The 64,665-nt window shown below is 45.2% G+C and overlaps 1 protein-coding gene and 2 pseudogenes across 3 annotated transcripts in view; all 3 read left to right on the plus strand.

The window, feature by feature from the left end:
- The window catches only part of LOC115556864 (inter-alpha-trypsin inhibitor heavy chain H3-like), a 7,569-nt pseudogene extending 7,542 nt beyond the window's left edge, over positions 1-27 (plus strand). Inside the window, exon 22 of the transcript XR_003979132.1 lies at positions 1-27. This exon is cut by the window's left edge and continues 283 nt beyond it. The product of XR_003979132.1 is annotated as an inter-alpha-trypsin inhibitor heavy chain H3-like (transcript).
- A 2,619-nt stretch (positions 28-2,646) lies between these two features.
- LOC115556858 (inter-alpha-trypsin inhibitor heavy chain H3) lies at positions 2,647-11,392 on the plus strand. Its single transcript, XM_030374253.1, has 22 exons — positions 2,647-2,806; positions 3,146-3,175; positions 3,290-3,313; positions 3,472-3,629; positions 3,971-4,075; positions 4,224-4,386; positions 4,597-4,707; positions 4,801-4,929; positions 5,030-5,146; positions 5,386-5,554; positions 5,646-5,771; positions 5,933-6,114; positions 8,214-8,399; positions 8,495-8,634; positions 8,757-8,917; positions 9,040-9,066; positions 9,179-9,253; positions 9,433-9,546; positions 9,694-9,895; positions 10,036-10,208; positions 10,591-10,702; positions 10,822-11,392. Exons 1-22 carry the CDS (start codon positions 2,693-2,695, stop codon positions 10,958-10,960), a joined length of 2,757 nt encoding a protein of 918 aa, XP_030230113.1. The 5' UTR covers positions 2,647-2,692; the 3' UTR covers positions 10,961-11,392.
- Positions 11,393-25,862: 14,470 nt separating this feature from the next.
- Positions 25,863-37,638, plus strand: LOC115556859 (inter-alpha-trypsin inhibitor heavy chain H3-like; annotated as a pseudogene). The gene is made up of 23 exons (XR_003979130.1): positions 25,863-26,306; positions 26,984-27,019; positions 27,117-27,140; positions 27,234-27,391; positions 27,490-27,594; positions 27,687-27,849; positions 28,025-28,135; positions 28,305-28,433; positions 28,534-28,650; positions 28,757-28,924; positions 29,060-29,178; positions 29,450-29,630; positions 30,472-30,657; positions 31,873-32,012; positions 32,339-32,499; positions 33,879-33,905; positions 34,006-34,053; positions 34,329-34,370; positions 35,377-35,490; positions 35,591-35,795; positions 36,333-36,508; positions 36,755-36,866; positions 36,967-37,638. The product of XR_003979130.1 is annotated as an inter-alpha-trypsin inhibitor heavy chain H3-like (transcript).
- Positions 37,639-64,665: the final 27,027 nt, after the last annotated feature.

A 64,665-nucleotide genomic window follows, 5' to 3' on the forward strand; every position in this document is an offset into this window, starting at 1 on the left:
CCCTTGATTGATCACAGTACTACAATAGAGCACCGTAGAGATCTTTGGAGTTTTGTGAATGACCAGACAGACCCTGTCAGTTTTTATTTTCAAGCTCTAAATAGAGTAGTTAAGGAATCGATTGGCCGACTGACACATTTTTATCATAAATAAATCATTTAGGTAGTTTATCGAATATTTGTTTTACAAATGTGCTTTTTAATTTGCATTTCAATTCAAATATGAATGGATCATTATAAAGGAATCATTTCTTGCTCGAGTTTTTCTGGCTGCTTGTTGTCATAGCCACATCTGTTGTGCTGTGTGTTGCCACAACCCCTGTCTGTCTCTGTGCTCTGCCTGCCACCCTGAACTTTTCACCACCTGGCCTGCTTCGCTCGTCGTTCAAATTACACCTGGTTTCCCTGCAGTCATCGCCAGATTGTACTTCGACCCTCAGTGGTAGATATTCGTACCTGGCTCCAGTTTTCTCCACTTACTAGTCGATATTTTTCCGTTTGAAATCTCGTATCCAACCTTTTTTTCCTCCTGTCCCCACTCTGGTCTGCTCCAAATAAACCTTTTCATAACTCCACTCAAGTCCTGTCTCTGTGTTCTGCTCTTGGTTCCAGCAGCTATCGAACCCTAACACCTGTCAGATAAAGCAAGCACCTGGTCCCTGGAAAACTTACATTTTGTAGACTGAATAATAATCAAATTTTGATGTATCCACTGTGAAAATAATCGTCAGATGCAGCCCTTATCAGTGAGCTTGAAAAGTCCATCACATTAACATTGACATCACATCAAGAAATGGCCGTGAAGAAAAATATACAACAATGTCACCTCATCAAAGAAAGCTATCCTTTTTTGACCCGTTGTTGCCATCCAGCTTGATGTAGGAATCATTGACATTAGTGATGGAGGAGAAGAGGACCGGCTCCTCCTGTTAATAAGCTAGACCGTCTCCATGCTGTCCTGCTTCTCCCCGGCCTGTCGGGATGCACACACACACACACACACACACACACACACACACACACACACACACACACACACACACACACACACACACACACACACACACACACATACAATCGCAAATACATCATTTAAGCTACATTTCTTTCTTCTCACCACATCAATTCGACTAAACAACATATTTAATTTGTTTACTATAGTTGTACAGAATCTGTTTCTATCTGAGCCAAAATAATTTGTTTATCGCTGTCAATGTAAATACAAATTTATGCGATACATGTTTACTTTCACGTGTCCACAATATATGGTCATAAATTAGGAATGATGATCTATGAATGAATCCTTGTCAAATACCTGATATCTAATACAGTCATCAGCCTAGCAGTGATAGGAGAAACCACGTGATTACAGAGCCCAAGGATCTAGCATACTGGGAAAACCAAAGGTGTCCCAGTACGCTTGATTCTAGCAGTCTTGAAGGACGCTGGACTAAGGCCTGAAGTGAGGGAGGAGTTGATGAGGGCGGTGAGGAATGGCAGGATGTCGCATGGAGACGGCCTAGAGGAGAGACGAGGGGATCCGGTCAAATAGGAAGGTGGCGGCGTTGTTAGACGTAACTATTTTTTGGACATCTTCGGAGGATAGAGGAATAAAGTGAGTAAAAACAGAGGCATGGAAAGGTGGAGGGAGTACGGTGGCAGAGGCAGAGGAGTTAATTTTGGTCGAGGTCGATTTGTGACAAAATGGAGTTGAAGTCTGAGAGGAGGTGATGGTAGTGACAGAGATCATCCGGACAGTCTGAGCTCTTCCATTTCCTCTCAACTGCCCGTTACTCGTCTGTACAAGCCTGCAGAGATTTGGACCGGACTTCAAGGGGACTTCCCTACAACCCCACTCCCTCGTCTCTCACTACCAGGTCTGGCGCAAGGGCATATCACTCCAGTAGAGATGACTAGGTTAATTTCTCAGCTAGCAAACAAGTTCATTGACTTTTGGACTTAAAATCAAATATTGGGACTTCAGCAGGGGAATCATAGGGGCAAATACTGGGTATTATGAGGTTATATTAGCAGAGCAACAGCTGCTGAATAAAAGGCAATAAAAAAAATAAAAAAATAAAGACTAATAATAAAAAATAATATAGAAAAATGTGAATACTGTGAACTAGTGTGTGCAGCTAGGTGTTTGTTATTGTGTACACCTGTTGAAAATGTATCTGTTTCATTTGTTTAACCGTAAACGTCTATTACTCTGTAGTCCTTTATTTGAACTGTTTCCGTCAGACAAAGGCTGTGTGTCTAAGCTAAATAACACATTTTCCAAATACGAAAGTGCTGAATGAATGAAAATGACAAAAATGTCAAAAGTCTTTACTTTTCTGAAATCTCTTTGAGATAATTTAGTTTCTCCTCCGAGTACCCACTACTAATATAAAATATTGTTATTCATTCTTCTGCATTCTTCTGGCTTTTGAGGGCTGCTAGTAATTACGCTACTGGTTATTAAGGGTATGCCACTGATTATTACAAAAAACAAACAAATAAACATGGTAAAGCATGAGATGGATGCCATGAACTCAAATCCAACCCAAAGTTGCATGCTGCTCTACTTTTTGGGCCAGGGGGTTGGTCCACACTTTTTGGAACAAGGCACAAAAGTGTGTTTGTTGCTCCTACTAGGCAGGGTCCTGTCTACACATTGGACTGAGTCAGTGTTAGGAGGACATTCAGTCATGTCCGAGGTGCGGGGTGGTGTTCTGCTGCTGCTGTTGGGCCTTCTGTACCTCGGGACACTTTGGCCGGTCCAGGGAGCCCTGCTGGTCTCTCGCTACGATGCTACGACGAAGGTAAACTTACTCATATTGTCTTTTCATATTATTATATTATGTGTCCATTTGAAAATGACATCAATGTCCAAAGCTCCGTTTGCCCTGCTTCGTTGGTTCATTGGTTTTTTACTGTAATTTACTCTTCTGCTACCTGTTTAGTTAAGTAATGTTTCTTTTGTTGTTCTGCTACCTGCATGTAGTTTAGTTGTAGTTATTCTGCGTCGTTTCATTCCTGATTTGTATGAGGACATGCTTCTCCAAAGGCCATTCTGGGTCACCTTTCCCTTTTTGATATTTATTCTCTTGGTATCTTACGTCAACATAGAATAATATGTTGATCATTTGACTACATTTCAGGAGACAGAAGGTGCCATCAGGTCCATTCGGGTATTTTCAGCTATCTCCATTTTTCCTTTTTTTCTACGTGCCGTGATTGTTTCAGATCACCCAGAAGCCTGGACCTGCAGGCTAAAAATATAAACCTTTTCTTTTCTGTTACAGAAAAGAAGTGTAGACGATGCAAAGGTAAGGGAAGACTTCTGGGATACATTTTGATATTCATGACGATTAGAGATCCACTTTTTGTTGTTGTTTTGTTTATGTTTTGCATTTCAAGTGCTAAAGGCATGCCTAGGAGTCTCATTTGTTACTAATGTATGTATGTTGATGCCCACTCTGTTCAGATGGTGGAGGTTCTCAGTGTCACGGTACACTGTACGGTGGCTTCTCGGTTCGCTCACACAGTCATGACCTCCAGTGCTTTGAACAAAGCCAACTCCTCCCAGGAAATATTCTTCGAGGTGGACCTGCCCAAGACGGCCTTCATCACCAACTTCAGCATGTGAGTCTTCCACCAGACCTCACCCTTCAAAACAGTGAAAGCTTTTCGCCTCCTAACAAAAAGCACATGAGATCTTCTTTAAACCGGCCAGTCAATAGACATTACACCTGTTTCAACATTCAGTCGGTTGTTGGCAAACTGTTCAATTCATCAATATATAAAGCTTCTTATTGCACATTCTTTGGATCCAATGTGCAACACTTACAACACAACTCTTGCTGGATTCCTTTGTTTGGAAGAGGCTCAAGTAAAAGATACGCTTCCATCGACACGTTGTAACAGCAATAAAAGCATTTCCTAAATCCTTTTTTTAACGTTTCAACTGCCCCTTCTGTTCACAGGGAGATTGAGGGTCAGATCTATGTTGGGGTTGTGAATGAAAAGGAGCAAGCCAAGAAACAGTATGAGAAGGCTGTTTCAAGTGGACGGACAGCTGGACTGGTCAAGTAGGTGGAGATTGAACAGGCATTTACCTCGAATCATGTCACTTTGTGTTTAAAGAAACTATTCACATCTTTTTCTGTTTCATGTGGAAACTAAAGTGATTTAACTGTTTGATATCACTCATTTGGGCTAATTGGCATGATGTTACAGAGCTTCTGGAAGGAAAATGGAGAAGTTCTCTGTGTCTGTCAACATTGCAGCCGAGAGCAATGTGACCTTCATCCTGACCTATGAGGAGCTTCTTCAAAGGAAATTTGGCAAGTATGAGATCCTGACCCGAATAAACCCTAAACAGCTGGTCCAGAACTTTCAGGGTGAATCCAAGTTCACAATCCCCTAAATTTCTTGGGCTCAGTAAATGTACATATTTACACAAAATATATTTGTGTGTGTGTGTGTGTGTGTGTGTGTGTGTGTGTGTGTGTGTGTGTGTGTGTGTGTGTGTGTGTGTGTGTGTGTGTGTGTGTGTGTGTGTGTGTGTGTGTGTGTGTGTGTGTGTGTGTGTGTGTGTGTGTGTGTGCAGATTGTGGCTGATATCTATGAGCCCCAGGGCATTGCCTTTGTGGATGCCCATGCAACCTTCCTCTCCAATGAACTTCTCCCCCTGGTGGAGAAAACGGTCACAGACAACAAGGTTCAGTTTGATATCTATCAGCAGGAAGTGAATTACATGGCAGACTACATTTTGTGGTCATTTGAAGTTGAAGCCCATACATCCCTCTTTCAGGCACACATCTCCTTCTCGCCCACGCTGGATCAGCAGAGGAAGTGTCCAGAGTGTGATGGGTCTCTGATCAATGGGGATTTCATCATCAAGTATGACGTGAAACGAGCGTCCAGCCTAGGAGACATTCAGGTCTGCTGTCAACAAATATATGAAACACAATGCTGACTTTAGTGGAGCAACATAGACCCGTTTAAACTGATCAATTCCACTTTTGTATTTCTACCTCCAGATCGTGAACGGATACTTTGTGCATTTCTTTGCTCCTCCGGATCTTCCCCGCATCCCAAAGAATGTGGTGTTTGTCATCGACAGGAGTGGGTCAATGAGAGGCACCAAGATGAAACAGGTACAGTGACTGTGTTTGTGTTTGTGTGTGTGTGTGTGTGTGTGTGTGTGTGTGTGTGTGTGTGTGTGTGTGTGTGTGTGTGTGTGTGTGTGTGTGTGTGTGTGTGTGTGTGTGTGTGTGTGTGTGTGTGTGTGTGTGTGTGCGCGTGTGTGGCATGGACAGTGATGTAGAAAAAATAACATACATTTTATTGCATTCACATACTAACTATCAGCCTTCTTGTATTCTTGCCTCCAAAGACCCGCGTGGCAATGGAATCGATTCTCTCAGACGTCCATCCAGAGGACTACTTTGGTATCATCTTATTTGATAGATCAATTGATCTCTGGAAAGAATCCCTTACCAAAGCAACTGAGGAAAACGTGGATGAAGCCATTCAATTTGTCCGGCAAATAAATCCTACGGGAGGTAGGTTAGCTTCTATTTAGCTAGGTATCAAACTTATCCTACCAAACAACTAACCCTACCAAAGATTAATGTGAATGTACTCATGTTTCAGCCACTAACATCAATGATTCCGTTATGAAGGCCATCCACATGCTGCAAGATGACAGAAGGAAGAAGAAGCTCCCAGAGAGAAGTGTGGACATGATCATTTTACTAACCGATGGAATGCCAAATAAGGGTGGGTGTACAGAGATATCAACATACTTTTGTGATGATAGTTTTGACGTGATATGTCGTATGTCTCATATGTGGTCACTCTTCATGGATATGCTTGCATCCTGTTCCATCACATTGGGTCATGATTGAGCTGTCTTCATTAATGTCTTTGTGATTGTGTAGGTGAACGCAACCTTCAAAGGATCCAGCAGAACGTGTGCGAAGCCATCGGTGGTAATATGACTCTGTTCTGCCTGGGCTTTGGGGATGATGTGGATTACTCCTTCCTGGACGTGATGGCCAAACAGAACAATGGCATGGCCCGCAGGATCTACGAAGCCTCCGACGCTACCCTTCAGCTGCAGGTGAGGTTACGCTAATCAGGGGCGTTGTTAGGATTTGAGGACATTCAGGGCTTCGCCCGGACCTCTGGAGGGGGGTCCGGGGGAATCTCGGGACGTTAATGCCTTTATTTTGTAGTCTTTGTAATTGTGTACTCTGGCACCTTATTCAAAGTACACTCAATGTGTGCGTCAAACACTTGTTTACTTTCCAGATACATTTTGAATTGTGATTGAATAAATTTAAGTATATTTTTTAGTAATATTGAGTTTAAGCAGAATAATCAGAATATATCTCTAAACATGTATTGACATTCTACTGTCATGGGTAGATGTGTTGGAGCGTCTTGGACTAGGTGGAAATCACTCAGGAGCCGATGAGAAGCATGAAAAAATATGGGATCTTTTATTTTCCCAATTTAAAGGCCCATAAGGCAATACAAATAAATCAAAAAGATAATAATTTTCACTAAACAAACTGAATGGGATTGAGAGTCACAAAAAAATCAATTCGAACTTCAGCATACTGGACCTTTAAACGAGTCACTTTGAGAGCAATAATCAGACATACGTCCTTCCACCATCAGCTCTCCCGAACCACTGACGAGCGTCAGTGTATATGGGCCTCTCCCCCCTACTAACTGGCGCATACCAATATGCACGTGAGACAGGGGTGTTACAAGTTCAATTACCTATACAGCTTTAAACAGCTACAATTCTCCCCTCTATAAGCTAGAACATAAGCACGGTAAACCGTGTACTATTGCTAGATTATGGCGTAGCCAAAATATACAAAAACTGCAAAAAACATGACTACAAAAACTCGGGGACACTTCGGTTTACCCGGAAGTTATGACGTCAATTTAAACGCCGTTGACGCGGCACACATTCCCTAATACAAAGTCTAGACGAGACGCTGGTAAACGAAGATTTACGCTGTGTTAACATGAAACTTTTAAACTAAATAAACAAAGCTGGAATTTGACAAAGACATACTTGTTTGAGTGGTTATTGCAACAGAACAGGTGACGTTAATGGTAAATGGTAACAGAATAACAATAAGAAATATATCAATTGAGATCCTGGGCTAATCATAAAACTATCAGCTTTAACCTAGGAGGATGCCCCCGGCCTAACAACAGCTATGATGCCTAGAGGTGTCTTTGTTTAACTAATGAGGTGGCGTATTTCTGGGTCAATAACTAGTGATGGGCAAATGAAGCTTTTATGAAGCATCGAACCAGTTGAGCCAAATGTTTCGAAAATGGGTTCATTACTCGAAGCTTCAGTGACAGTGACCTCTGCTGGCGAAGTTCGAGGCTGCAGTGGATTCAACGTATCCCTGCTTTGAAAACTATTTGACGCACAAACACACAAACCCAAATACTTAATAGCATGATCTTTTCACGAATAAAGATTGAACTAAATACAGATGTCTAAATTGGTCTTAAAGGGATATGCCTAGCTTTCTGTCCAGATAGGCTAACTGATGTAGGCTAGGATATAATTGAAACAGCATATAAAAACTTTCCCCCCGGGAATGGGATTCGAACCCGGGTCCCCCACTCCACAGTCAGTGTGTTATCCCCCAGTCTACTCTAATCGATACCTTGAGTTGATCTATTACATACATAGCGTACTATGCACAACTCCCGTAAACGATTGTAGCATCGATTGTGTTTTATTTTTTCATTAAATAATTAGGCGGTGACCAGCTGGCTTCGGACAAGGTTTGTTGGGTGTGCTTGAGTAACTCTAGGGGGTGATTATGTGGGATGGGGTTAGACACTCAAAGATTTGTATTGAGATAGGCTGCCTTTTGGATTGAGTCGGTTTCTTTTTTTTTGCTCAAAGCTTCTCCACCGAGCCGCGGACCAGTCAAGTGATTCATTCAGGCAACGAACCAGTTGCTGCTTCGGACGTCCTCACGTGTTTTTTTTTGCTCTGAAGCAAGCTTCGAAGCAGTGCTTCTTGGGAGTTGGTTTGAAGCACGTATCGAAGCTTCAGTGTCACACTGCCATCACTATCAATAACCTCTTTCTACTCTCTCAGTCCGGACAATCATTTCACACAGCCCGTTTCCACGCATGTGACCGCTGGATATGTGTATGAATGTGTTGCAGGGTTTCTACGATGAGGTGGCTAGCCCGCTGTTGTCAGCAGTGGACCTGCGTTACCCTGACAACGCGGTGGATTCCTTAACCCCTCATCACTTCAGTCAGCTGTTCAATGGCTCAGAGATCGTGGTGGCCGGGCGGCTGTCTGAAAACGACATGGACAACTTCCTGGTGGAAGTGTTTGCCAATGGGGTGGGTGAAGGACAGGTGATACAGTGGTATCTTAGGGCATAAGAGGTGCACAGTTCAGTTTGGTTTGAGCTCTTTTGGCTTTCTGCTCCACGTAGTTCGAGCAGGACTTCCAGGTGCAGGGCGAGGCTAGTGTCACCGACTGGGACGTGATCTACCCAGAGAAGGATTACATCTTTGGGGACTTCACTGAGCGCCTGTGGGCCTACCTCACCATCCAACAACTACTGGAGACCAGGTTTGAGATGATGGAAGCCAGTTATGGTTGGAATGGATTTCCAAAACCACATTGCTCTGGGTATACATTCTAAACCTAGGTGCAAGACTGTCTGAATTATTTGTGTTGTTTCCATTAACTAGTAAGAGTGGGCCAGCAGAGAAGAAGAGCAACGCCACGGCCAAAGCCCTGGAGATGTCCCTGAAGTACAGCTTCGTCACGCCCCTCACCTCAATGGTGGTCACCAAGCCAGAGACCGAGGATGGTCCCAGCGGGCCCCTCATAGCAGACAAGCTGACTGAGGGTAGGACAGCTGGAGAGGCAGGAAGGAGGACTCAACTGAGTTGTACACCAACATACTGACGTTGTGTCGTTATCTAGGTCCTACATGTATCTCTGTTGAATTATTCCCGCTTATTTCCACAGAACAACGGCAGCAGGCTGACAAACAGGGTATGATTTGTACCGGGTTTGTATTTGAATTGCCCTATAGTAGCTCTGAGAGTGCAGGCCTTGGAGATCCATTGCTTCTCACTGTGTATTTGTTGTTGGTCATGCGGTATAGGTGCAAAATATCTGCACTCAGCCCCTCAATCAGGCTTCATTGGATCCCATGTTGCTCGTCAGCCTACATACTTAGGTACGTATTCTATATTCATAAAATATGGCCATTGATCATTGCATGTGGTTTTAGCTTGAAATGTAGTGGGACAGGTAATTCTCCAGAATGACTTTATTTGACCAAACCAAGTCCATATATGTATATCTTCCTTTGCGTACTATTGTTGCTTCCACCTTGTCATTATACTTTTTGTTCAGTGGATGGAGATCCTCATTTCATGATCGAACTGCCAGAGAGAGAGGACGCTCTGTGCTTCAACATCAATGACTCACCTGGAACCATCTTTAACCTGGTCAAAGACCCCTCCATAGGTGAGCCTGCTTCAGTCCACACGGCACACTTGTGTCTTTCATAAAATGGGATTTCAACCTCTTGGCCTTTTTAATGATGACTAAAAGAAATCTATTATCTTATCAGTATCCTCTAGGAAATAAATCATTCACATGTTGCTTCTTCAGGACTTTTGGTCAATGGTCAGACCATTGGAGATAAGATGGTTGCCCCTGATGGTAAAGTCAACACCTACTTTGGCCGCCTTGGTGTTGTCCATCACTCCCTGGGGGTGAGGCTGGAGGTGACCACTGAGTACATCACTCTGTCCCAGGATGGACAAAAGGTCAAGCTGCTGTGGTCAGATCAAGCTTCCCTAAAAGGACCCAGGTAGAAACACCTAGAAACCAACGGATGTTTATGACAATGTTACGGCTTGACCTCCTCTCTTTGCTTTTTTACTTTGTCTTCCTACCAAGTCATTCTGATTCCACCATCCACTCCATCTCCACTTTCTCTCCAAACCCCAGTGTGGATCTGCTTTTGACCAAGGACCGGAGCGTCAAGGTGACTTTAAGAGATTCTGTAAAGTTTGTGATCCTGCTCCACAAAGTGTGGAAGATGCACCCCTACCACCAGGACTACCTGGGATTCTACACTCTGGACAGCCACCTTCTCTCTCCATCCGTCCATGGTCTGCTAGGTAATGGAACAACAGGGAATCATAGCAGGAAATAGTGTCCCAGACAGGTGGTGTCTATTGATAGTACATTGCTAATGAAACTAAGAACATGTAGAACAAAAAATTATTCAAACTGTTTTAATTGTAAGTAAAGAATAGCAGAAGGTTTTCTGCTTATTGGTCTCTTATCTTTGTCCTATTTTATACAGTCAGATGGGTAAACTGATCTATTCAGCATCCATCTAGCTAGACACTTCCACCAGTGATCAGAGGGCAAGGCAGATTTGGAAACAGCTTTTAATGGATTAACACACTCACACCTGGACATTTTAACCAAAGTCAGATAAAGTTTGACTTTAAGGGAATCAATACAAAATCTTTTCAATGGTGGTAAATTCTCCAGGTCAGTTCTACCATGGGATTGAGTTTGAAGTTGGAGATCTACGTCCAGGAGAGGTTCCTGAGAAACCAGATGCCACCATGTATGTCAAAGGACATCAGCTCAATGTGACCAGGTACACCTGCTACCTTACATCTGTTTCATAGAACAGTGAACATCTATATCGGAAATTTGGAGAAATATATTTGATCAAACTTTGGAAACACCTTTTGACCTCTGTCTCTTGGTCTCTAGAGGTTGGCAGCGGGACTTCAGCAAGGATTTGAAGAAAGGAGAAAATGTGCCATGCTGGTTCATCCACAGTAATGGGACAGGGCTCATTGATGGCAGTGCTGAAGATTACATCGTGTCAGGCCTCTTTAACACTGTTTGACAAGTAAAAGACAAGGTCACCCATACTGGAGCAGCTACCAACCTGCAGCGATTTTAACCCCACACCATGTCAGTGTCGTAATATTAATTTTTCAAAGTATGAGACCCTTGATGGGAATTCCAATGCTATCAAATTTAAAAAGATATTTTTTTTCGATAAAGCATTAACAAGTTCTACCATAAATATTCTATCAAATCAAGCATCTAAGCATCTTAGAGATCATTTGAGGGTTTTGAATGACAAGACAGACACCCATCAGATTCCATTTTCTAGGGCTGCAAAGATTGGTCAGTAAATAGAGGATCAAATCAATCTTTAGTTAGCAATCTGTTTAATGTACAGGTCAATACAAATACATGGTTATTGGATCATTATAAAAGGAATGGTCTTTGTAGCGGCATTGGTTTAATAAACGGCCACGCTTCATACTGATGTCTTTTTGAATGTTTATTTTCTCTTAAACTCTCTGAAACGGTAAAGTTTTATGAACAGAAAAAACACAGTGACAACGTTAGCGCCTTAAACCTAATACAGAGTCCATCGTCTTCTGAAACCCATGAGTCCGTGACTGGTTTTATATCTGATGGCGCTTTTCCCATAATTCCCCGGGATAGGACCCCATATTTAAACAAACTCTTAACACAAAAAGGGGAAGTCGTAGCAATGACACAATATCTCTTTTTAACAGTACAACTCAAATCATTTTTAACCAAAGAATGAAATCATGAATTCAACAAATAATAAAATCATGAATTAAACAAATACATATTTAAATCTCTAATGTCCAGACTGTCTCTGAGACCGTTACACTCCCACCAGTTCAATCAGTACATTCAAATAAATCTTGTAACTTCTTAATCAATTATGAACACCTGTAAGACCTTTAACTCATAGCCTTCTCGATTCCCATTATAGCTGTATGTGGGTTTTAAATGAACTACAGACAAACATCTCATTTGCTTTCTATGAGTACAACTAATTTATGAATGAGACGTGCAAGTATTGATGAATTAGTAAGCCTTTGACCCCTTTTGTCTAGACTCCCATTTGCACTGTGGGGCATTTTGTGCCCGATTTATGAGCGCCAGACTGGCCCTCCTTCTCTCTTCAACACTGACTGGGCCGGTCTCTTTGGTTCTTTTTGCTAAGCGCTTGATCCGAGCTACAACGTTTAAGGCAGTGTGCCATGTTGAAAAGCGCTCAAGCATGACTAGAAAACTTTCTTCGTTCTTTACTTGTGTGTGTAAAACCTGTATCGTCCTTACCTCAGGGTCTCCCACCATGACCATCCTTTCTGGCACGTCTCCTGCAGTATTTTCTTCCCCAGCAGCAGAAAGGGGGCCAGAAAGCCCAGGGGGTCAAAAACTGAGGCTACAGTGGAGAAGATTCCCAGACATGTCGCTGGTTTTTCATCAAGGCTGACTTTAAAGGACAAATTGTCACTGCTTACACTCCACCTTACTCCTAACACTGTCTGCATGGGAAGCTCTCCGAGACTGATATCCACATCATGAACTCCACCTGCCCGTTCGCTTTCAGGGATTGACTCTAAGACTTCTCTGCTGTTTGAAATGAACTTATCAAAATCAGAAAGGATTTAACTTAATTAATTAATTGAACTTGTGGAGATGCAGTTTTCCCTTTTCACACAGGCTATGTGCTTCTCTCACTAACGGATGATTTCATTTTGATTCAAATAATGTTTCTTGGAATTGGTATCCATTATTATCAATTTTATTTTCTGCTATTCTCTTCAAAGAAACCAATAAAAAATAAAGAAATTTAGAAAAGATAAATATTAAGTCTCCTCCATTTCAGACACTCTGCGCTTCCTCGGGATACCGAAGATAGGTGGTAGAGTTCCTCTTGCCATCTCTCTGCCCTCCTCCGTGAAATGAGCAAACCGTCTGCAATGACTGCACACACACACACACACACACACACACACACACACACACACACACACACACACACACACACACACACACACACACACACACAAATAGTTTTTGTAGGTCATTGTTACGGTTGTGTTCATATTGGAATTCACAGCACATCTGCTACAGAAGTGGAAGTGGGGCACTACCACTTCCTGAGATGTGTTATGTAATGCTGTGGAAGATAACAGTATATCAGTCAGAATTAACTTCCAAAGACTGCAATGAGAGTAGACTGTTTGTACTCCACTACATCATAATTTTGCATTAACTTTAGCCATTTCATTTTTGTATATTTTCCTTTATATATATTTGTATGTATCTAGTATACTATTTGAAATTCCGTTGAGATAAATAAGTTGCAGTTAATTATAACTATTATTTAAAGTGTCTGCTATCGTGGATAAATACGTTAGCTTAAGGCAGTGGCGTCCCTAGTTTTATTCGGGGCTAAAGCCTCGGATGTTATTTAATTTGCCCCGAATATGATCTTTGAAAAAAATAAAAAATAAAGAATAATCATAAACATTCATAAGTAGCCTAGTCTAGATAGACATAGTCCTTCTGGCAAGAGAATAAACAATAACCTGTAGACCACCTCAAGTGTATTAACCTATCCTATCCCCAGTCAGATCTGTGCGCGCGCGCGTGTGTGTGTGTGTGTGTGTGTGGTGTGTGTGTGTGTGTGTGTGTGTGTGTGTGTGTGTGGGGGGGGGGGGGGGGCGGGGGGGTATCTATATAGTTTGTATCTATATGAAGTTAATCTTTGGTGTGTGTCTATTTGGTGTGTTTATCTTTAGGGTGTGTATACATGGTGTGTATCTAGGGCAGGGATCGTGCCACACCTCCCGGTTCCGCTCCTGATCCGGAGGGGTTGTCCGATAGCCCACCAGAAGCAGATCAGGCCTCACAGGGAGGCCCACCAGAAGCAGGCCGACGCTGATGCCTGCCTGGGCGGGTTCCCCTACCACCAGGGGCCTGATCAAGCGGGGGAGGAGTGTGGCGTCCCGCCCCTTAAACCTCGTACCGGACGGACCCGAGGTTTCATCCTGGACGGAATATACTACCGTCATCCACCAGCCGGCGACGGAGAGCACCCGTTGAACCCCAATCAGCCAGATGGGAGACACCTGGCTGGACAGCCAGGAGGACATTTTAAAAGGAGCACGAGGACTGGCATTTGGGAGGAACAGGAGCGAGAGAGAAGGAAGCGCTCGGGTCTGCGAGCGACTAGAGGCTCACGGAGGCCCTAGAGACTGTGAGTATAATGTATTGTCTAAGATGTATGCAATAAATGCTGAGTGCGGCTTAACCCTCGCTTAACGTGTGATTTGATACCTGGAACCCGGCACATTGGGGGAGCGGTGTGTGTGTGTGTGTGTGTGTGTGTGTGTGTGTGTGTGTGTGTGTGGTGTGTGTGTTGTGTGTGTGTGTGTGTGTGTGTGTGTGTGTGTGTGTGTGTGTGTGTGGTGTGTGTGTGTGTGTGTGTGTGTGTGTGTGTGTGTGTGTGTGTGTGTGTGTGTGACGACGACGACTCCAGTTTAACTAGTGAATGAGTCTCTCTGGTCTCTTTGATGAAAGCTTCCTTCACACACACACACTCACTGGCGCGCATAGTAAGGTGAATTGAATGAAGAATTTTTTTGTTTTGAAGTATAAATCTAAATCAGACTCATCCCTTCAATTAAAATGAGGGAGGTCATTTAAGATCAAACACAGAGCTGAAATAGCCTCTCACTGTTACCAAGGCGTTTTACTAATTAGCTCACCTGCCGCAGCTCGCCTGGCAAGTGTTTTTCTTAATTAGTTCATTGGGAAATCAGGGATTGTGGTGGTTTAACTCATTTGAAATTTGGACCATGAGTAAGCTGTTCCTTCCTTCAAAGGTCTATCATGGATATTTAACTGCAGTTCTGTGAGTATCCCAACTTAACCATGAAGATGAACTGCAAGCTGTAAGTCATTAATTTCTCATTACTCTTGGGCACATTGATGTATTTTGGCTTCCTGGTGAGTTAACCTGTTACCTGAAGGTTTATTTGAGTAGTAAGGAGGTTTGTGTTTGGTTTATGTTGGCTTTAATCTTTTTTTTTTTAAATGGTTACAGGCTCCAAGTTATTTTTGTAAGATGGTGTAATGGGTTGGGTTCTGATATCTTCAGTCTTCTTTCATTCTGCTCTGCATCTTCATCACATGAGCGTTGCTTTACTGATGAGCGTGTGGTCTGAGTGAGCAGAGGTGCATACTGGGATACAGAGCTGTCTGAAGTCTACAGGTCTGTAGACACGCCCCCTCAGGGGAAACTGAGTGTTTGAGAAACCGTTGTGCCGTCAGTTACATGGACTGGGATGTTCTTAAAGATGGAGATAGGGATTCAGAAGGAGAAACACCAGGGGGAGATGAGGGGGCTCCTCATCTCAATGACTAAAACACAACTTCAGTCTGACAAAGGGAACCATGGAACACATTCAACAGTCCCCTCCAGGCATCGTGACTCCTCAGGAACAGTTTCATTTCCAAGAAGGTCTTATTTGGGCCATCCCCATATGGATCCTGCTCCTCAAGAGCCACCCCCCTCCACTGGGTGGTCTTCTGAACAGATGACCTCCTTCCTGTCCTCAGGCTGACTAAAGCTGCACCGTTTGCATCTGTGAAGCCCCTCATTCAGGAAACCACTGGACAATAAAGACACGACTTCAGAGACGTTGAATCAGCCTGGGACACATTGGAGACGCCAAGCATAATCCATCACCAATGTGGGACGCCACTGATGAATGTTGTACATAATTTAAATCTCTGGAGACATTGGTTGTTCTGTTATGGGTGCCCTGGCAGGAGAGCTGGGAGGGGGATGATGGAATGTGATTTGGCATGAGGTTTTTACCCTGCATGATTGTTTGGCCTTTTATGGCTCAGTTGTGTGTGTGTGTGTGTGTCATGGATGATTTTTGAGCATTGCTAGGGTTCTACTGTGCGTGTGTCTCCCACTCACACCTGGCATGGGGTTCTACGTGCCTGTCCTGGGTTCTATGTGTGTGTCCGGCTTGCTTTGACAGTGATAATGTTCACACAGGGGTCTGTGTGATTGGCTTGGGATATTGGAAGGGTCAACTAAATCATACCTGATGGACGGCCACACGTTTACTTGAGGGCCTCCAGTAGACATGAAGAGCCCTGAGCGACGCTCTGGAGCGATATCCAACACACTGGGCAGGAAGGAGACTCGAGTGTAAAACGATGCAAGTGGCGTGTTCAGATCAGTGACTTCAACTAGGACTACACCAATCAGGATCAATGGAGGATGGACACCTAAAGGAATTCCAAAGGAGAGGCTGACGTTGGAAAGGGACCTAAATGGATATTCAAGATGACTTCAGGCCTGTAATGAGATGGCTCTTCCTACCTGGCTGGATTGATGGAGAGCCCTGTGGATCTTGTCTTGCTCTCAGTTGCACGTCTTCTCAGGCTGAACTGTATTTGTTTCGGACAGGAATAGCTGAACGATTGGTTCCCTTAAATCAGAACCACTCCGGGAACTCCAGCTAGTGCGCTCTTCGAGCTGAAGTTGTGATCTTCAGCTGAGGTGGTAAGGAGGTAACCTTCACTGGGGCTTCAAGGTGTAAAGGGGAGAATGTTTCAAAGTGTTCCATGTTACTCTGATGTAGACCGTTGTGTTCCATTGGCTGAGAGGAAGAACCCACACATCTTCCCTTGGCCTTTCTCCTCTGGGAATCCTGGCGCCATCTTGAAGGATATTCCAGATCATGTAACTGATTTCACGACAGATTCTCAAACACTTGGTTTCTCCTGAGGGGCGTGTCTATAGAACTGAAGACTTCAGACGGCACTGTATCCCAGCATGCATCTCTGCTCACTCAGACCACACTCCCATGAGTAGGATGCAACACTCTAGAGATGGAGATGTAGAGTTGTATAAGTAACGAGGGAGCAGACAAAGGTTATTAGAACACAATGGAATGTCAAGTCTGTAAATCTTTAAACCATGAAGATGGTTGGATAGTTCAGGAATTGGGCTTCTTTTTATTATGGGCAGTCCTTTCACTCAGATGCCCACTTCTCCTGGAGCTGTACATGTGTTGGCTGGCTGGCATGATTTGCTGTTGGTGATGAGGCGGTCAGGGTGACGTTGCAGGGCTATGGTCGGCTCTCTGTGAGCTCAACGTTTAGATTTGCTCTGTACGGTTTGTACCCTGAATAATCTAGATAATTGTAAAACGTAGACACAGTTTGGTATTGAATGATTCCAGGATTTTAGGTTTAAAGTTGTTGTGGGACGTACATGGTAGTTTGGTTCTTCGTACGGTTTTGAGTGATATAACTTGTACACACTGGGTGCATAATAATGTAAAGGTAACTGAATAGTATTAATGACCAACAGCAACAAACGGATCTCCTCAAGGTAAGTCTGTTGGCTGTGTTTTTATGAAGACCATCGCTGGACTTCAGGATCTTCCTCCGTTCAGCTCAAGGTGAGGCGCTGGTTCTGTTTTTTCTTTGGTTGGTTCCGGCCGGAATGTTCGGATTCCAGTCGGACGGTTTGTGCTTCCCGCCGTGGAAGGTTCTGAGTGTGGTCACTTGATTTAGTCCCAATGGTTAGCATAGAACGTTATCTTGACAACCATAAGAAACCACCTGGCAGTTAGTTGGACGGGAGTCCCCTGAGGGAATCTGATGGAACGTTCTGGATTGTATTTGCGTAACCTCGAGCCGTTGCCAACGGAAACTATTTTTCAGTCGGTTTCCATTGGGAATTGTTGCCCCTAAAACAACTTGAGTTTGATATTAAATACATACTGACGACTACGTCGTACAATATGTTAATTTCTGATGGTTGTGCCATACTTTTAACCACGATGACGTGACGGGATCTCACTGCGTACAAAACAGCGTTCTACTTGCGGGCCCATTTTTGACATCAGTGAAGACTGAAAATCACTTCAAGGTGGAAGATAATTTGACATTTCTTCAACAAACGCAGCACCTGAATATGGCTGAGTATATTTGATTTAATATCGATACTGCTTAGTGTTCTTTGTTACTTCAGCTTTTGTAGGTTCTCAATATCTGCTGTCATTAATTGCGACAGAAGTTAAACCCTACCCAATGGAATGACGTTAAACAACGACTTTGGTGCAGAGTTACCAACTGGATAATATCAAAGCTAAAATAATGGCCGTCCTTCCCACATGTTACAGTAGTAGATACTCTAGAACTGTACAAGGTTAAAAAGGTAACATGTAGTTTGTCCCAAGGTGTCTGCCTCCTCACCCAGAGCAAGACCTCCACCTCCTCACCCAGTGCCAGACCTCCACCTCCTGTCAGAAGTCCTCCAGAACAGGTCAGTGCTCTGGTGTGTGAGCAGAGTCTCAAGTCAGTTTCAATGCATGGCCTGAACCACTTCTTTAAACTGGACTGCTGTCTTCATTCCCAAAAATGGGATGCTCATGTCTTGTCTCAAGTCTTTTCTAGCCTTGAGTTATAAAATAATAGTTCAATTAATTGTGTAACTCTGTTTCGGATGAGTCAATTAAGTTTATTGTTGGGCAAATGCTGATATAAACCTGCTGCTGTAGCTGAATGGCGAGGCTGAGAGGCTGGGGACCGGAGGCTTGTGGTGCCAGGGTGGACTGGACTGAGGCTGGAGACCAGGGGCCTGCAGCACCGGACTAGAGGGTAACCAACACCAAGCTCATCTGAAACACCAAACCAGACCTAAACTACCGTGGATTTTAATATTTTACGACTTTAAATCTGTGCCAAGCTGTGATTTGAGTTAAGTCATATGAGCCATTAATGTTACTAGTGCTGCTACGACCGTAGTGGATGAATTGCTGAACGCGACAATCTTTAGACATTGTCTAATTTAACTGTTTAAATTAGTCTTCCATTTTACAAGTGAACCTCGGATGCAGGAGGTGGGGTGCGTTGCATCCCCAGGTGATTTACTTCTGAGACCAACTGTATGTAACCAGACCAGGAATCCATGGCTGAAGGAGCTGATGGAGGTGCCGTGCTGAAGGACCTGATGGAGGAGCCGTGCTGAAGGAGCTGATGGAGGAGCCGAGCTGATGGAGGAGTCGTGCTGAAGGCCCTGCCTGGTGAGGCCCTGCCTGGTGGAGGCCCTGCCTGGTGGAGGCCCTGCCTGGTGGAGGCCCTGCCTGGTGGAGGCCTGCCTGGTGGAGGCCCTGCCTGGTGGAGGCCCTGCCTGGTGGAGCCCTGCCTGGTGGAGGACGTCTGTCGTGGGGTAGATGGAGCTTGACTCTGAAGTGATCATCACACTCACTGCTACTTCTCGTAGAATACTGCTACCACAAACTACCGGCGTTTGTACCATATATACCAGACGACTATCTGTTTTACCACATGTTGAAGCAAGACTTCGGCTGTTTGTTCCAGACCAGGACTCTGTCTGAGTAGAGCTGCTGGAGGAGCTGAGACGCTGGAGGACGACTAGGAATCGACCAACAAGGATTCCTCATACGTTTATTTACTTGCATGGTTGACTTAATGGGCAAAATACAGCCGTTACTTTGACATGCGTTAACCAACTATCGCTGTGTTTTCTTACTAGAACGTGTTTCTGGAGCGGAGGCGAGCTGGTAGGGGAGCCGTGAATCTGGAGGATGACCATCACACTACCAACAAGGATTGTAAGTTTGTAATAACCAACAAACTGGAAATAAAGGGCTTAAAAATAAGAGAAACTACATGTTTGTTACCAGACTTCAGGGCCGGACTCGCGCTGTTTTTTTCCAGACCAGGACGCAGGATTCGTTTGACCAGTACAAGTTACGGCATACTACTGTGGTTGTTTACCAGACAAACTACAGCTGCTACTTTGTTACGTGCCATTAGAGCCCAACTACTCCTGTGTTTGTTACCTTACATTAGAGCCCAACTACTCCTGTTTGTGTTACCTTACCACAAACACTATTATTACAGCCCAACTACTCCTGTGTTTGTTACCTTACATTAGACACAAACGACTACTGTGTTTGTTACCTTACATTAGAGCAACTACTCTGTGTTTGTTACCTTACATTAGACACAAACGACTACTGTGTTTGTTACCTTACATTAGAGACAAACGACTACTGTGTTTGTTACCTTACATTAGAGACAAACGACTACTGTGTTTGTTACCTTACATTAGAGACAAACGACTACTGTGTTTGTTACCTTACATTAGAGACAAACTACGTTTGTCAGACCAGGAATCTGGAGGACTGATGGTGAAGCCGTACAACTGGAAGGCAAATCCTGAGGACAACCAGGACTCTATCTATCTGGACATAGTGGACTAGGGAGGGGGTTGGGGGTTCAACTCTAAAACCAATGGTGCCAGGTAAAAGTCTTCAGAATACAGTGATGCGTCCTTGAGCAAGGCGCCCTAAAGCCTGCCTGCTCCTTAATGACTTATCTTTGGTTCAGATAATGTTGCATCTTTTGAATATTGAACCTAATCAATGTCCTTGTTTGGTCCGGGCAGATACACCTGAGCTGAACCTCACCTGATCCTGTTTGGTCGGAGGTAGACACACCTGAGCTGAACCCGCCCTGATCCTGACATCCTGCTGGTCCCGTCTCCTCAGTTCATCTGAGCCTCGTCCTCCAGAAGACCTGCTGAGCTCAGCAGTCTGAGGCTGATGGATCAATGACCTCCAGTGGGAGTGATCTTCTTGAACCCACATGTAACCGTGCTTCCACACGCCTTTCCCTCACATCTGTCACTAACCTCACTACTTCACTACTCTCTACTGCTTCCTCTTTTCTTTCTTCTCTGTGGTTCAAACCTTTACACTGAAAGCGCGTCTTCCTGCCCTCAGAGGGTTCAGCGTTAGGGTTGAGAGTCAGGGACAGAGCTGGTCAGGGAGGACTGCTTTTACACAAACCTCTTCACTTGCTTTCGGAATGGTGCTGACATTTTGAAAAGATTAATTTGGGAAAATGTTTTCCTCTGCATTCCTTCACAAAATTGTATTAATCTTCTGTCAAGTGTTTTTTTTATATATATATTAAAATCCCACATTGACTTCTACATGTTTGGTGCGGATCATTCAATTGTCCTTTAACTTGGTTAATGTTAAGCTAAACTCCTGCAATATATTTAATATACATGATTATTATTCAGCGATGTTCACATATTCCATTTTGTAAAAATATGAAACCTCCATATTACTACTAAATTCAAGCCTATTCATGTATTTAATAATGTACATACTGCCCCGCAGGCCATTCTCTGCTACTACAACACGTTCAATCCACCAACCCGTTGGTGGATTGAACGTGTTGGTCGAAACGTATGAAGTGAAAGAAATAAAGCCCAGTTCACCAGATCTGAGGTCAGCTGCGGTCAGATTTTGGATCATGAATGTATTGAGTGAACGACGTCTGAGCTAAATATTAACCACCTGGAACTTGGTGCGTTTCCTGGAGCTCGGAGGACGGCAGGACGCGTGTTTACCTGGTCGATTAGGCCCTGAACGCAGACCCTGAACCCAGACATCCTAATCACAGATCCTGTGTTTATTAGCCCCGAATATAATTTTTGGGTTAAAAATTAAATAATATAAAAAAAATTATAAGTACTAGCCTAGTCTAGATAGTCCATCTGGCAAGAGAATAAACAGTTTAAAAACATAACCTTTTTACCACCTCAAGTGAATTAACCTATCCTATCCCCAGTCATGTGTGTGTGTAAAGTCTGTCTCACTTGTATTAATTTTACTCTGAAATAACTTGAATGGAACTTTAGACATTTGGGGATAAGCAGCACAGCAGTCGGGTAGCTATTTTAAGCTATAATAACTGCACATTTTGTTTATTTATGTGAAGCATTATGAAAAAATGTTCATTCAAAATAGCTTCGAAATAATTTTGGCATTTTAATTTTCCGTCTGGGCTAAACCCTGGATGTTTATGAAACCTAGAAACACCCCTGGCTTAAGGAGTGGACCCATCAGAAACACATTTCACAAACGCATGTTTTTGTTTTTGCAATCACAATTAGGTTGTTTCAGTCATTAGCCAGTGACGTCAGTGGGGGTGGCAACTGGAATCCCGTGACAGCACTTGGACGTTGGATGTCCATGTCCTACAAGCCGCAGCGAGACATTATAGGTGTCAGCGCCAATATGTCTGCGGTGCGGACGTTTTTTCAATGTTGCTGAGAAAAGACCCACGTATAGTGATTTGCAAAAATTGCAATGCCTTGATTTTAATGAAGTTAGTACACAGTCATAGGCATGAATGCAATTGTACTAGGGTTGCCGCGGTGTGGACATTTTCACAACAAGTTATACACTCGTGTCAACAACGGTATTATACCGAGTATAAACTTTGAAAACTAGGACAACCTCTCCGTCAACTCTCCTCTCACACTCGGTGACAGCGTCTGGCAGCGCGCCAATTCTCGGTGACAGAGTCTTATAACGTTCTATTTATCATAGTATAATATCATTTTATATATAATATCACGGCCAATAGCTCTGTGCGCCTCCGGATGGCCGTAGCGCGGGGAGCTCTCGTAGGGATTGGGCTTCACAGGGTTTGTTTACTGGCGTTGCGATGGTTACCGGTCTTGTGCGTTCCAACTCTTTATTAAGTAGCCTATCTATTAGAAAAAAACACAAATAAAAAACTGCAAAAATAAAACTGCAAAGACAAACTGGCAAACCTTTTTTTTAATCAAATAGGCCTAAAGATGACAACGATTTTTTTTTTTATTACCAGAAAAGAATAATACAAATAACTCGGTCTTGGCCTCAACACCGGTAACAACGGTAATACAGTATACCGCGGCAACCCTAAATGGTACGAATAATTGGCATAATCATTTCTTTCGGTGTTTCGGTTTTCGGTTTCGGCCAAGAATTTTCTTTTCGGTGCATCCCTAGAACTTGCTTTATATCAGGCTTGGCCAACACGTGGCTCCTTAGCCGCATGCAGCTCTTTCTCTGGTTTCATGCGGATCTTACATTCATATCGAATTGTGAAAAAAATAGTAATTCTCAAGACATTTTTAACTCATGCAAATGTACGTTTGACGTTTTCCTATTCGAACAATAAAAGGTGAACACCACAGTTTGTATTTTGGCTTGTTTTGCAAAACGGCGTTAGGATAACACCTAGCCACCACACTCACGAAGGACCAATGTAGACTTCACTCGTTACAACATCATAAGCAAATTGCCCGCAAATAAAATCCCCTACAGTTTAGGATAATCACACAGGTTATGCTTGAACATATTTATGTCAGGATAGGCCTACCAGGCTCAAAGTCTAACGTCACATCGGCCTATGTCAATCTGACAAAACAACTATAACCACATTGGCATAGCAATCGCACCGTGTGTAGCTCTATATAAAATGCATACTAGCTGGAGCACCAACCAGAATCAGATCACAATCGCTTAGGACCGTCGCGAACCTTTGGCCAGGTCATCACGAAGCAAACAAAACCAGCAGCAAAGTTTACGTAAACCAATTTCTTACCTTATGTGGCCCTCCACATGCAGGCTAGATGATGTATCCATATCGTTATCCAGTGTCACAAACATGCTTTTTACAGGAAGCAAAAGTACCGGCTATTTTCTGAATAAAAATGTCAATTTTGGCTGCGTGTCTTGAAACTTCTCGATTATAACGCTGTGTACAGACAGCACACCACTTCACCCTCCTCCCCCTCCCCCTCCCCCTTGCGCCTATCGCATGATTTAGACCCGACGATTTCGGTTGAGTGTGTGTGGATTTTTTCGGTCGCAATTGGTTTGCACATTCTAAAAAGTGGTGGGGACAAAATTCGTATTTTGAATAGTGGTGGGGACATATCCCCCCCGTCCCCCCCGTAATCTACGCCTATGATCGACCGTATTGGAGCGCTGAAACACAGCAAAGGATTGAGCTTTGCAGACGACACAAAGCTGGTCAAATTTTTTGAATTTGCGTTTGTCTGTGTGCCACTGCCGCTCCATCCTTGCATCCTCTCACTCACTCGCTGTCACTTCGGATTGGAGCGCAAGAGGATAGGAGCTCAACAGCGCCACCCTACCATCAATGTATCACAATTTTATTCTATGGTCAGGAATGGAAGCGCACCAATCAATAATATTCAATGAGAGCGAGCGATGATGGTGGAAAACAATAATATATACAGTGGGTAAGGCGCGGGCCAAATAAAATCTAATGGGGCTGCCCTTTCTAAATGATTTAATCAAAATATATAATTGTTTGATCTACCTTGATAATAATCGCAGGCTACCCTAATCTTGATCTTCTTTATGACTTTATAGCATAAGTTATCCATGAGCTGTAATGGTCAAACACATTGACGGATTGACGAAAATGAAGAAAGAAAAATCACATTTAAAGTTTCTGAAAAAAAAACATAACAATATCAACTCTCATTCTAGAGCAGTCTAGAATGGTGCTGTGGGCACAGTATCAATGCAGCGTTTAACGTAAAAAAACGCATAGGGGAAATCACGGCTGTACGTTGGTTCACGACCCCCTGCCAACAACAATCAGCGCTAACCATTGTTCTGAAACAACGCTAGGAAGCCTAAAGCTATAGTCTCATGGATCTCAACCCATCATCTAGTTTTTGCCATTTTTGTCACATATGCACAAACATAAACACACGCATAAACATACACATTACACACACACACACACACACACACACACACACACACACACACACACACACACACACACACACACACACCCTTTTTGTAAGCTGCATTATTCTCTTCTCACCACATGAGATCAGTATAGGACTACATTGAACAACATAATGTACATGTATAATATAGTACACAACCTGGTTACATCTTAGCCAACAGGAATCAATCTTTTTTTTTTTCTTTTTTATACGCGATCTGATTGGATGGCTCGGTCGCTACAGAAAATGTTGAAAATGTTCAACGTTTTGACAGAGCCTTCAGCGCACGGATCCACAATGAATTACGCGTCCGTCCAAATTCAAAGTTAATGGGGATCAGTCAACAGACGGAGGCAGTGGGCACGAGGCGCCTCATGCCCACTGCCTCCGTCCGCTGAAGGCTCCGTCCAAATTTTTTTTTTCACATTTTTCGCCAGCGACGGATCCGTCATCCAATCAGATCACGTATGCAAATTTAAGCACTGTGACACTACTCTGGCTCTGACGACCCTGGAAAGCTCCCCCATCCGCCACGCCTTCTGACGTGCTTTGACTGACGGTGCAGTGGGCACGAGGCGTCACCAACATAGTCCTCAAAAAGACTTCAATATGTCCAGAACTCAGCTGCACGCCTCCTCACTGGTACCCGCTCCAGAGAACACATCACACCTGTCCTCCGTGAACTCCATTGGCTTCCATTTAAACACCAAATCAACTTCAAAATCTTACTCATCACCTACAAGGCCCTCGACAGCCTAGCCCCCCCCTACCTTGCTGACCTCCTCCATCACCGCGCCCCCTCCCGATTCCTCAGTTCCATCTCTGCCAACCTGCTACAAGTTCCACGGACAGAGCGCCGGACTTGGGGTGATCGGGCCTTCTCAGTTGCTGCCCCAAGCCTTTGGAATTCACTCCCCTCCCACATCAAAGTCTCTCCAACCCTCTCTTCTTTCAAATCTGCACTCAAAACATACCTTTTTAAACAAGCCTTCCCCACCTAACTCCCACCTTATTCTTCATGTTTAACCTCTGTTTTTCTTTTTTTCCTAGTCTGTCTTACATAGTTTTGATAGGGCAATATGTAAAGCGTCTTAGAGTACCATATTAAGCGCTATATAAATTCATTTATTATTATTATTATTATTATAAGTGCTAGATAAGGTTGTTCTTGCCCGCCAGCCAGTCGTCGTGACGTCACGTGAACCTTATGAATAGGATGCTTATTTTCGAAAGAGGCCAGGATGTGGGCGGAGTTAGGACAGTTACGGGAAAGATTATTCGCGTGCCTGAACATCTTGGCTCTTGTTTTGGTCCCACAAGTCCTAGGCTGAGGGAGGATCCTGAATTATAGCGGTCACCCGGTCTACCCCGATTTTATTTCCGGTCTCTTTCCTATGAGCAGTGTACGCAAGAACCGTCCCCGGGGAAAGAAGAGGACAAACCCCTTAACGGTAGTGGATATCCCTCTACCAGAAGTCCCGCCCTCTCTCTAGCTCTCGCCGCTTAACCCATGTAACTGACAGTCCCGCCCTCTCTATTGCCAATAACGCCCATTCAGAATTCATACAAGCATGAGAACTCCTGAGAAAGAGGTAACAGACAGTGGATGTTGAGGTCAGTCATGCCTTGGACGTGGAGCACGCTGCTTCTTTGGAATTCCCTCTACATCTTTATTTTTCTGGTCGATGGAGCAGTGTTCATCACACATAATGAAGATATGCAGAGGGTAAATATAGGCTATCATGTTTGGATATGAACTGGACTACATGTGTGCGGAAACTATTAAATGCCTAACATTTTATTGAGTGTAGCCTCCTTGTTGAGGACATTTAAAAGACCAGATGTTTTTTTTAAAGTCAATCCTTAAAGAGTAAGCTACGGCCACGCCAAACGCGTTACGCGCGAAGAGTTTGTTTGTTTGTATCAGCGGTCCACAGGGAAACGGGATTTGGTACCATGCAATTAATAGGCCATGGTGTGCAACGGACTGTATGGGGTAGTCTACGCAGCCAGTTGCATAGGCCTACTTATAAATATATATTTTTAAAATATTACATTTGGTTCCAGAATAGATGACACTTATATTGCGCATTCCACTTGAACTAACATTTCAACGTTGTGTATGTTTTTGTTACATAGCCTACATAGAGCGATTTTCGACCTTTTGACATCTTATTATGTTGATGGATAATTCCATTACATCCAACTTGTAGATTTTCGTTTTTCCTACGGGAGTTAAATAAGAAATTCATGCTATAAGATGACTCAAATGAATAAAAAAATGTATCATGCTGTTGAAATGAGAGTGATCTATCACCCTTCATTTCAACAGCATGATACATTTTTTTATTATAGGCCTTCTACTCCTTCTGATACCGTTTTAACGTTCACGTAATTTTCCAGGACGCTGAGGCTGTTGCGAGCCCCATTTCTCGTCAGGTAGGAGACATTGATAAGACAACATGATAACATGTACTAAAACATATATGAAGAAATTGCTTTATTATACTTTTAATGTGCTTTAATTTTATTCCAGAAACGTAGTACAAACAATGCAAAGGTGAGTCATCCTGGAAAACCAATATATTAGAGATACTTCACATTATTATGTATATATTTTCTTGATTTTATTTATTTCACCCACTCTGTTCAGACGGTGGAGGTGCTCAGTGTCACAGTACACTGTACGGTGGCTTCTCGGTTCGCTCACACAGTCGTGACCTCCAGTGCTTTGAACAAAGCCAACTCCTCCCAGGAAATATTCTTCGAGGTGGACCTGCCCAAGACGGCCTTCATCACCAACTTCACCATGTGAGTAAGAAGGCAATTTTTTTTAAGAAATCTGTTTTGAGTTTCGATCATTTGATATTTTTTTCCTTTCATGCATCTTTATTTTTTCCCACTCTTAGGGAGATTGAGGGTCAGGTCTATATTGGGAAGGTGAATGAAAAAGAGAAGGCTAGGAAGCAGTATGACAAAGCAGTGTCTAAAGGGCAGACGGCTGGACTGGTCAAGTAAGTCACAGGTCACAACATGAATTCTAGTCTCAAACTAGACGACTTTCCGGGACATGGCGGTGAGGTCCTTCGTAAATTGTCTGTTGCAGAGCTTCTGGAAGGACGATGGAGACGTTCTCTGTGTCCGTCAACATTAGAGCCAAGAGCAATGTGACCTTCATCCTGACCTATGAGGAGCTTCTTCAGAGGAAATTGGGCCAGTATGAGATCCTGACCCGAATAAACCCCAAACAGCTGGTCCAGAACTTTGAGGTGAATCCAAGTTCACAATCCCCTAAATTTCCCTGTGCTTGGTATCCTTTCACTAAATAGTGTGTGTGTGTGTGTGTGTGTGTGTGTGTGTGTGTGTGTGTGTGTGTGTGTGTGTGTGTGTGTGTGTGTGTGTGTGTGTGTGTGTGTGTGTGTGTGTGTGTGTGTGTGTGTGCAGATTGTGGCTGATATCTATGAGGCCCAGGGCATTGCCTTTGTGGATGCCGCTGGAACCTTCCTTTCCAATGAACTCCTCCCACTGGTGAAAAAAACTGTCACAGACAACAAGGTATAAGAGAAGCTCCTCAAACGTTAGTGTCAATATATTTATATGATATATTATACATGAGTTATATTTATAAATGTAGTCAAAACCGGTCTGCGTTTCACGTACCATGGTGTTTCCATGCTATTCAAACCATCACATTTGAGAATTAACTAATACATTGGTCGCTCAGGCACACATCTCCTTCTCGCCCACGCTGGATCAGCAGAGGAAGTGTCCAGAGTGTGATGGGTCTCTGATCAATGGGGATTTCATCATCAAGTATGACGTGAAACGAGCATCAAGCCTAGGAGACATTCAGGTCTGCTGTCAACAAATATATGAAACACAATGCTGACTTTAGTGGAGCAACATAGACCCGTTTAAACTGATCAATTCCACTTTTATATTTCTACCTCCAGATCGTGAACGGATACTTTGTGCATTTCTTTGCTCCTCCGGATCTTCCTCGCATCCCAAAGAATGTGGTGTTTGTCATTGACAGAAGTGGTTCAATGTCAGGCACTAAGATGACACAGGTAAAGATGTGTGTGTGTGTGTGTGTGCATGTGATATTTAGAGATTTGAATCCACGTCTTCCCTTAATTGTTAAAGGTCTAACCGTAGATTGTAAATGCTCTTCAGACTCGAGAGGCAATGCTGGCCATTCTGCAAGACCTACACCATGAAGACCATTTCGGCCTCATCCAATTTTCCAACACCATTCTCCAGTGGAAGAATTCTCTTATGAAGGCCACGAGAGAAATGTGACCAACGCAATGGAGTATGTCAAGAGAATCAGGGATAGCGGAAGTGAGATTCAAACTGAGAATATCAAATCCGTCACACGCCTGGGACGTCTTCACAATTTCAATTTCAACTCCTTTTTTCTTATTCATAAAAAGAGAAAAAATGACATGACGTGCCCTGATCGTTCTCCCCTCACAGGTACGGATATCAACGGCGCCGTGTTGAGAGCAGTGGACATGTTGAAGCGGGAAAAGGGAGGCAACACAGACAAGTGTGGGACATGATTATCTTACTGACTGACGGAATGCCCAATTCAGGTGAGTTCATGAGGATATATGCTCACATGAAAACAGGTATCATCCTCCAAGTCAAACAGAGACACGTATCAATTGTGACATTCTTGAAGTTTGGAACTCTTTCGTTCATATATTTTGTCTAGGTGTTCAACAGCAGGGATACAAAGTACAGGTGTGAGTGTTGACAGGGCAAACTACAAATCATGGTTTAACCTTTGTGCGGGCCAAACCCATCCGTTAATCTGTGGTTGTTGTGCCTTTCTGCATGTGTGGTTGGATTGGCTGCCTGCAGGGGAGAGCTCCCTCCCAAAGATCCAGAAGAACGTGCTCAAAGCCATCGGTGGTAACATGTCTCTGTTCTGCCTGGGCTTGGGAACACGTGGATTACTCCTTCCTGGATGTGATGGCCAAACAAAATAAGGGAGCTGGCACGCAGGATCTATGAAGCCTCGGATGCAACCCTTCAGCTGCAGGTGAGGTGACTGAAACTAGAAAACAAATACCAAGCAAAGAATTGATGAACAAACAGGGAATTTTGAATTATGGGATGCATCAATGTGAGCCATAAAATGTCCTGAACAATGTCGAAATATTGTCATAGAATATCACCAATGATCACATTCTCCTTTTTAGAGAAAACTGAAATGGGACAACATCAATAGTTGCACCATTTATTTACATACATACATACATGCATACATACATACATACATGCATACATACATACATACATACATGCGTACTGTAGCAGGCCAGTGGGTGTGGGGTTTCCACGCCACCAAGTTGCAACAGATAAACGACACAACACACAAAGCAGGTTCAACTTATGATGGTTTATTCACCTCGTAAACACAACCAGGGTGGGAAAAGGGGTCCATTCACCTCCTTAATGATCCAGTCCTCTCTGTCTCTTGCTCCTCCCAACTCAGGCTTGTGGTAGCCTGCTTTCTGCTTCTGTGGTAGCCAGATGGGGTGCCTGGCCTACCACTCCCCTCACTCCTCCCTGGCCTCTGCCACCATACATGCATACATGCATACATGCATGCATGCATGCATGCATGCATGCATACATACATACATACATACATACATACATACATAACATACATACATACATACATACATACATACATACATACATACATACATACCTGCATGCATGCATGCATGCATGCATACATGCATGCATACATGCATGCATACATGCATGCATACATGCAAACATGCATACATGCATACAAAACAGGGTTAAGAGAGATATTTTAGGTATGCATATAGTGGAGAAAATGTATCCTAATACATTTCGTGTCCCAGGGTTTCTTTGAGGAGGTGGCCACCCCTCTGCTCTCTGAGGTGGACCTGCGTTACCCTGACAACGTGGTGGAGTCCTTAACCCCTCATCACTTCAGTCAGCTGTTCAATGGCTCAGAGATCGTGGTGGCCGGGCGGCTGTCTGACAATGACATGGACAACTTCCTGGTGGAAGTGCAGGCTGATGGAGTGAGTTAACATGAATGTTAATAACTAACATTGCATGAAGTATTTATGTATGTGGGTTTTTAAGTATGGTGTTTGTAAGTATCCAGACCAATTGTTCTGGATACTAGAAGGTAAGGGCAATGACGAGATTGTATACGAGAGTGGGAGGATCCTGTGAAGCAAGGGGGAAAAGGCCATCTGATGGAGAATGGAAACTGAGTCAGACTATAATAAAGCTGTATAATTGTTTGGTCCAACACAAGTAAGTGCATACAAACTGTATGTGGTGGTATTTGCCCACAAATAATGAAATTCACAAGATTCTGTGTAAACAGGGGAATCTTGTTTTGAGACATTGAATTCTTGAAAGTTAAATATCCTGTTCTTGAGCACGGTGGTGAATCTTGGATCATACTGGAGAATTGTATTGCTTCGACCCACAGTGTGCAATAGATAGCTCAGCAGGGAAAATGTTTAATTTGTGTTCAGTTGACATGTTCTACATACATTCATACAACCGTGAACTGGGCACTTAATTCTGATTCATAAGTGTTCTAATCAGTTAAAAATACATCCCCACCTACGTTTACTCTTGCGACTCATTGAAATGTTACTCTGCACTCAGAGTTCAGAATATCACACAGCCATTATTTTTGCTCATCATTCTTACTGCGGTCTCTGTGTTTGTGAGGATGCAAAATGTAGTGTAAACACAGAATCTAAACTTGTGGTTTGCTTGTGGGCACTATTGAAAGATACCTAGTCAGGGCAGTTCTTATGTGCTAACTTGTGTTGGACAAAACAAGGTTACAGCTATGGTAGCTACAAAACACTAGTTTGGAATATAATGAACGACAATGGCTGGTCGCTGCCAATTTTGGAACGTGCCTACACCGTGAGAGGGGGTGAGTTAAACAAATATAGTTTGTTAGGGTTTGATTACATCTCGACATAGACAATATCAACAATTTATCTGGGGTCTTAGCAAACTGACCAAATCCTTTTTGATAAGGGTTAATTCTGGCGCTGCCACTAAAGGCTTGCATGCCTTTAAGATTCTAGGGTACTGCTGGCAAGATGTGAAGCAATCTCTTATCCTCGCTTGACCCTGGCCCGGCTGCTGATGACTTCCAGCAGTCCAAAACGATGTTGTTGTTTTCTCTGTTCCCATTTAAACTTTTCTTCTGCCCCCTGATTTTTTTCCTTCCCTGTTGTTTCCCACTGTTGTTCCCACAGCATGGGAATGACTTCCAGGTGCAGGGAAAAGCCAGGGTGGCTGAGTGGGACCAGATCTATCCAGAGCAGGAGTACATTTTCGGGAACTTCAGTGAGCGCCTGTGGGCTTACCTCACCCTCCAACAGCTACTGGTCGCAAGGTCTGCCCTGCTGAACCCTTCGGATCCTTTTGGATCATCAAGCTTCGTTTATTTTAATTACATTCTTTACTTTACTAAATGATCTTTAACGTGCAGGAGAAAATCAAACATATTAATAATACCAGAGTTATTGATTCCAAATGGGAGAATCTTCAAAATACTACTCCAAAATACTTCTCGTCAAGTTAACCAGCAATTCACAGCCACACACATGAATTGTGTGTGGCTGTGATTAAATGTTTAATAAGGAATTAAACGTGTGTGTTAAAATGTGCATACAATAGACCTACTTAAATTATTATGAATAGCCAAAAATCTAATTTCAGTGAGCTGGGTTCACCGGAGGAGAAGAGCAACTCCACGGCCAAAGCCCTGGAGATGTCCCTGAAGTACAGCTTCGTCACGCCCCTCACCTCCATGGTGGTCACCAAGCCAGAGACTGAGGATGGTCCCAGCGGGCCCCTCATAGCAGACAAGCTGACTGAGGGTATGGAGAGCTGAACGAGGAGCAGTAACAGAGGAAGTCTTTGCTGTCTTCATGCATGTGAATCAGGGAGTTTTGGGAAGATTCCCAAACGGCCGCTCTATTCCCGGCTGAACCGGCTGTTTTTTTTCTGTGGGACTGTGTGACCGCGGCCTGTTGTTGGCTGGTCTGGGTCAAAAGGTCCCGGGATATTTATTTGCCCAAGTACAGAGCTTGACTATGCCTTTAATGGATATATTTTAGGGATCATGAAAGAGCAATTGGTTTATTATGAATGCAACCATGATGAACTGCCATCACACAAGGACTCCTAGGGCCATATTTTAAACAGTCTGAAACGCAAGTGATAAGTGCGAAACGCAAGTAGCGTTGGGGGCGGATCTCTGGCGCTGTTGCTATTGTACCGGCGGATAAATGACTCTTGCGCCCACCCGACCTAAATCTAAAATGGGTTGGTCTGAAACCTGTAGGTGTGTTTTGGGCATAACGTGCAACAAACCAATGAGACAGCCATCTCCCATCCCCTTTAAGGGCCATGAGCGCATTTGAATTTGACGAGTTGATGTTTTGACAGCGCGTTTGCAGTCTCCGATGAGACGGATGCATGACCACATGAATTTCAAACTTCAAATGGCTCAGTCTATGGCCAAATAATAGGCCTAATTCACACATGGAATAGCATTTCTTCTACGACTTCAGAAACACTGAGTCGTCATGCATTCCCAAATAACTACTGAGCACGCACTAATTGCTGCAACATGTACAGTCCATTGACCCGCTTTCCCCGAGCTTCATCATAGTCAAAGTGTAAAAACTAGCATAGCTAAGATATCATGGCCACCGTCCGCCATGTTTGTTTAGGCTTCAGTAACATTTGGTCATTGCAAGATTGAAATTGAATGAACTACTACAGTGTAAATTCATGCAGCCCCCATGGATCTTTTCTTTCCACAATCCACATCATCATCATAATATCTCAGTTATGCTAATCGTTTGCATGTTTGTCCTGTTATAGCCTACTGGTGTGTGTAAGATTATGTTGCAGCTCCGACCTGCCATGGTACGTCAAAATAGCAACGCCAAACTGCGCCATCCGCTAGTGCGTGGTTTTTTTTCGATCTGTAAAATAGCAGCATGAATCCTTTTGAGCTGAAGCACACCTCTGCTTTTCCCCGACACGCCTCTCAAACCGCAACTTTGGTGGTGGGAGTCTGCTGCGGGGAAAAATTTGCTTTACGCCAGTTGCAAACTAGCAACGATTCAGTGTAGAAAGTAAATTGTGCTGGTTGCGAGATAGTGCCCTTAGTGTTTAAATCCTGGCCTTTGTTTCCATGTTTGTTGTATTTGTACTGATTTTAATATTTCTGATCTCATGTCTACAGGAGAGCGACGTTTTGTGGAGAAGGACGGTATGAATTTGACTGACCATTCACTGGTTTGACAACTTGTTATATCTTGGCTGTGTTTCTATGTATATATTTATATCTCTATTTCTAAATTTGTGACTAGTCAGGGCACAAGCAGCCCCGAAAGACAGTGCTAGGAAAGCCCAAAGCGGTGAGAAGCTCTCCTCACTCACACTCAACACTCACTGTCAACATATCCACATACTGCACACTCTCCACACTCTCCACACTTCCCCCCCCTATCCATTAAATGCTCTCCTTCCACCCCATGTTGTTTAAAGTTTATGATCCCAGGTCTACAAGACAGCGAAAGAGTGCGGAGAGAAGCGTCATGAAAGTCAATGACCATTCACTGGTTTGGCAACCTTTTGAATCTTTGCACTTTTCTTACACTTTACATCTTTGTTTTTGTGTTTGCGGCTTTAGTAAGGTCCAGACCGGCAGCTAGACAGAGGAGTTACGATAATGGTGAGGAGCTCTTCACACTCTACTCCCCAAACATGCCACCATCTCCACACCCTCCACCCTGTCCACACTCTTCACATTATTACTCAAACTCCGCACTTTTCACATGCACGCACTTTTCACCTCCACACTATTTGCCCTCCAGTAGATGAAGGCAAATGTAACTGTTTTGGTAATATGTAGAAGACCACCGTTTTGTCAACACAGCACTTTTACACAAGCCAATTCTCCCACCAACCCAATCCTGATTTCTGAACATCAGAATATACGCAAAGGGAAATGGCAATCTTGCAATGAACAAATGTTACTGAAGCCTAAACAAACATGGCGGACGGTGGCCATGCTATCTTAGCTATGCTAGTTTTAACACTTTGACTATGATGAAGCTAGGGGAAAAGCGGGTCAATGGACGACTGTACATGTTGCAGCATTATTGGGTACGTTAGTGCGTGCTCAGCTGTGTAGCTCCCTTTCTAAACAGTTACAATGTTATATATGTTGCATATTTCTAATCAATTACAAGTTATGTTTTGCATCAACTCGAGTTAGTTATGTAAGAATTATCCTAACTACAAGAAAGAACGCTCGGCGCCAGTTGCAAACTAGCAACAACACATGCGTCAGTGTAGAAAGTAAATTGCGCCGGAAGCAAGATGGGGCCCCCACTCTCTAAACCCACTATATATTCTTATAAAGAAATAGATACTTAAATATATAATCAATCTGTCAAATTATGTTTGGATTGTCTTGTTTTTCTTGGTACTATCTGTACTTTCTGAATAGTTTTCAGATTTCCAATGCAATAAACTAAATATTTAATATAAATTGTAAGCACTGTTACTGGTAAATATGTTTATATTCATTTTGTGTTATTGATGGTCAACTTAAATCAGACTTTTCAATACAAATGCTGCTTCCATGAAAGTGCATCACGCAACATGAATATGTTTGTTAATTTCTATATGTATATGAATGGAACTTAATGTTTTTTTTTTGTGTTGCTATTAAGTGGATGGAGATCCTCATTTTATGATAGAGCTGCCAGAGAGAGAGGACGCACTGTGCTTTGACATCAACGGATCACCTGGAACCATCTTGAACCTGGTTAAAGACTCCTCCTCAGGTGGGCCACCATCCGTCTCACGCAAATGTTATACACAGGCTTCATTTTCTGAAGAACATCATGCAAAATGGAATTCTAAAACCCCCATATTCCTTTGTAGGTTTTCTGGTTAACGGGCAACTCGTTGCGAAAAAGCAAAAGAAAGCGAGCGCGAGTGGAGTCAAGACCTACTTTGACCACATCGGTGTGGACCACCAAGCCCTGGGGGTGAGGCTTGAGGTGACCACTGAGTTCATCACTCTGTCCCAGGACGGTCAACAGGTCAAGCTGCTGTGGTCAGATCAAGCTTCCCTCAAAGGACCAAGGTGAGTAAGATGTCTGCTTATGTTTGTGTAAATTTTCACCTGTGTGTGTGAGTTGAACGTGATCCCGTGAGATTTTGGGAGTTTGCAGACAAGAATAACCGAATTGAAGTCTCCTGCAACTATATAAAACCTAATTAAAAAAGGATAATGAAGGTTGAGATGGAGGCGCACTGCGGTGATGATAATTTGATATTCGCTTCCAAAACAAAGTGGCTTGTTGAAGGGCAGATTTATTTCAGATTAGGGATGCTCTAAAAACATTGAATAATATTTCTTATAAGGGATTGATATTCAACGTGTTTTTTTCCTAACATCAAGGACATCTCGTGGCACTCTGAGAATGATGTGTAAAACATTATCAAACGTGTATAATAGGGTAATCAAATAGGAAAGGTTGATAAGCTGATTATTATTGAATAAAATAGCCCAATTAGATAACCGGTTAATACATTTGTGCAATCATCGATGCACAAATAACGTATTACTGCCTTAACTTTTATTAGCAATTTAATCTGCCTCGTGTTTGTGTATTTCCAGTGTGAAGCTTAAGGTGATGAACAACAACAGTCTGACCGTGACCATAAGGGACTACATCAAGTTTAAAGTGGTCAGGCACACAAAGGTGTGGAGTAAACGGCACTACCATCAGGATTATCTGGGATTCTACACATTGGAAAGTCATCGTATGTCCCAGGAAGTCCACGGCCTGCTAGGTAAGGCTCTGTCCACCAGGGGGCATACGTTAGCTATCTTTCTACTGAGGCCATCGTAGATGATTTATAAGCACGTTACACCTCAGAAGTGTTGGTTTTCATATGGAAATCTGTTGATGCGAAATTATGAAGTTACAGGAAACTGCTCAGAATACCACATATATATTTATAGTATTTTATGCTATAGATGGAAATTATTATGTATTTATATATGTGTTTCTTTAATAATTACAAATTGTGATCCAGGTCAGTTCTACCATGGGATTGGGTTTGAGGTTGGAGATCAACGTCCAGGAGAGGCTCCTGAGAAACCAGATGCCACCATGTATGTCAAAGGACATCAGCTCAATGTGACCAGGTACACCTGCTACCTGACACCACTTTATTAGTAAAATCTTACGTTATGTTTAAAAACATTTTTTTTGAAACAATCGTATTTCTTTGTCCTTCCCCGGCAGGAGCTGGCATCAAGACTTCAGGAAGGATGTGCAGAGAGGAGTGCATGTTCCCTGCTGGTTCGCTCACAGTAATGGAACAGGGCTCATTGACGGGAGTGCTTCAGATTACATTGTGTCAGGCCTCTTTAAGACTGACAAGTAGGTAGTATCATTGATTACATAGCCAGACACTTCAGGCCGGCTAACAGCCTCTCTATTTCAATCACCTCTCAGTGGCAGCCCAGGGACCACAGGGATTGGAGAAGTTCCATATCCCTGATAAAGGGGCCATTTGGCTAACTTTAATTTCAGCTACTTATGGCATAGGTCTGGTTGAGGAGTTTTAACTGAAGGAGCCACTCATTGGCACTTATGGGTTCAGATCACGGATGCATCTGTAATCTGTGTACGATATTTCTAAACAAGCGTGTTCTCCCATGATATCTGAAATCTTCGGTTGCCTCCAGGGGAGTTTGTTTGCTGTAACAATGGAGGAGAATTAGGGATTTAGCAGTAGTACTTATTCCAACTGTTGAAGTGACGACATTAAGCCGATTATCTCAAAGTATTTTTTTAATATTCTCATATTTCTAAATTGTATTAAAAGGAAAAATTGTGCCAAAATCACCTGATTTTTGATGTTTGTATGCAGCACCAATTATGCTTCATTAAAAAAAAAATACAAAACCAAAACATTCATTGTTATTATTAAGCAAAAGTGTTTGACAATAAAGAAACTACGACAGATTCAAAAATACTTTGAAAAGGTTTTATCTTTTATCTAAGGACAAATAATGATGATTTGTGATGATGATGGTTTGAGGTAAAAACCCATGGTTTTGTGAGAATGTCAAGATCTTCGGCAGGGATTTGGAAGAGCTGTGTTTGCAATGCGCTCCGTTGCTGATTAGCTGGTTGATGCTTGCCTCAAGACCAACTTCGGTTCCCCACACAGAGGTTCACAGAATAAATGTTTGCAAATATTTACTCTGAGGGGTCACGTATCAAGAGTTGTTTATTTGTTCTCCTTGTACTCTTGGGCACCGCTTTTGTCGATAAAACACAAAACACATATTTGACATGACCAGGTTAATTTGGTAAATTCGACTATAATGAATGGTTGTTTACATGTTAAACATATGCAGACCATTAAAGAGGAGTGTTAATCCACTTAATCCAGGCATTGTATGTTTATTGAACATACAATGGCCAAAATACAATACACACATTATACAGTATATATTTATACACACATGACATGTGAGTTGTCATGTTTTCAGCCTCTTCATTGAAATATTTGAGTATGTGAACTCCTCACTCCACAGTTTGCCAGCCCGTGTTGCGTGTCTGCAGTGTTAGTCCTGAGATCCAGGGCATTTGTGGTGACCCCATTCATGTCGGAAGTTCAGGAGTTGAGAGTGGGGTGACCAGATGTTGCTGATTTGGGGGGGGGGATGGTGGCCAGATGAGGTGCCGGGTCCCCAACTAATACTGTCACCTGGACAGAGTCCTCAAGTGGGTTAGATAACATTCGCAGAGTTTGCCTCTCCCAAATTAATTGTGAGTCAGTATCTTCCCAAACAGGCATGATACTGCTGTTGTGGAGAGAAGCATGACAGCTGCAAGTCTGGTTAGGTATTTTTTACCATAAGAACTTGTAAGGCTCAGTTATATTGCTTAAAAAAACTGTTACGTATATATATCATATCACTTATGTATATGTAATGCAATATTTGATGTGAGTTTTTGAATTTTAAAGAAATACACACATCAAATCTTGCTTTACCTATGCATACAAAATTACAAGATATGTCTTGATAGATAACATAATGACTAGATATGTGTCATAACAACCAATATCTAGATATGTCTTGATATCTAACCTACATGTGTCCAAGGTAATAATCTAATGAGTCTTAGTACCTAACCTAGTGACTAGATATGTGCCTTAGTAACTAACCTAATTACTCTTATTCCCAAAGACTAGATGTCTAGGTTACTAACCTAATAAAAAGCCTGGATTCTTAAGGCAGCGATTTCTTAACACCACCCTAATGACTAGAATAAGACCTTGAGTTGGATATCTTAATACACACGCCTTGAACAAGCAAAAGGTAAAGAAACAAGTTGTATTCCTCTGTGGCGATACTTCCCTTTAATAAAAATATATTCTGTAACGGTCAATGCCAAAGACAAGCATTTTTACCTGGCGTTCATTGATGGGGCATTGTGGCCCAGGTTTCAAAGGACGGATACAGAGCTCTCGAACAATACCGGACCAAGTTCAACAAGGTTTATGTCTTGATAGCTAAATTAATGTCCTAACGATGACTTAACGATGACTATGTCTTCATAAAATAAATAGCCTTGTAGCATAATAACATGTTATGTTTGATTTCTCTATTGCGAAAAAAGCGTTAATCGTATCTGTTTGTTTTACATAACGCAATAGATATTAATAAACATCATGATTTCTAAGTGTCCATATGGAATGTCGAATTGGTACTGGTAATTATTGTTATAATAACCATTATTATTGTGAATAATACAATGCTTTCCTTATACGAAGCAAAATTCATGACACAATACTTATTTCCCTTTCATTCCTGTCATTTTCTTTTGGGACTTCTAAAGCGAGAATCTCCTAAACGAGTATTCTTCTGAAACTTTTACTGGGATGTGATCAGTAGGCCCATGTGCAGGGTGCGTGTTTAGGGCCTGCACACGAGGAGTAGGCTATGCATTTGAGAGCGTAGTGTATGTGACTGCATGTGTGCATGTTTTCGTAAGCTTGGGTGATTCGCACCAGATGTGGTTCACTCGGGGTGTCTGCGACAGAGAGGCCGCACTGTACTTCACTGAGCTCGAGTTGTGAAAAGCAAACATGCAACTTCTTTCACACATGGCTGACATTAATATCTCTGCTGTATTCCTCCACCCCACCCACCCTCACTCCGGCCCCACTCCACCCTACCCTCCTTTAAATAAATGAAGATAGGAGCTGCATGTCTCGCTGTGGGTCGGGGGAGATCTTCACGTAGTTGCAAGGGATCCATGAATGCGCTGATGTTCGGCCAACAGGAGGCAGCAACGAGCCATACATGTACAGCTGTTTATTTATCCAACACGAGTTCCTCCGTTGGGTGAAATCATGTTACAGTGTCGGGCTTCTTACTATTATCACACTTGGATATTTATTCTATCTGATTGTGGTTTAGTAATCTCCAGCGCTTTATCAATGATAACATTTTAGAGAGGAACGTTCCTTTTCTCAAGTTTTACATTGGAACAAACAACAGCCCTATTTTGTGACACAACACAAAAAGAGCGTGAAGGCCAAATTGCATTCTGTATCAATACTCCTTTCAGTGACAAACTCAAGAGAGGAACATGTAAGGGAAGAAATAAAAAGTCTAAATGATGTGAATTAAAACACTGCGCTGCATTGTTCAGCAGCGGTCCTTCGATCCTTCAGGTGCCCTTCCCTCTACCTTCATCCTCACCTCTCACCCCCACCGCCACCTCCTCCAATGCACACACACACAACACACACACACACACACACCACACGCTCTCTCTCTCTCCTCTTACTGCTTGCTTTACCTTTTGTCCCCGTGTGAATATTTCACATTGCTGCTGCCGCTGGTGCGTGATGCCCCAGGACTGAGACCCCATTGTGTGGGCCGTGGGTGCCTCGGTATGCAGGCACCCGGCGCGTGGTGCGCCATGACACGCGTGTGGCCCCTGACGCCGGCCTGCCGGCCCCTGGCCGGCCCCTGCCCCCCGCCTGCCTGCCTGCCTGCCTGCCTGCCTGCCTGCCTGTCTACCCACCCGCATGTTTGCCCTCTTGCCCTGCTTGTGTATTTGCCCGCCTGTTTTTCTATAGTTGTGCCTGCCTGCCTGCCTGTCTGGCTGGCTGTCTGCCCGCCTGTCTCTCTGACTTCAGCATCTGTTTGTTTCCACCTGAGAGATACGGCCAGACCTGGCAGGAGACATCAACATTCACACAGCGGATATAACCTTTATTATGAAGGGAAAACAAAGATGCATGTCGAAAGTTTATATTGGGTTTTGTAACGCCTCACGCTTATTGACTCTTCTTTTTGTTCTATGACAACATTAAATCCAGTGTCGTTTAGATTTTTTTATGTTTTTAATTGAATCAGTTTGTTGCACTCTGATTGAGAGTGGAGATTCTGTGTCTGGTTGAGCTGGGTGGCTGGGAGGAGGGCCACTGTGTGTGTGTGTGTGTGTGCGTGTGCGTGTGTGTGTTTGGGATGGGGGTGCTATACTGCAGTGTAGATCCCGGGGGGGGAGAGAGAGAGAGTGCGAGAGAGAGGTGAAAAGTTGAACAGCGGTGTTGACCTTCCTTAGCGCCAGGGCTCTGAAGTCAGGAGCAGGACGGAGGCACGAGGAGGATATCTCATATTCTTTCTCTCTCTCTCTCTCTCTCTCTCTCTCTCTCTCTCTCTCTCTCTCTCTCTCACTCTCTCCCTCACTCTTTCTCCCTCCCTCCATCTCGCCATCACTCTCTCTCTCCCTCTCTCTCTCTCCCTCTCTCTCTCTCTCTCTCTTCTCTGTCTCTCACTCTTTCTCCCTCCCTCCATCACTCTATCTCTCTCTCCATCCCTTCCAGAGGAGCCGTCATCACCCGCCCCTCCACGCGGAAACAATTAGCATCGGCGATAAGGCGCCGCACATATTCCATCTTTTCTCTCTTATCTCATCTCTCGTGTTTGTTTGGGGCTTTATTTTCCCCTCCGTGACGAAAGTCTTTCTGTGTCTTTCTGTCATGCCGCTGTTACATTAAACTTGCATCTGAGCTGAGTGAGAGAGAGAAAGTCAGAGGGAGAGAGAGAGACAGAGAGAGAGACAGAGTGTGAGTTAGGGGGAGAGAGAGAGAGACTAAGTGGGGCCGTGTGTTTGTCATGGAGCTGAATTCCAGATGGAGAGATAATGAAGGAAACAAGCAAACATAAAGAAGACAAAAAATAGAGTGAAATAAAAAAGGCAGACTGACAGACGACATGAGGAGGGGATTTTGGGGCAAACGGGGCAAAACACAAACCTTTATGTGTGTGTGTGTGTGTGTGTTTGTTTTGTTCTGGAAGGTATGCGTGTTGAAATGTCACACCTCTTTGTGTTTTTGTGTTAGTCTGTGTACACATATTTGAATTGTCATGGTATACATCGCTGGTTCAGAATCACCCGTATGCCTTCTTTATTCACTACAAACAACATGGAACTACAATGCTAAAGTAAATGGGTGTTCTGGCCTCTCCCTATAGGAGAGCCGCTCACACGACAGAAGACGTGCTCCGCGTTCCCATCTGTTTTAGTTTTGGAGGGTTGTGATAACCTCAGACTGCCCCCGATTGGATTTAATCTTGCCCCTCATCTCTTTGGGTTGGTCAGCTGACAAGCATGCTGCGCCGCCATTGGTCAGCTTGCTACCAGGGAAGAGGAATTTGTGTAGCGTTGTGTTGAGTTAGCAGTTAGCCGGTGAGAAGTTTAGACTACCATTTGCAACCATAACAATCTCAAAACACAGAAACACAATGTTTGGGATGAATGTCAGCCGTAAGAGCTAACCTGTCAGAAAGGCATCATCTTCCCTTGCACCCTTCCGTTCTGAGGGTAAACGAGTGTACCTAGAGTGAGTGGAAGAGTCTATTAAGAGTGAGAGAGCATGAGTATAAAGAGTTAGCGAGCACGACCAAAGAGTGAGAGCATGAGTATACATACAGAGAGAGTGCATTAGTATATATACAGGGTCCAGAACATGAGTATAAAAAGTGGGAGAACATGGGTACATGAGTATAGATAGAGTGAGAGAGCATCAGTATAAAGAGAGAGAGAGCATGAGGATACATAGAGTGAGAGAGCATGAGGATACATAGAGTGAAAGAGCATGAGGATACATAGAGTGAGAGAGCTTGGATGCATAGAGTGAGAGAGCATGAGGATACATAGAGTGAGAGAGCATGAGGATACATAGAGTGAGAGAGCATGAGGATACATAGAGTGAGAGAGCATGAGGATACATAGAGTGAAAGAGCATGAGGATACATAGAGTGAGAGAGCATGAGGATACATAGAGTGAGAGAGCATGAGGATACATAGAGTGAGAGAGCATAAGGATACATAGAGTGAGAGAGCATGAGGATACATAGAGTGAGAGAGCATGAGGATACATAGAGTGAGAGAGCATGAGGATACAAAGAGTGAGAGAGCATGAGGATACATAGAGTGAGAGAGCATGAGGATACAAAGAGTGAGAGAGCATGAGGATACATAGAGTGAAAGAGCATGAGGATACATAGAGTGAGAGAGCATGAGGATACATAGAGTGAGAGAGCATGAGGATACATAGAGTGAGAGAGCATGACAAAACGGTTCACATTTTCAACAGAAGTTTGTAATCCGCCTCGACCCCGGCGCCTCTCCTCTTCCATCAGCTAGGATATTTTGGAGCGAGCTCTTCTTCTCCATCCTCCTCCTCATCCAACCTTGTGGTTTCCTACCTCCTAATGCACACGTCCTCTGTAGGCCTGGCATCACGACACACGATACAGTGGCGTAGACGTGAAGCACCACAGCTCTGTGTTTGGTTATATTTAGTGAGCCACGGTGACCTCTGCGTCGTCTTGGCCCCCCCGGTGTGAGGCGTCTGCTCTGGGCTGCGGAGAGCTGCTAGATTAGATCAGAGCTCCACTCTGTTTGTTTGTTTTGATTTGGGAGGGGCCGCTCCCCCCCCACACCCACCCACTCTTGTTGTTGTCCCTCCCCAGGATTCCCCCCGAGGGCTCACACACACACACACACACACACCCACACACACACACACACACACACACACACACACACACACACACACACACACACACACACACACACAGACACCAATACACATATACACGCACACACACACACAGATATATACACACACAAACATGCACACACACACACACACACACACACACACACACACACACGCACACAAACACCCATACACATATACACACACACACATGCATACACACACACACACATATACACGCATATACACACACACACACATACACACATACATAAACATACACACACACACAGACACCCCCTACCTACCACACTCTCCCCTGACCCCACACTCACCTTTTTCTAACAAGTCCTCGTCCAGGCATCCTAGATCCTAGCCCCCCCCCCCCAAAAAAAAATATGAGAAGAAGAGAAGAAGAGAGGGCTTAGTGTCCAATCGACCAAATCACAACCAGACCCCCTCATCCTTGGAGCCTCGGACAGCAGCACCACCCAGAACCTTCTAGAACCAGCTCCGAACCCCCGGGCCCCGCTGTAGGCTTCAGGGAGGAAGACAAGATGAAAATAACATCACCCTTTGATGTGTTGGTTGGGTCCCAGGTCCCCCCCCCACTGTAAGGGCGAGGTCTGAGCTGTATAGGTTCAGAGCTGTGCTCCAGGCCATGGGAAGATACTGTTATTCCTGACAGTGTGTCATGCCGGGTGTTTAAACCATGTCTCTGTGGAGTTCCAGCTTGAGTTTGGCATGTCATTAAGACTTTCATTAAAGTCGCAGGAGGTGTACCAAACCGACGGTCGGGGTGGGTTGAGAAGAAGCCGTAACCATGTTGCTCGCCGACCATTTCAACGGCTATGCTTCACGGTTTGAAAACAACACAACTAAGCACTTTTTTGGTTCAGAATGATTAGCCCGAATGCTGTCTTTCTCCGAGGCGACTGGAAAGTGCTGCGGTGTCTGTTGACGGCTGTACTTCTGTCTGTCCTCCTCTTCGGTCCCTCTGTCTGTCCGCCTCTTCTATCCCTCTGTCTGTACTCTTCTATCTCTCTGTTTGACCTTTGTCTGTCCACCTCTTCTGTCCCTCTGTCTTTCTCTCTGTCTGTACTCTTCTATCTCTCTGTTTGACCTTTGTCAGTCCACCTCTTCTGTCTCTGTTTGACCTCCACTCCTTCTCTCTGTCTGTCCCTCTATCTTTCCTCCACTTCTGTCTCTCTGTCTGTCCAACTATTCTGTCCCTCTGTATGTTATTATTACAGCTTATTTCCAGTTACTGCTCTTCCTATAAAGCTATACACCCAACTTCAACAGTTTGCCACGAGGAATACCCCCCCCCCCCCCCCCAGACACACACACACACACACACACACACACACACACACACACACACACACACACACACACACACACACACACACACACACACACACACAACTCCCCCCCTTGACCTCTGCTTCATCTCTCACGAGGCCTGAGGCCGAGGCAGCTTGGCACCAGACAGTTATTCAGACCCTCGGGCTGAGAGAGAGACAGTCAGACACAGAGAGAGAGAGAGAGAGAGAGCGAGAGAGAGAGAGAGAGAGAGAGAGAGAGAGAGAGAGAGAGAGAGAGAGAGAGAGACAGAGTGAGAGAGAGAGAGTGAGGGAAGGAGGGAGAGAGAGAGATAGAGAGAGAGAGAGAGAGAGAGAGAGAGAGAGAGAGAGAGGGAGAGGGAGAGGGAGATGGAGAGAGAGAGATGGAGTGGTGGGGGGTCTGGGAAAGAGAGAGTGAGATAAGAGACGGAGGGGAATGAGTAGGAGGGAGGGGGGAGGGCAGGGGGGATATTTCCTGGTCATTTAGTTATTAACATATTTATTCACTTCACATTTCCCACATATTTTCGAACCAAGTGTGGAGTTTCCTACGTTTGAAAAAAAAACTCTTTTGACAAATTTGATTGAAATATTAAGCCTCGGTCTGACTGGAATTGCATTAAAAACAAAGAAGAGTCATCCATTTTAAAAGTTCTGCAAACTAATTCACCCCTTTGACTACAACTGTTGTCTTTGTAGTTCTTGCTCTCTAAATCTATTCTTTTTGAAACGAGTAAATTTGTTATTCTGTCATAAATTAATTTGGCCTTTTTATTACGTTTCATTTAGTTTCTAATCCCATGAAACAGGAAATAAAAGGCAGAAGCTGTGATTGGATTAACAGCGGACTTTGTAAACACTGACCCTGTGTGACGCACCTCCTTCATAGGGAGGTCCCTCGTAGCAGCAGACCAAGCCGTCTTTAAAGGGAATAAAATAGAAACAACAAGTTGGTGAGGCTCGCTGTGGAGCCTTTGTCATGCGCGGCTGTGTCCATTTTGTTTTTCTTCGTTCCTGCTAGTTTGGGGTTGTCTTTGAGCTTTGCTTTGAGCGATTAGTGGCCAGGACTTCTGAATGAAGACATTTTCGTCGAGTCTTTTGTTCCTCTTTTGAATATTCACCGTCACATCAATTAATGACATGGGGAGTATTAGCTAGGCTATACTGTATATTAAAGGATAATCCATTTGAAAGAAAAAAAATGTATGCATATATATATATATATATATATATATATATATATATATATATATATATATATTTATTTGTATTAATTGTGGAGCAGCTGCTGTATTTTCTAACAAGTAAAATTGAGGGCTCCTTTGCTCCAGATGAGATGGGAGTTTATTGTATCAGACAAGTGATGTCGGTAAGCCATGCCACCAGAGAGAGCGGTATCACCAGAGGCATCGCTCGAAATCTGAGTTGTGCCATTACACTGAGGAGAAGCCCAGTGTCTCGACGAGAGGGAGAAGCAGAGAGACTCGCGGGGAGAGAGAGAGAGACACAGAACGGATTGTTCCGCAATAGACTGACGGACCTTTTAGCCTTATCTTCCTGAGCTTCTCTTACAGAAAACCAAGGAGAGAAGGGAAAGAATGCCCCGCTCTTTCTCTCCCCGCCGCTCTGCCATTCTCTCGTTTCTCCCCGTCGGCCTCGGCCTCCCTACTTCATTTCTTCCTCCCCCTTTGTCCGTTCATCTTAACCCAAGCGCTCCTTTAAAATCCTCTTAACCCCTGCACTCCTTCCTTTGTCCGCCTCCCTCAATATCTCACCTTGATGTTTTAATATCTTGTTTCTCTCCCCTCCCGTCGGCCGTTCCCCGGCTCCCCGGCTCGCTCTTAGGCCTCATTGCCTCTGCAGATTGGTCAGAAGACAAGCGGCTGATACTGTTACACCCTCTCAGCATCCATCCTACCACGCCGATCTGCGCCCGGACCGTACACATCACGGCTGGGGAGGTGACGCGCAAGAAGGGGAGGAGGGGGGTTGCTGGACATTGTGCCCCCCCCCCCCCCCCCCCACACACACACACACACACACACAAACACACACTCCATTTACATTTGCTTGCAAGTGACACATTTGGTGCACGTTTGGATTTCCTGCATGTCACATTGATGTTTCGGTGTGCCTGCCCCGCCCTACCCTACGCATCTCTCAGATTATAGTGCGTACGTACACACACACACACACACATACACACACACACACACACACACACACACACACCACACACACACACACACACACACACACACATGCGCTTAGGCATAAAAAAATATTGATATATATAGACATAGAGAAGACACACACACACACACATTGATCTATTTGGCTGTGGCTCTGACAAAACGGATGATAATTAGATATGAAAGAGCGGCATGCAGGGCGTGGCGCGCGGGCCGCTATGATGCTAACGCACTATTAATGAGATAGGTCTTATCTGCTCTCCTCCCAGGAACTCTGCCTTTGATCGCCCCCGACGCAGTCGACTTAATACAGTTTTGATTGATAGGCAGAGATGACGAGAGAGGAGGAGAGAGAGAGGCGCCGTGGACTGGGGGTTGGTATTGGTGCGGCTTGCGTGTGTGTGTGTGTGTGTGTGTGTGTGTGTTTGTAGTGGGGCGTTATTTCCCCCCGATGCAACCAAAACGATGCCCTTCACATGATGAAATAACTAGCAGTGCTACTTTAACCTCACGGATGCAACTCAGAAACCTGTCATCACACTCTCTTGTGCGTTAAATACTGTGCCTTGGTTGTACACACACACACACACACACACACACACACACACACGCAAGCACACAAACACACACCCACACGCAGACACACACACACACACACACACACACACACACACACACACACACACACACATACACACACAATACACACACACACACACACACACACACACACACACACACACACACACACACACACACACACACACACACACACACACACACACACTCTCTCTCTCCACTGCAGCTGCAGATATAAATTCTCCCAGACAGCCGAAGCGCCCGGCGTATTCAGTCACCGTAAAGCCCAACTATAACTCAGGGCCCCGGAGATCTGGTGACTCAGACGGGGCCGGGGCTGTGCTGCACTGGGCCAGGGCCCGGGCCGGGCCGGGGAGGAGGACGGAGATAAGGCCGTCTCTCTGACTGGATATGAGTTATAGCCCACCCTGGAGGACGATGCTAACAGCGACCGCCTCGGACAAAAACGCACCGCTGCGATAGGTCCACCTAGTGAGTGTACTTCCTTGTAGAGAGGGGGTGCTGGAGGAGGAGGGGGGGGGGGGGGGGGGGGGGGGGGGGGGGGGGTGGAGGAGGTGGGTGGGTGGGCGGGGGTCCCGGGGCAGAGATAACAGCCCCCGCACTGAATAACACCTTGTTTGGGTTGAGGTGTGTGTGTGTGTTCTTGGGTGTGTGTGTGTGTATGTGTGTGTGTGCGCTTTTGTATGTGTGTGTGTACATGTGTGTGTGTGTGTGTGTGTGTGTATGTGTGTGTGTGCGCTTTTGTATGTGTGTGTGTGTACGTGTGTGTGTGTGTGTGTGTGTGTGCGTGTGTGTGTGTGTGTGTGCGTGTTTGTGAGTGTATGTATGCGTGTATTTCTGTGGGTTAGTGGTGTTGAAACAAATCAGCGAGCCCTTACACTAGCCACACTTGTGTGCTTGGGTGTTCATGTACTCACACACACATTGCAGGACGTCCCAGCCACCCCTCCTCTCCCCGTGAGGGGCTGCGTTAGCGGCCCTCCATGCTCCTCGTCCCCTTGTCATGAGTCTGCCTCACGGTGCAGCGGCGGGCGGAATTAAAGAAGCCATACTGCTGCCACACGTCACCCACCATATATTACCATGACAACAACGCGGGGGGAATAACCCGCACGCCCTCAAGTCCCCCCCCCCCCCCCCCCCCCCCCCCCACGTTCCTCTATCCAGTCTACACCGGCGCTTCCCCGTCAGGTGAGCAGATCGATCAACGTGACAGGCACACTTCAGGACTCCAGATCAATCATGGGAACAAAGGAGGGCGAGGGCACCGAGCCGGCAGCGCTGGCCGTACGCAGATTAGGACAAACAGTTTGTGTTCTGGATGAGTCAGGTCTATGCAGCCCCCCCCCCCCCGCCCGCCACCCCCGGTGTAACCTCTGCTGTCCTGTACAAAACTTCCCAACCTCCTTGGTGACTTCCGGCGCTGCGGCACACAATGTACACACACACACACACACACACACACACACACACACACACACACACATTTGGCACACAGGATTTGTGACACCAACGTAATGTCGATCCGACTGCTGAAAAAAAAAAGAAGGTGTGATTTAGCCGGGAGGCGGGGTCGGTATTGATGAGAAGGGGGACCACGTTTTGTCGTGGGCCCGGCCCGTCAGGCCCGGTGTGGGAGAACAGGGGCACATGGTGGAACCCTAGCAGCACGTCACGGAGACACTCCCCCCCCTCCCCCCACCCTGAGGTGGGGGGAGGGGGGGGGGGGTGGAGACAGAGGAGAGGGTGGGGCGAGGGAGGGGGTTAGATGATAAGGGTGGGAAGAACTGATAGAGCGGAAGAAACCGTGTGGAGAAGGGAATGATTAAAAACGGCAATCACCCGTTGGCCTGATAAAGCCAGCCGTCGTTAATTGGAAGCAACTCGTGGGATACGGCCGGATTATACTCCTCTGTATTGTTCTCTCCTCGTTCCTTCCTCTCCTTTTTTCTATCTTTCTTCCTTATTCTGTGGGCATTTCTGCTGGAGAGATGCATGGCATCTTTTAAGCGATTAAAAAAGTGGACAAAAAACATCTATAGTATATATAAACGTCGTATTTTTCAGTCTTTATGGGGCGCGGCGTTCCCAATAAAGAGGGATTCTCCGGCTCGTCGGTGGCTATACTGTAACGCCGGCCTGTCGTCCCCGGGCTGGAGGGAAACAGAGATTGTGGGAGGATGAATGGCTTCATGACGAACTGAGAGCGAGGGGAGAGAAATGTCCCCCCCAAAAAGATGTGATGGAGTCGGAGATGGAGACAGAGGGGAGATGAGGTATGGGTTCACTTTGAGTGATTCAGGTTCAGGGGACGGAGGGCGTTGAAGTGCTGGTGGTGGGGGTGGCGGTGATGAAGGGGTTGGCGGGTTGTGCACATGGTAGATGGGTGGTGGTCCATAAACAAAGGCCTGACAGTCGACCCATCACCCCGACAGGTCTCGCCGGTGCTGCCTAGATAAAGCAGGGGGTGGCTGCCTCCTGTATCAACACCATCCATCATCTCTCTTCCACCCACGTTGCTCCAACCCAACACGTCCTCCACCAGACACATCCGCCTGTTCACTCCCTCCCCTCCACCTGCCCCCCTCTGCCAACCACAGACGTGCCAGTCACAGCTTTCCAACTCTTTCTCTTTTCAATTGCTTTTGCTGTAGATGGGCATGTTAAATGCTTTCTGCACTGCATCACCTTTCATGTGTGTGTGTGTGTGTGTGTGTGTGTGTGTGTGTGTGTGTGTGTGTGTGTGTGTGTGTGTGTGTGTGTGTGTGTTTGAGGGGATTTTCCTCTGGATTGGTCTGAGGTCAACTGGATTTGAAAGCCCACATTGTCTAGATTGTGTAGATGCTTAACCTCCTGTGTGAGGCGTGATGTTTAATATACAGTTTATCGAGAGGACGGAGCACGTATTATTCCTCTATTGCAGCGGAAGAGCGTTTCTGTTCAGACCGGAAACCTGAGCTTGTCCATTCAAATAATTTTGATATTAAATTGATAATACATGTTTTTATTATATTCTGAAGCATATTTGAAGGATACTTTCACAAATTAAAATGTTTTAATTCGTTATAGAAACGAAGGTAATCCCAGCCAAACAAATTCCCGAAAACATTAAACCCTTTTTTATTTGCTGATTGGTTGTTGTTGGTTTATTTTGAGTGGCTTAATGGTGCTTCCAGAGCTCCACCACATTACACCCTAAAGTAGTTGAAATGCTATGCTTCTTTTGTGTGCCTTCATTTTGTTTTAGTCATTTTGTGAAGCGGTAATGTGGATGAACAGTGTCAGCAGCGCTGAGTGGCACCATTGTTTCTCGGACACTGTTTGAATATGTTTTGCCCGTCAAAAGAGACAAAGTGAGGGCTGTAACAAGGTTCAGCGTGAGAGGCGTTTCCTCAATGGGACAAAATATTAAGAACTGTAATCCGAGCTATTTCCGGCTCCCCATGAAAATGACCCTTCAGACCACCATTGTTCCCTCCTCACGTTGGGGTTTTGTATGAGCATCGCCTCTTCTTTGTTGTAAATGGACGCTATGGAAATTATGCAAATGGAGATTGGCACTCTGAAGAAACAATGTTGACATCTCCCATCCTCACTGCCCCCTAAGTACAAACATGGACAGACGGAAACACACACACACACACACACACACACACACACACACACACACACACACACACACACACACACACACACACACACACACACACACACACAGGAAAACACGCACACATCCTAGAGCCACACCACTCAGTAAGGCTTTGGCCCAGTTTTGCCTCAGTCTGTCTCCATTGACTGTCTCTTAAAAATACTTTTTAACAATTGCACACATCTGGCCAGAGAGAGAGAGAGAGAGAGAGAGAGAGAGAGAGAGAGAGAGAGAGAGAGAGAGAGAGAGAGAGAGAGAGAGAGAGAGAGAGAGAGAGAGAGAGAGAGAGAGAGAGAGAGAGAGAGAGAGAGAGAGAGAGAGAGAGAGAGAGAGAGAGTTAGACAGAGAGAGAGAGAGAGAGAGAGAGAGAGAGAGAGAGAGAGAGAGAGAGAGAGAGAGAAGGAGCGCTCGCTGAGACCGACTGCTGTCAGCCACGTGTCACATGCCACCGCTGGGCCTGTGCGATTTGGAAGAATGAAACGAAGGCGAGAGCGGGGAAACACCCAAAGTGTGTCACAATGTTCCTCTTGTAGGAACCGATTGTCCCATAGATACACGGGACACACTTCCAATGTCCCAGGGGTTTTTATGAATAAGGATATCAAAGTGAAACAGAAGCTGCTGGACTGGTTCCTTGCTGCTGACCCAATCTCCTGAAGGCCAGCAAGTGAAAATTGTGGTCCATTATAAGAAGGCGTTACGGTAGAGCAGCCAGATTTGTGGCGGCGCTGTGAGGCAAGAGAGACACAAGAATATGTGGACCATTTTAAAAAAAATGGAGTTAGGAGACGGAGTTCTACCCCTTTGCGTTGGATAATGAGAGATTATACAAGTGCTGATATGAGAGCGTCTCTAAGCAGCCAGAACAGCCTGGGGGGGGGGGGGGGGGATGGAACATCATGACAGAGAGCATTAAGACCATCCATTAGTTCTTGCCTCAAGTTCTTCTTCCTGTTTGTGGTTAGCGTGGGGGCATAGCTAGCTGTGGTCACCCATCGCTTGACCTCCACCCAGATCGTTCAACAACCCCGCCCCCGAACCCAACCCCGCCACCAAAGTCACCACCACCACCACCACCACCTGTGTATCCACTGATTCAGGGTTCAACCAGAGCCTTTAAGTATATAAAAAACTAAAAATCAATCTGAATCTCTTAAGTATGCTAACTACTTTGTTCTGGGTGCGTCCGGGCCTCCCTCTCTTTCTACCTCTCTCTCTCCCTCTGACCCGGTCTGGTGTGTGCCACGGCCATTGATGGATGACACTGTACGACAGCATGACAGGATGTTGATGCAGCCCTTTCATGTGACTACCAAGACGACTGTGTTTACTCATAGAGAGGACACACATGAATGCCAGTGTGCTTCGCCGATTGGTGGACGATGAGCTCACTTTAATGATGATGATGTGTAGTCACGCGCGGCCCAAAGGGAGCGCTCGCACGTTCACATCTCCCTCCACCCGCCATTAGCCCAACGCTCACCTATTGACCTGCTCCTCCTTAATGGCTCTCCCTTGATGTGGGCACGAGGACAGGATGTGATGTCATCGATGGCCAAACTGGCAGTGACTCAACAAGCTTTGCGAAGTTTGTGTGTGTGTGTGTGTGCATGTGTGTGTGTGCGTGTGTGGCTGTGTGGCTGTGTGTGTGCAGTGTGAACAAGGTTCCTTGATTGGGTGACATGGAGGATGCGAGATGTTTGGGGTCATGTGAACAGACTCCCCCGTTCCCCTAACAACCTTCTGAGAGGCTAACACAAGATGGCCCCCGGAGGTCAGGTGACCAAGGGGTGAACAGGGCACCTTCTCTGTTGACCGCAAAACTTCCCCAATCTGTAAACAACTCTCACCCCCTGATCCCCCTCCGCCAACCCCACCACCACCTCCACCACCTCCACCACCTCCACCACCAGTGTCTCCCCACTTCCTGAATGTGTTACCTAAAGGGCCAGTCAGCACGGTTGACCATGTAATAAGGGCCATTGTGGTGGTCGTTTATATTCAGTACCCCCCCCCCCCCCCCCCCCTCCATAAGAAGTGATGTTGAGGGCTAATCTAAGCCACATCTGGCCGTTCGTACTACAGTTTGTGTTCCCAGCCCAAAGCCTTTGCCAAACATGCTAAGGTGTGTAGGGACCAGGCAGGCCCACTGACCAGGGGTCATGGGGCCCAGGCGGGGGGTGGGAGAGGAGGAGGGGTGGGGCGGGGCGTGGCGGCGGTGCTAGGGGGTTAAATCTGGATGTTCGAGTCACAGAGTTCAGGTTGCATGATAAACAAACACAGAGTAGCCAGGGCAAGAGGTTTCGTAAGTTAAGTAAATTTGTTACAATTTGCAGAAGTAACCTAATTTTCAGGGAAAACAAATGGCTGAATTTTAATTGGACGATATAGCTGTGGAGTTGCCGGCTGGAACAGCGGCAAAATAAGTTGGGACGGATTGAAGGAATAATGGCTTGAGTAGGCTGTTGCCGTGGCGATTTGAAACTGACCTTTTTATACAATGTATAATGAATATATAATGAGAAAGCAGTGAAGGCCTCAGAGTGATAGAGACAATTCACCACAGTTGTTTTCCATTAGCTAAGGCTTTTAAAAATCATACAGTTCAACATAAAATTCAGGCTGACATAATGTTGTGTATTAAGTATGTTAATGTGTGTTACATTTGATTGAACTGGATCCAGAGCTTGACAGTGTGATAGTGAGAGCAGCAGAAAAGGTCTGTCAAGAAGCTTTCACAATAAGAGCGCAATCAAAGAAACTGTCTCCAGTCCATTCCTTAAATCATCACTTTCAGAGTCTTGGTTCTGTCTCTCCCCAGTAATGCTAAGAGGCCCTTAAAGAGTAACTAAACACTGCAATGTAAACTCAGAAAGCACCAAACACAATTAGTGTCACTCCATGGTTTGTATAGAAAGTGACATCACCTGGCACAGTTTCAGCCAATCAGAAAAAGCTTTTGCAGGAACCCCGGTTGCAACAGAAATGGAACTGTCACTGAGGATTCATCTGAATGTTTGGTTGCTCTTTTTGTGCTGACATGAGGGAGGCTTGAAAAGAAAGTTAACAAAACACAAAGAGTAGAAGGGGAACAGATCCTATGCAGGAAATTATTGTTTATATCTTCATCTATTTCTTCAAACTGTAACTTCATTTTTTCAACAGGCTTTGTGCCAACGTCCCCTTCGGAGGGTCTGTCTCCTCTTTATCTTATGTTCCAAATACTTTCATTTCAACACGGTTTGCTGTTTAATGTGAGTCTTCTCCTTGACATGTGCATCTCTTGGTATGCGTGTGTTTGTATATATTCAAGCTGTGTTCTAGCATGTATTATGTTGTTACAATAACATTTATACATTTATTTCATGTAACATTTATCTATGATGTTGGACAAGGATTATCATTGTTTAAACAAAATCAACTACTGCTAAGCTCTGCTGCCAGTTCAGGTGTGTGTGTACGTCGTTGTGTGCGTGAATGTGTGTGTGGTGTGTGTGTGTGTGTGTGTGTGTGTGTGTGTGTGTGTGTGTGTGTGTGTGTGTGTGTGTGTGTGTGTGTGTGTGTGTATGCGTGCATTTGCACGTTAGTGTTTTAATGCTTGTGTAAATGTACATATGCAAACCCTTATAAACAGTGTTTTATGAAAACTGGCAGAGTGCCCATCAGATACCGGGAGGCAGAATGGAGGAGAAAGCGGGGGGAGGGAAGAATGTGAGTTATGAACAGGAAGTATAGGAGTTGTCTCTCTTGATGTTTTTTTTTCCCTACTAAAAGGCCTTTTAATGGCTTTGCATTTGCATTGCATTGAATCTACGCACATAATGCTGACAACTTGCTGCCATCAATGAAGCAACTGAATAACTTCTAGGAACGGCGGTAAATGAAACTAGACATCATTATCACTGTGAGAGGCCTTGGGTTTTCTGATTGTGTTGTGTTGTTTGTTCTAGAGGTATTGGCTGTTCTGCTCAGTCCATATTGCGTGTGTGCAGAGTGTCTCTGGTCCTCGGTGTCTCTGGTCCTCAGTGTCTCTGGTCCTCAGTGTCTCTGGTCCTCAGTGTCTCTGGTCCTCAGTCTGGTCCTCAGTGTCTCTGGTCCTCAGTGTCTCTGGTCCTCAGTGTCTCTGGTCCTCAGTCTGGTCCTCAGTCTGGTCCTCAGTGTCTCTGGTCCTCAGTGTCTCTGGTCCTCAGTGTCTCTGGTCCTCAGTCTGGTCCTCAGTCTGGTCCTCAGTGTCTCTGGTCCTCAGTGTCTCTGGTCCTCAGTGTCTCTGGTCCTCAGTCTGGTCCTCAGTTTGGTCCTCAGTGTCTCTGGTCCTCAGTGTCTCTGGTCCTCAGTCTGGTCCTCAGTGTCTCTGGTCCTTAGCGTCTCTGGTCCTCAGTCTGGTCCTCAGTGTCTCTGGTCCTCAGTGTCTCTGGTCCTCAGTGTCTCTGGTCCTCAGTCTCTCTGGTCCTCAGTGTCTCTGGTCCTCAGTGTCTCTGGTCCTTAGTGTCTCTGGTCCTCAGTGTCTCTGGTCCTCAGTGTCTCTGGTCCTCAGTCTCTCTGGTCCTCAGTGTCTCTGGTCCTCAGTCTGGTCCTCAGTCTGGTCCTCAGTGTCTCTGGTCCTCAGTGTCTCTGGTCCTCAGTGTCTCTGGTCCTCAGTCTGGTCCTCAGTTTGGTCCTCAGTGTCTCTGGTCCTCAGTGTCTCTGGTCCTCAGTCTGGTCCTCAGTGTCTCTGGTCCTTAGTGTCTCTGGTCCTCAGTCTGGTCCTCAGTGTCTCTGGTCCTCAGTGTCTCTGGTCCTCAGTGTCTCTGGTCCTCAGTCTCTCTGGTCCTCAGTGTCTCTGGTCCTCAGTGTCTCTGGTCCTTAGTGTCTCTGGTCCTCAGTGTCTCTGGTCCTCAGTGTCTCTGGTCCTCAGTCTCTCTGGTCCTCAGTGTCTCTGGTCCTCAGTCTGGTCCTCAGTCTGGTCCTCAGTGTCTCTGGTCCTCAGTGTCTCTGGTCCTCAGTGTCTCTGGTCCTCAGTGTCTCTGGTCCTCAGTCTGGTCCTCAGTGTCTCTGGTCCTCAGTGTCTCTGGTCCTCAGTGTCTCTGGTCCTCATTCTGGTCCTCAGTGTCTCTGGTCCTCAGTCTCTCTGGTCCTCAGTGTCTCTGGTCCTCAGTCTGGTCCTCAGTCTGGTCCTCAGTGTCTCTGGTCCTCAGTGTCTCTGGTCCTCAGTGTCTCTGGTCCTCAGTGTCTCTGGTCCTCAGTCTGGTCCTCAGTGTCTCTGGTCCTCAGTGTCTCTGGTCCTCATTCTGGTCCTCAGTGTCTCTGGTCCTCAGTGTCTCTGGTCCTCAGTGTCTCTGGTCCTCAGTGTGCCTTTGATCCACAATGAATGTGTGGTCCACAGTGTCGGTGGTCCACAGTGTATCAGTGGTCCTACTCATGTTCTGGTTAGTCATTACTGTGCCCAGGTTGTGTTATCAGATTCTGAGCCACCTTGAGTGTTGGTGGCCCTGTTGGTCCCTTTATCATCACTAATGTAATCTCCCGCGTTCTCTCTACGTTCCCCAGCAACACAACCCCCCAAAGACTGGGTCTGATATGAACGAGAAAAAAACAATGCCACAACTTGGCCTGTTCCCTCCCGGGCCATCTATCCCCCTATCTCCTATCTCGGTCCTACTCTCGCTCTCTCTTAATTCAGTACGAGAGACAGAATACATATCTACAGTCCCCTCTGAGTGTGAAAATGCTTTCTACCAGCCGTTGGCGGTCGTTTTTATTTTTTTCGACTTCCTCAGCATTTCCCATATTTATATTCTTGACTTCTGTGTTTTTGAAGATTGAGGGAAGTACTGCGGTGTTGACTTGACGAGGACTGTGCCCTAGATCAGCTCAATCTCTCATTTACCACCCCCGCCCTCGCCCTCTCTGTCAATTCTTTTCGTCACTCCGGGAGACAAATGTGCATCGACGACGAACACCCCCCCCCCCCCCCCCCCCACCCCCCCCCCCCCCCCCTCATCCCCCGCCCCGCGTGCCCACCGGCTCCCTAAAACTCCAGTTCCCCGTTGCCTTTGAAGTGCTGCGTGCAGAATGGAGATTCTTTGCATGGTAAATTCGCCCCGTTACCCACAGCGTATCCATTACACAAGTTTAAAGAATAACCGGGGAGTCGTTTTGCAAAGGGCCCTTTTTTCTCTCACTTCACAACCAATTTCTCTGTGTTTTTTGAACTTGGGCCATCATGAGCCATGTAATCTGTAAATTGGTACGCCCCCCAAACCGCCACCCCCACCCCCCCTCTTTCTCCAACACTCCTCGCTATGCCAAACGAGCCGCGTTTGATGTGCAAATATTTTGCTCATTACAAGTTAATTTTATTGTTATAGTTCTGCAAATGTTTCCCGGGGTCACACTGTTGAAAGTTTCTGGAAGAAGTGAGAGAAGAGGGAGGAGGGAGAGCAGCGAATTAGTGAATGGAGCGGGCTCTCTGATGGCATGGAAACGCTCATTTGAGGAGCTGTAGAAGGGGGCTCTCTTTCCTCACCTCCCAGCTCCCTTTAGGGAAGCTGTGGGTGGGTTCACTAAACAGGGTGGGTTTGGCCAGGCTGGTAACTAGCCAGGGTGGGTTAAGGCCAGGCTGGTTACTAGCCAGGCTGGGTTCTAGCCAGGCTGGTTACTAGCCAGGGTGGGTTCTAGGCAGGCTGGTTACTAGCCAGGGTGGGTTCTAGGCAGGCTGGTTACTAGCCAGGGTGGGTTCTAGCCAGTCTGGTTACTAGCCAGGGTCGGTTCACAAGCAACGGTTGGTTTTAGCCTGGCTAGTTACTAGCCAGGATGGATTCATTAGCCAGGTGGGTAACATTAGCCAGGCTGGCTACTATCCAGGGTGGTAACACTAAGCAGGGTAGTTACTAGCGAGGGTTGGTTCTAGCCAGGCTTGTTCCTAGCCAGGGTGGGTTCACCAGCCAGAGTGGTTTCAGTAGCCAGGGTTGATTCTAGCCAGGCTGGTTACACAAGGCAGGCTGGTAACAATAGCGTTGGTGGCTACTAGCCAGGGTGGTTTCTGTAGCCAGGGGAGGTGGGGAGCAGGGCTCTCAGTCTCTTGATCTGCTCACAGGAGGATGAGAACCTGCAGGTTGATTTGTCGTGATTGTTTCAGCAACACATCTAATCTCTTCAGACCGAGACATCTCTGTAGCACTCTGGCATGACGATCGTTTGTTTATTTGCCTTAATCTTTCATACACTGGTTGTTCAGAACGTTTAACAGACTGCTAAGTGTTTGTGAATCAAATATATGAGAAGGGAACTATGAAAAGTGAGAAACTCTTCGGGAGATAAAATAATGAATTTCAGTGACGAGTCCCTTTTCAGTGTGTACTTACAAATTAAAGCATTCTTAAAGCTCCTTGTGCAGCACTGAGGTAAAACCCTGATGACGAAGGGGAACAATAGAGTCTGAAGTCTGATTTCTATTCAACTCCTTTTGACATTTTTCAAAGCTGATTAATCCCTTGATTTAGATAAATGGAATATTTCACGTCTGTATTTTTTCTCTTCTTCTGCCAATATTCTTCTAGGATATCAAAAATAATTCAGTTGAGGGAAAAACGTAGCCGTGCTATTTCATTATTCCACTTTATCCTGCCTCGGCATTCCGTGAACACAGCCAGGCTTAATATTAAGATATCTTGTTCTTGTATTCTCTTTGAGTCGGTCTTCTCAAACACGTTTTTAATTACTCTTTAAATGGCGGCGCGCGGTCCGCAAACATTCCCCCAGCCCCAATGGCTCCCCTCCCTTTACGGTCGCTTTTCATCTGGGCAGAGATAGCGCCCCGTCGACGCCCTCTCCCGCTCCTCTTTTGATCCCCTCTCTCGTCACGTTCCGTGGTCACGCAAAGAAAATTGTGTTGGACTGTGTTCTCTAATACCATCAATGCTAAATAAACTTTGTTGACAACAATGGCTGCCGGCGAAGCGCCGTCTGCCCGACAACAGAGAGGGAGAGCCAACAGGTTCAAAGGCAATGTATCACTCTGCTTTGTGGCTCCTTCATTATTCATCCTTCTGTCTCTACCTCTCATCCCTCTTTTCTCCTCTCCTCTGCTCGCCCGGGCGCCTGTTTTATTTCCCCCCCCCTTTCTTTCTTTCTTTGCCTCCCTTTTGTCCGTTAAACTGCTACATGGTTTGGATACAGAGGCTTATTAGCTGTTGAGTTTAATTAAAAAAGGCCATTCATATGAAAATGGGTGTCTGATAGCGATTGCTGTACCCAGCAGCTTCTTCTGCTACTTTTAATTAGACGACCGCTTGATTGACATCTTGCCTACTGGCTGGCTGCAGCCAACACTCGCTCTGCGTGTGTTTGTGTGTGCGTGTGTGTGTGTGTGTGTGTGTGTGCGTGTGGGCACTTTAATGCAAGCATGTGTGTGAGTACGTCTGCATGCATGTGTGCATGTGTGTGGTCTATATCAATGGAAACATACGCAGGGCCTTTGCACAAATACCTGCGCTAAGGTCAGGTTGGTATGAAAGCAGGAGCTCCGCCACATCAAAGTTGACTTTGTCGTCATGAGCTAATTATCCACACAGGGGCAGAGTCTGCCCAGCTGTCACTCACGTCTGCCCTGTCGAGTGGAACAGTCAGTCAGTAGTAAGGCTGGGTCTCTCAGTTCCTCAGCCCATAGAGCTGCTGACCCAGTAAAACCAGCTCCCTGCCCTCTCCACCACCACCCCCACCACCACCTTAACACCGCCACCAAAACCATCACCTCTTCTATCACTCAACCATCACCTCCACCATCATTACCACCACCATCACCGCCAGTACATCCACCAGCACTACTACTATCGCCCGCAACAGCAGCACCACCACCACCACCACCACCACCACCACCACCACCACCACCACCGCAACCCAATCACCCCATCACCACCACTACCGACCTCCCTGCCTTTATTTCTTTCTTTCTCTCCCTCTCTACCCTCTCTCTCTCTCTCTCCCCCCTTCTCTCTCTCTCTCTCTCTCTCTCTCTCTCTCCCTCCCTCTCTCTCTCTCTCTCCCTCTCTACCCTCTCTCTCCTCTCTCTCTCTCTCTCTCTCTCTCTCTCTCTCTCTCTCTCTCTCTCTCTCTCTCTCTCTCTCCCTCTTTCTCTCTCCCTCTCTCTCTCTCTCTCTCTCTCTCTCTCCCCCCCCCCCTCTCTCTCTCTCCCCCCCCCCTCTCTCTCTCTCTCTCTCTCTCTCTCTCTCTCTCTCTCTCTCTCTCTCTCTCTCCCCCCCCCTCTCTCTCTCTCCCCCCCCCCCTCTCTCTCTCTCTCTCTCTCTCTCTCTCTCTCTCTCTCTCTCTCTCTCTCTCTCTCTCTCTCTCTCCCTCTCCCTCTCCCTCTCTCTCCCTCTCTCTCCCCTGAGGAGAGGGCTGTCTCTCTCATCAGGTTTCCGTGCACGCTCCAGCTCTCTCCACCTTATTATTATACTGTCAGGCCCACGTGCCGTCCTGATAGATGTCCCCTGCACTGTTTACTACACGCACATGATTTAACTAACGCTGCGCTCAACTTGACCTCTCCTCCTCCTCCTCCACCTACTCCTCTTCCTCTTCGTCCTCTTCTAGGCTACTGCTCCAGGATGACTTCATCTGTTTACCACAATAAATACATGTTCAGGGGCACCAATGACGTTTGCTGGGTATGTTTGCAGTTTGTTTATGTGTACATGTGTTTTGTTGAGTTGGTTAATGTTAATGGGTATACAGAGTGTGAATTTGTGTCCTTAATGTGTATTATACTAGTGTATATACTTAATTGTCTACGTATAAGTGTCGACGTTTTAGTGTCTACGTATAGTATGTATGTTTAAGCCTGTATGTTGAAGAATGTATGTTTAAATGTATATGTTTTAGTGTATACATTTCAGTGTACTGTATATATTAAAGTGTATAGATTTAACTGTAGGTGTTTAAATGCATAGATTTAAGGGTGCGTTTACATCTTTTTGTTTAAGTTTGTACGTTTTGTCCATGTTTTAGCGTTGGCCTACGTTAACATTTATATTTTTAAGGGTATGTTTAAGTGAATATGTTTAAGTGCACGATTAAGCATGCAGTCATACCTTCCCTGGCTTCAGAGACACAGAAGCATCTGCATATAGCCCAGAGTGGCCGTCTGTGTCATGTTAAAAGACGAAGGAAACTCCGCCTCCCAGCAGACTCCTGTCTCCAGAAGGAATGGCCAATCAGAAGTCGCTGCCCTGTTAAGTTGTGCTCCCTTCGCCGTGTTTTGTTTTGATTTGCCGGACGTTTGGGAATGATTTGGGACCCGGGGCCCGACGGCGGCCGCAGGAATACCGGTCGAGAGAGACGCGCGCCACGGACCTGAAATGTTTTTCCAATTACCGCTTTCATTATGGGTTTGTCGTCCCATGTTTGGACGCGCAACGGCACGAATTTCATGCTATGACAGGGGAGGCCGCTTGTTGTTTTTTCATCTAGTCTGATTTCCTGTGGAGGCTAATGCAACGCAGAGCTAGGAGTAGTCACCAGTAGGGGGCACTGTGGCATAGATCACATAGGGGCCTCGATGAGTTGAACGAAAATGCTGCCTTCTCTGTTACTCAAAAGTTACAAAACCATTACTCAACTGCTCGTTACTCAACTGTTTGTTACAAAGCCATTACCGTTGTTTTATAATATAATGTTTAGCATTGATTTTAATTATTTGTAAACCCTTCTTTTTTAAATACATTTATAATCATATCTTTATTTTGATTATTGATTGCATTTTTGTATTTAATATTTATTATTTATTTATTTTTTGTTAAATTCATGCTCAGCACTTTATTGGAGCTCTGTCATGAAAGCCCCAGGCAGTCAGTTACACTATTACAAAATGTTCTTTCCTTCCTTTTAGACTACAGATTAAATCACTTCTTTACGAGGAAATGCTTCCAGCAATAAGCCAGGATGGAGCGCCTCACAAAAGAGCCTAACATCATTTGTACCAAAAAAAAAGCGAGACGAAAACAGAGACGGTGCTGGAGTGCGTTGATGTAGCATGTCGTTGGGGGCAATCCTCCTGAGTTAACACCATTATCTACCTCTTGTGTCAAGAGAGACTCCATCTGCGTCGCTGACTAGCTATCCAAGGTGAGTGTACCTGAGCCTCGACCTACACCACCTCCTCCACCTCCACCCCCAACAACTCTGGGAAAGATTTTTTTCCTTCCTTCAATCTGGTTCAACTGCAGACCGCTCGGCCTCCTATAGCACTTAGCAGTGATTAGCCCCCACCTGCCATCTGAGTACTATTACAGTTCCCTTATCTCAGCCTACATCTCCCGACAATAGGGCCCGGGTCTGGCCTAGGCTGCAGGCTTTTTTTCCTTTTCTTTTTTTGTAACAGGGGATTGGGGGTCTGGTGGGGGCGGGGGGCTTGGGTTGGGTGGTGTGGACAGGGCGGCTGGGACCTGGCCCGTTCAATAATAAATCATTAGCTAAATACTTTTGTTCATTTGTGTCATGTTACATGTACTTCAATGTTCTGCTCCGTCTGTTGTGGTCACTCACTGCCCACTCTCTCACCTTTTATTGTTCACTGTCCTCTGACCCTGTGTCACTCCCAGGGATTTATAAGAACTGGGTCACACCCCTTTCCTCAACAAGTCAACGCTTTTTCACTGCTAACAATTTTTTATATCAGGGTGTTTTTTACATGGGCTGATGATTATTTTTTAATATATATTTGTACAAGAATTTGACAAATTCTTTGGCAATTAATCTTAGAAAGTTAATGATATGAGAGTAGAAATACAAGATATAATGGTAGAAAGAATGACATAGTGGGAGACCTATAATTCTATACTTCATCTTTCAATATAACATATCCACATCTATTCACAACCTGGGCTCAGAAGATTTGAGTCTTCATACCATTCAAGTGAAGCAATACACTTGAAATCCCAAGACAACAAATTCATCTCAATCCACAGCATGTATATGGAGACAGTCGGCTCATTGTTTTCTGTATTTCTCAAAAGTATTACATTCCAAAGTGGAGCATAATTTACATTGGCTTGTTTCTTTGCCCTTTTCTTGAACCCTATATTCAGAAAAAAAATACAAACACAGATTAAGGCATTGTACTTTCTTAGTGAACACGAATAGTAAGCATAAAAAGGGAATACGATGGTTCCAACCGCCTCAGAGGACTCACGTTGGGGGTATCAACAGCTCTAGCGTACGATGCATTATGCATGCGACCTGGACATCGGGCGTGAGATCAAGACATTTAGTTCATCTCCACTGTTTAAAGGTTTAAAGTGATTATAGGCCGGCCCAGTCCCCCATATTTAGACTCCTTGACGCTCCCTCCACCCCCCCTAGTCCCACCGTTCTAATCTAATGTTCCGCTTACACAGACGCTGTAGATCCCCAGGTCACGGTGGGAGCCCCCACCCCCCACATCAACCCCCGACTCCCCCGTCTCCCCGTCCCCCCGTCCCCCCGTCCCCCCCACCACCACGGCAACCTCATACCCCGGCTATAGGAAGTCACGACTCATGGCGCTCGCTATTTTATTTGTGTTTCTCACCGTCTGGTGAAATAGTGAAACCCAGTCGAACCCGACACCAGTCCACCACCAAGCCCTCCTTCACTTGTGTGGCACCCCGCCTCAACTACCGCTTAGAGTGGGAGAGAGGCAGAGAGAGAGAGGAAGGGAGACGCGTAATCTGAATTGTACATTGCCGGATACATTTCAGTCTGTCAGACTTCATGGGGGTAGTAGAAATGAAGGGGGGGGGGGGGGGGGGGAGTATATAGACATTCAGGTGTTTTCTTGTAAGAGATCAGTAGAAGTGGGAGGCCACACTTGGAGGGGTCGGGCTCCTTGTTGACCTCTAGCAGGGTGGGCAATCTGACTCCCCCCCCCCCCCCCCCCCCCCCCATGCATCAGTCTACCTGTCAACACGTGCGACTCCAGTGCTACTGTTATCAGCTGCAGGGACGCCCCAGCACTACTGTTATCAGCTGCTGGGATGCTCCACGTCGCCTCAACTTCATAGCACACCGGACTTGGGGAGTTGTTGAAGGATTTATATTCTGGTCGGTAGAAATTCATTCAAGAGTGGTTATCGTGTCATCGTGTGTGACGGACTGGCT

This window comes from Gadus morhua, chromosome 13 (assembly GCF_902167405.1).
Source record: "Gadus morhua chromosome 13, gadMor3.0, whole genome shotgun sequence".
NCBI classification, from domain to species: domain Eukaryota; kingdom Metazoa; phylum Chordata; class Actinopteri; order Gadiformes; family Gadidae; genus Gadus; species Gadus morhua.

Coding starts and splice junctions, on each gene's coding strand:
- LOC115556858 (XM_030374253.1), top strand. CDS start 2,693: ATGTCCGAGGTGCGGGGTGGTGTTCTGCTGCTGCTGTTGGGCCTTCTG. Junction 3,314..3,471: donor GAAGTGTAGACGATGCAAAG/GTAAGGGAAGAC, acceptor CACTCTGTTCAG/ATGGTGGAGGTTCTCAGTGT. Junction 5,555..5,645: donor GCAAATAAATCCTACGGGAG/GTAGGTTAGCTT, acceptor CTCATGTTTCAG/CCACTAACATCAATGATTCC.